At 37.9% G+C, this 72,089-nt stretch overlaps 1 protein-coding gene across 2 annotated transcripts; it reads left to right on the forward strand.

The window, feature by feature from the left end:
• The first annotated feature begins 30,636 nt into the window (after positions 1–30,636).
• LOC128859752 (homeotic protein labial) lies at positions 30,637–48,090 on the forward strand. Of its 2 annotated transcripts, none has more exons than XM_054096810.1 (3): positions 30,637–31,763; positions 43,224–43,464; positions 46,980–48,090. In XM_054096810.1, the coding sequence occupies exons 1-3, from the start codon at positions 30,901–30,903 to the stop codon at positions 47,382–47,384; spliced, it is 1,509 nt and encodes a 502-aa protein (XP_053952785.1). In that variant the 5' UTR covers positions 30,637–30,900; the 3' UTR covers positions 47,385–48,090. The 2 variants fall into 2 exon arrangements, with proteins under 2 accessions (XP_053952785.1, XP_053952784.1); XM_054096809.1 differs by having other exon boundaries at positions 47,004–48,090.
• The last annotated feature ends 23,999 nt before the right edge of the window (positions 48,091–72,089 follow it).

Raw genomic sequence — 72,089 nt, forward strand, 5'->3', positions numbered from 1 at the left:
TTTGATCTGCCAGCCTTGTATGCTTCGTCGCATAGTGCGTATTTTTCTGCAATTCTACAGTTTACAGATAGGTGACTGTCCTCAACATAACGACAGCAGAGCTTCAGATGACTTACGTACCATATGATCGTATGATCAACATCCGTAACATCTCTTTGGATATACTCCTCCAATATCCGGCAACGTACCCGTCCTACCTTAAGGGGAACTGAGTGCTCGAATTGTTTTAGGATCCACAGTGTGCAGCGAAATATAGGCTGATTGGATACCGCTGTACGTAGCACGCATACTTTTGATGGCAGACTTATCTGGCTTCTTTACCTGCGCTTGCTCTGCTATCGCGTCCAGCATCTTTTATTCCGAATCCAAGTCTGTTACGATGCCCTTACATTACAGTGTGATGCAATGAGTCTTTAGGTTGACTGTTGCAATACCTTCCAGGGCTTTTTCGAAAACAGATTGGCAAGTAAGTGCCTCACTTTATCACCGATTTTGATTAGCACGACGTTGGATTTAACAGTGCGAAGCATTCCCGTGTATGTTATTTCTTCAGCCATTTTTCGATTATGATCGCATTGGATATCAGGCACAATGAGCCGCAGGGCTTCCTATCCTTTGCGAACTTCTTTTTACTCTGAACTCTCTGCCATTTTTCTTTACAATCCGCCTTCTTAATTGGCCCGATAACCGCTTACGCGGTTTTGATCGAGTTTAACAAACCACCCAAGTCGTTTCTTTCATGAGTTAACCGGTGCCAGTTGGGCACACCAAGTGAAGTCAAGTCCTTCTCCACCTGACGCAGAGGAGGACTTCCACTTTTTCTGCTACCACCAGATGGTACCGTAGCGAATACTTTCAGAGCCAGAGCATTTGTATCCATTCGGTCGACATGACACAACCAACGTAGCCGCTGGATCTTTATTCGCTGCGCTATCTCTTTGTCGTCGTAAAACTCATACAGTTCATCGCTCCATCGCCTGCGATATTCGCCGTCGTGAACGTGCAAAGGTCCAAAAATCTTGCGCATAATCTTTCTCTCAAGCACTCCAAGTCACACCTCATCGTCAGAAGGAGCATGATAAGAGCCTTGTAGAGTGTATGTAAGTGTTGTTCGTCGAGAGAGGACTTTACTACTCAATTACTACTTAGTACAAAGTAGCACTTGTTGGCAAGAGCAATTCTACGTTCGACTTCAAGGCTGACATTCTTATCGGTGTTAATGCTGGTTCCTAAATAAACGAAGTCTTTAACAACCTCGAAAACATAACTATCAACAGTGACGTGGGTGTTGATATGCGAGTGCGCCAACTGTTTGTTTGATGACAGGAGGTACTTCGTTTTGCCCTCGTACTTCACCAGACCCATTCGCTTTGCTTCTTTATCCAGTTTGGAAAAGGAAGAACTAATAGCTCGGTTTTTAAGGCTGATGATGTCAATATCATCGGCAAAGGCCAACAATTGTACACTGTTATAAAAAGATTTCGATCTACTCTTCTTGGGGTCAGGCGATATTTCTTTTCCATGAGCTACCTTAGTAATAGCTTTAGTTCTCACTCTTTTAGCGAAGAGTTACAGTTTTTTCAACCAGCGCTATGCTTCAAGATACTGACAGCAGATTGTCGATATCCCTTCCCATGCGCTCAATCAATTCTGCTAACACCCAGGTTTTGGGCGCAAAGTTGGTGTTTGCCGGTGTTTGCATACTGTTTTGCTGTCCACTTTTCACCCTCGGGGTAATCACTAGGTGCTGCTGGTGGCTGGTCGGGGTAGCTGACAAGGTGCTTATTCGCCTGGTCACAGAGGATTCAACAGAAAGTGCTCCTCTCCTGCCGCTCATTGTCGGGGATTGATTATTTGTCAAAGACTTATTCGCAACTGACCTGGTACTACAGGCCGTCCGGTTGTCTGCAACCTGCCGATCCCCTTGGTAGCTTAGAGCCCAGCTGACTTCTGAAGGGAGAGGGCCTCAATTGTAATAGGGACATATTTTCATATGCACATTAGCCCAGGCATACATGCATACATACATATGTATATATACAGAAATATGAGTTGTTGGTCTGAGTTTGAATGCCTATCATTTGTTTACACATTGAAGGTACATCAATTTGATTGCGGTCGCACATCCTTAAAATCGATTATTGACAGAGTGCAAAGGTGCTATAAGTAGCTGCTCGTAAACCTGCCGGAACGTGTGATTTATGACTATAGCTAACCATTCCAACTGACGGCGTACAAATAAACATATCAACTGATTAGCTATTGATATACTTACAATGTTTATTCATAAACCTACATGCGTTTACACTTCATACGGAGTATATGAATATCGTATGTGCATTTGACTGAGCGCTATTTCCTGCCTACCTGTTGTCTCACAAGCCCTGAAATCTATCGCTTCGAATGCAAAAAGAAAGTGAACTTTCTGACACAAAAATATTTCATTCGTGAGCTCAGCGATATTCACGTAAGATTATATTTTCCTACTTTTTATGTTTTAATGGTTAAAATTTTTTTTTTTAAATGCGCATGTTTCTCTAGCTCGAACATGAATTGAATCGATTCTATTTATTAATTATTTTCAAAAATTTGTTGTACCATGAGAATCTGTGCAATTATATGATAGTTGACTATGTCGATCAGATCCGCACCGCCTGATATGATTAACTCACTTGTCGTCTATTGAAATTTTGCCACAGTAGGGTAATAGAAGGTTAATTTCGTTGTCCATGAATTCTGTGCTTAGGCTTTTTATCTGCTTAGTTGTCTGCTCTGTACCGTACGAAATGGAGTTAAAGTGCTCTCTCCACATCGGCACCTTCTACTATTTAAATGTCATTTGTCAAATTTGTGTTTTGATTTTGTCGCGTTTTCTCATATGGCAAAAAACAAACTATTGCTGTATTCGCGCATGCAAAGGCGCGGTGAAATGAAAATTGTTATGCCAAACTTCGAAATGAAAGTTCATGCTAAGGGCGTGATGCAGGAGATTCGGTTAAACAGATATGTTTTAACAGCCGAAATTCGCGGTCTCCACCTGATATTTCCGTTTTATCAAAGCTTTTAAATATAATATATAAAAGGTGTAGATGTAGGGTAATGTCTTTTCTATTTCCACCTTCTTCAATTAATATTTTTTTTTTTTGGATTTTCCATTCGAGAATAGGCGTCATACATTAAGTTCGGTAGATTTTTTCTTCCTACATCGTATGGTATTTTCGAATGCGATTTGGGCCTGCGCATTTTTAAATAAAAAATTACCTTTAGACAAAAAAAGTTTTTCATTCCTTGTCTGTGTTACCATGAATACAATTTTTTCTAAAATTTTGCGTATAAAATGTCGCATTTCCGACCTATGGTTTCTTCTACACTTTCTTTAAGAAATATCTTCAGAAACCGAAAATACCATACGATTTGTCGACAACTTTCCGTCCGACAATTGTATCCACCCTAACGTACATATGCCAGGCGCCGTAGCGGAATGGATTGGTGCGTGACTACCATTCGGAATTCAGAGAGAATGTAGGTTCAAATCTCCGTGAAACACTAAAGTGGTACAAATTCAAGGCGCACACCACAAATAGGAGGAAGAAACGGCCAAACACACAAGCAGGGTGTTAGCGCCAGTTATATTATATATATATATATATATATGACGTACATATGGGGATGCAAAATGTGTATAGATTAAATTTCGCATTGGCGGCTCAGCTTCGGACCGTAAATACTTATTTTAAGATCTGAGCTTCAATGGCACTCAGTGGGTTCATTTTATGCAAAAATACTATACCTAACTGAAATACTGAATATGTATATATGTTTGTCTGTCCGGTATACCGTTCATCCGATTACGATTGTTACGGATATGCCAGGGATGGTTTATAAGTTTATTTTACTTAAAAAACAACAAGCATGCAAGCCAGAAGATTATACAAAATTTTGTTAATTTGTGCAAGATCTATGATTCTAGATTTCTGATAGAAATCACTTGTTGGGTTTCTGTAAACAAAAGTGATCGAATTGTTCGACAACCATGGTGGTCAGGTGACGCGATCCATTGCATTTCAGTACGAATACTCGAAAAGGTTTCTGCAACCAAATGAAAGAAATATTGTCGATCATTATTCTCACTTGGATTTTAGGTGGTGACGACCCACATTTCGTATACATATGTGAATACTCTGTCGTTCCGCTACCTGACCATGACGAGATTAGAAGGGATAGCGCGGCTAAGAAACAACACAGCCAGGGGATTCGACGGACTACTGACTGAGCTATTCAAACATGGCGGAGAGGAGGATACGAAAAGGAGTTACCTACACGTCGCGATGTCTGAATTTGGTATCCCGAAAAAACTAAGACGGATGGTATTGACATCATCGGCCTTAACAACCGCGCTGTCAGTTCTGCCTTTTTCAAACTGGGTGAAGAAGCAAAACGAATGAGTCTAGTGGTGAACGCGACATCTCGTTTCATTAAACAAACAGTTGCTGCCCTCACGTATCGGCACCCACGTCACTGTTGACAGTTATGATTTTGAAGTTGTAAGAGACTTTGTTTATTTAGGAAGCGCTATTAACACCGACAACAATGTTAGCCTTGAAATCCAACATAGAATCTATCTTTCCAGAAGCATGGACGATCACAAAATCCGATAAGGCGTCCCTTGGAAGGATTTGCGGATGATTTCTGCATCTTTGCACGTTGGTGACGACGAATATCGTAGGTGATGAAACGATGAGCTGTATGAGCTTTACGACACATATACACAGCGCAGCGTATAAAGATGCAGCTTCATGCTATGCGCTCGTCTTCTTAAGTTTCTATCCGTGCCGCGTTTGTGTCTATTGACTAAAATTAGTTCCTACATCCAGAGTCCTCTGCTTTAGACATATGGGAGGTTTATGTCATCAATAGTCTCCATTGCTCCGCTTTTTGGAGTAAAAGGAGCATCGGAAGAATGCAATATCAAATTTATCTCTGATATCGACCTGAGTGTTAGGGATGTTCGTCAATCAAAGAGTTAGTGCTTCCTTACTCAAGAGTTCCTACTCTTCAGCCGCCCACTCCGCGTATCGGAGGATTACTTCGCATGGTTGGTTAGCTATGTATACTCGTATACAGTATGTAGCTTCGCTAATTTCTATCGGACTCTCATTTACTTTATGTATCTACGCTCTTTTTGAATTTTCGTAACATACACAGGCACCTTCCCCATATCTCTTTTGACTCCAACACGAACTCAACTACATCGGTTGCATTTGGAAATTGACAGGTTCCGCGTGTTTTCTGCTTTGTTGCAGACAGAGCAGTAAGGGCGGACATCGTGCCCAACTTATGTAGGTATTTTCTCAATTCCCCGCGTTCATATAGGAACTGAGTCAGGCGATATCTTGCACCTCCGAAACTCCGATTTTACCACGCACGTAAGTCAGAAATAAGTTTATAGGCCAATCGTCCTTTGTTTGGTGGGTTCCATTGATTTTGCCACTTTGTTAGTGAAACAAGTTCTTTCTCTTCTTTAACCGACTTTTTATTTATTTCCAGCTCTACTTATTTCCAACTATGTGCATGCGCTCGTATCGCGAATGTATTGCGAGCCTACGTGCAACGTGACGCAGTAAGAAAAGTCGCTACACTTGAGTGCTGTTGCGGCACTACTGTCTTCGAGATGATTGCTCTATAATGTGCCGCGAGAAAATCGTATTTTGATTTGTTTTCGCTTATATTTACTTGTATTTAGCCGCATGTACATAAATATAAGTGTGCATGTGTGTTGACTCAGGAATTTAAAATGCATTTGCTTGTGTTTGCATCATTTGTTGCTTCAGTGTGCAATTTTCCAACTCAATGGCACAAGCACCTAGTTGTTTATTTATTTGTTTATCAGTTTGTATGATGATGATCTATACATAAATAACTATATAAGTATGCAAGGGCATTAAAAACACACCTACTTGTATGTGTTGTATGAAGATACCATCACATCCGTGCTGATATGCACCTACATGGATATGCACATATGTATCAGTATCAATTTGTTTTTGATTTCTCATACGTATTTACTAACGAGTATTTGCCGTGTCAACTCAATTGCTGAGATAATGATGTTTGCAATCGATGACAAATCGCTGCTGAACTTCAAGCCCTCTCTGTTGCACCTTTCGCCGTTCCCATGCAAAATTCATACTTACATACATACATATGTACGCGTGCATCCTTACACACCATTCTGGTCATTCCTATTACTTATCTGGCTCTACACGTTTCCGCATTGCACGCGCACTAAGGTATCTGAATGCTCGTGCATATATACGTACACATATACATTCAAATTAGCATATACATATACATACAAATATGTATGTATGTATGTAAATAATTGTATCGATACTTAACGTTTCAAGAGTATTTGCTTTCATGTAGCAATTTACTATATTTAAATGCACTCACTCGCGTCAATTTGCATTACCTACAGTATTTTAATTAATTTATAACGTTATCTGTACCCGATGTTATCAAATGATTCGCCTAAAGCAAACTCACAAGCAAAAACGAACGTTGGCTACTACCTGCTTTCGATTCAACACTTCCTTGCTCGCTAGAGAATTCCGCTGCTCGCCAAGCGAAAAAGTTGTATCTGAAGGCAAAACAGCTTAACGATGGGCAAGCTACTTTGCTATTTGCCTTTTAGCTCACAAGCAACAAGCTTAGGCCAGTGCTTCCTAGTATAAGCAGAGATTTTTTTATTATATGTTCGTAATTTTAAATTCAATTAATTATTGTACATTTAGATGTATTTTGCCTCTTTTGCTCTTATTTGATAAACAAAAAAATATTTAAAGGGCCGAAGATAATTATTTTTTGTTTGGGCGGGACCGACTAGAAAGTACAGCACTCAAACAGTCCATTGTACTGCACTCGGGTTCCCTTTTTAATTTTATTTAAATCTATCGGACCTCAGTGGAAATTTGAGTAGATCCTTTGGTGCTAAGGAGTCAAGGTGGTCGCTACTTAACACATCAGTGCCAAAGACCTGACACCTGATTTGAGCGAAAGCGGGGCAGACGCACAGAAAGTGGTCCGCCGTCTTATTCTCCTCTCCATTAGCTAAGCAGGGTGCACTGTCTGTGATGTCTAGAAAGTGGTCCATTATCAGTCTGCCTATAGTCCCTTCTGCTTAATTACAGGAGGATCTGCCACAGTCGGTCGGAAATGACAGGTATCATCAGTTTTGTTCATCTGCAGCCTCTCGCCCTACCAAGCTCGCTTTTGGGTTGATGTAACCCGTTTGCTAACCGTGGCTTTGATGGCTGCGGAAGGAAGTGGCAGAACGGGCTATGGGCTAAGGAAGTTGCCATTCTGATGCTCTGACTCATCCTAGCTAAAGAGTTAGAGATCACATTACCCGCGATAATATGTCTACCGACATAGTTCAGCCTGGATTTAGAGGATTCAACTACTCGTGAAATGGTTGGAGGGCAGTCTAAGGCCATGAGCGTAGCTTTGCTGTCTCTGCAGACACAAACAGATCTGTATCTCCATCTGTTTTACACAACAAAGTTCATTGTTTCTTGAATACCATACACATCCGCTTGAAACACAGTTCCGCAAAAATATTGCAGAGTTGCAAAATCATACACAACTTTGGTTTGAAGGGGAATTTTCGCTAGATAATTTGTGAATTGAAAACAAATTTTTATAGCGCAAAATTAATCGCAAATAAAGTTGAATGACTAATTTTGCGGTACCTTGTATTTATTAATTTTTACAAAGAATATTGGGCAATTATGTTATCATTCCGTGAAAAGAAGCAAAACCTACACCTGCAAACATGGCTTCTAAGTACAATAGCACTATCACATATTCTACACACATACTTACATCCATATAACCATAAACTAATTTCCTTGATATACCCACTTAAGCTATAAATACTTAAAAATAAAGTACGGAAAGAGTTAATGAAATTAATTTCCCACTTCAACAACATTTGTGCAAGTGCCTACATACATATTATACATATGTACTTATGTAAGCTAGCACTGCATACGCTACAAGCGGTCGAATTATGCTGACACTATGTCTGCATTGCACGTGCGAATTACTTAAGTAACAAAAATTTCAGGAAGGATGTCACGTGGTAATGCAGGTAAACATCTGGCAATACAGGCATCATCGCCGTTTCAGGTTCAGTTTAAAATTAAGTTCATTTTTGTATTCAGTTCATAAGTCAGCCTAATAAAGGAAGGACGGAGTTTGCTCAACAGTTTTTCTTAAAAAATGATTTCAATTCCTAGAGTTTTAATATGTATAAGTACATACATAGTACATGAGCTAAAAAGTCCCGGGCCTAGCAAAAAAACACGTTTTGCCTTTGTGCAAAATTAGTTTTATTAATCGACGTCATTTCCATCCAGACAACGCAATCATTCCAGCGCCGCTCTATCATTTCAACTCCACTTTTGTAGAACGATTTATCTTTCGCCTCAAAATAAGTCAAAATAGGTTTCCATTATAACCTCTTCATTCGAGCGAAATTTCTTAACTGCGAGCATTTTGATTTAGGTTCGCGAACAGCTAGTAGTCACTGGGAGCCAACTTTTGCGCATGCGGAGTAATTCGAAGTTCAATTCCAGTAGTTTTGCCACTACTCAGAATCATCAGCAAGTTCTTGTTTTTGGTCAACAGTGAGCAAACGCGGCACCCACTTTGAAGAGAGCTTTCTCATAGTCCATTTCTCATGCAATATAAAGCCAACACGTTGGTCTGATATCTTTACGATGTCAGCTAACTCACGCAACTTCACTTTTCGACCATTCAAAACGATTTTGTGGACTTTGTTTTATGTTTTCGGGTGTTACCGTCTCATTTGTACGTCCATTGTGTTGTGCATCATCGGTGTCTCTACCATCGTTGTATTGTATTTTCTGATGGAGAGGAGTCCCATATCACTTTTCAAGCCATTGCTTCGCTTGACTTTTTTTCTATTCAAGAAGCAGTGTAAAACTAAAACACGAAATTCTATTTGATCCATTATTTTGAAAATAACAAAAGTAGCGTCACTCTTAGCACAACAACTCACGAACTAATGAATGGAATATCATGAAATTTTAACAGCTGTCCTTCCAAGGTTAGAGCCAACTGAAAAAGGGGTGAATGTAATAAAACTAGTGCCAGCTATGTGATAAGCCCGGGACTTTTCAACCCATGTGTTGTATGATTTTGATCGCAGCCAAGTATGGAAACAACCTTTTGAATTTTGTATAAATAAAGGCACAACGAAAATGCTTTCAGAAAAATCTCATATTTATTATTGACTAGAAATTCGCACCATGCTGAGCGCTATAAATAAAAAATTTATTATAATTAATGAAATATTGTATAATAAAAAATAGTTTTATGGAGTATTTTTCGATGGCCCAAAGAAATGAAAAACAAATGTACTTCAAATGAAATTTTATACAATAAAATTACAGTGTATAAATTAACTTATTATAAGTTTTTTTTTTGGAAAAAAACAAACAAAAGCAACTGTCCGAATACTATGATAAAACTCCTCATAAAAAATATCTGACGTTCGGAGTCAACTTGAAACTGTAGGTCCCTCCATTTGTGGAACAACACCAAGACGCACTCCACAAATAGGAGCAGCAGCTCGGCCAAACACCCAAAAAGGGTGTGTGCGTCAACTTTATTTATTACACGGGATAGAGCTATAAAAAATTGGCCTTGCGTAAAACATTGAGATCTAAGGTCTAAGGTCTAGATATTTGTCATTGAACTTCATTTATTGTCACTGCAAAACATTATTTGATTGGAGTCAAAATGTAAGTCAGTAAAATCTGAGTGTGCAGAGTAAGCGGTTGGAACTCATTTCCATTCCACACTGTTAGAGGATTTATATGGCGTAGTGATATTACCTAATTCGTTTATGTGGTCGCGTTCCGGGAGGGTTGAGGGAATTTAAATATTCTATTTGGTGAGCGCTGGCTCGTTAATATCTATTATTGTGTATGTATATCGATCAGCCGTTACCCCCGATGGGAATGGTCCACAAAGCGGGTAACTGGGTGCCACATCAATTGAAGGAGAGGGGTATCGGGAGACGTTTGGTGATTTGTGTTATGCTTCTTGAACGGCAGAAGAAAAGGTTTTCTGCATCGCACCTTTACTGGCGATGAAAAATGGATATATTATGAAAACCCTAAGCGTCGAAAATGTTGCAGCCTGCCAGGTGAATCGCTGCTAGGTCCATCGACAGCGAAAAAAAATATTCATGCTTGAAAGGTTATGATGTGAATCTGGTGGCAATCGGTACCGACTGCAGCGAGTGCGTTTGAATCGAGCTCTCAAAGGAAAGCGGTGTGGGATGGTAGACATGACAAACTAATTTTGCTGCATGACAACGCCAGACCACACGTTGCTAAATCGGTCCAGAAATATTTAGAGGTTCTGAATTGGGAAATCTTGCCCCACCCACCGTATTTTCTAGACTTTGTACCTTCAGATTACTATCTGTTCCGATCAATGCAGTCAGCCCTTATTGTAGAGCAGTTCTCTTCTTACGAGAGCATCGCAAACTGGTTCAATGGTTGGATGAAGTCAATAGAACTCGAATTTTTTGTCAGAGGAATCCGAATTCTGCCTGAAAGATGGAGTAAATTGTAGCTTCCAATGGCACATACTTTACATAATATCATTTATTATTTAATTGTTTAAATAGGTTATAACTTTGGCTAAGAAAGGACGGAAACTTATTCTCACATGTGAATATCGCTTTCTTCTTTGACTGAAAATGACGGGTGTTTTATCTTGGTTCACTTGGTACTCTCCACTCACTCGCCATGTCTGGATTGCGAGTCGTATTTACAAACCCACGTTTTGTGTCTACTAATAATGCGTTTGATGAATGCTGTGTCAAGTTGAGTTTGGAAATCATGTTTTTGGCGATATCAAAGTGATCCCTTTTTTTGCATGAAAACCAAGTCCTTAGAGAAAAATTTTGCAAACCCAAGCTTTTACTACAATATACTGAACGGATTCATAAGCAATGTTCATGCGCTTTGATGAATACTTTGTGGTTATTGATCAACTTTTCTTTCACTTTATTGAAATTTTTGATGACTCGGTTCAATATGTACGGCGTTACTCCTGCAATAGCGTTTCATAGGTACCACAGCGCGAATATATCGATGTTATTTAGCTCTGGCTACAGAGAACCACAAACGGTAACAATGTCTCATTCCTCATTTTGAAAGAAATGTGGTCCGATGATGCTGCCAAGCCAAAACTGCACGGAACAATTAATAATGAAATTTACGCTTTGTTGAACGTTGTGGATTGTGTTCTGTTTTGCCAAAAATGCGCATCTATTCACTGGAGGTCATTGGTAATTTTTACAGCAAAGTTACTAAAACTATCATTGCTACCTGATCATCCGCTTGTTGTCCACCATGAGCAATCGCGGCACTCATCGGGCCGACAATTTTTCATCGCCAACTTATCATGTAAAATATTAATTGGCGTTCCGGTTGACCCACCTATAGTCTCTGTTACTTCATGCACTTTCATTCGTCGATCAGCGAGAATCATGTCGAGGAATTTTTGAATGATTTCCTCGGTAGTAACGTCCGCCGACCGTCCTATTCGCTCTTCCTCAAAAATGCCCACTTTGCTTTTATCTCCCCGCATTTTTTCCCATCCAAAAACAAAAAGCGAATTACCGAACGGTACTGCTCTTTTTCCATGTTAGTCAAAATCACGAAACACGTCTTACTCGAATAGCTGCCAAATCCAATCAACATATCAATCAGTTTGGAATTTGTTTTGCCGTCGTTTGATTGATGGCAGCACAGGATGCTAATACCAAATTCCTTCAGAAACACCATCTGTCATCAAACGCGGGTACTTATTGAAGCGACCTCGTATATGATGTAATATATGTACATACTCTTATATGATATAATATCATTGTTTATCTTTGTGGTGGAGCGTCTTCCCAATTATTGGTATTTGTCTCGATTTTCTTCTACAAATGGAGGAAAGCAGAAAAAGAAAACCTTTAATAGACGTCAATTGATGTATTTTATTGTGTACTAATTCAATATGTTTGTATGCAATGGATAGACTTAATATTTAATGCATATTTCGAATTACAATTTCGCTTTTTAAATGAAAATTTAGAAATTATCCTCAATTTTGCTGAATGTAAGTTAAAATTGGCACTGCAGTGGGAGCAATAAATAAATTACCACATATGTTCCAGTAATTTATATTAATTTTCACTAACAAAATAGAACACCAACAATTAAGATACAAATGACAACAACAAATGCGTTGTGATAAAATACCAAAAGTAAACTAAACTACGCCCCCTTCGTTACGAAAATGTTAACGGAAGAATACGGACAAATACGATAAAAGCGCCTTCAACTGCTCTTACTTCACAAGCTCGTAACGTACAGGGATGTGGTTAGATTATAATAGGGAAAAGTACGTGATGGCAAGACGCATAGCAAATCGACATAATCCAGCGCCCTTTTGCCAATTTCCGAATAAAATCCTAAATACACATCCGATAGATTGGAAGAGGGTGAGTATTTATTAGCGTGCTAATTCATGCGCTAAGTGAACAATAATAACTCACACTTGTCGATTGAGCGAAGATGACAGGATGACAGCCGGCAGCGACGTAAATACTAGTAAAAATGGCATGGCCGAAAGGGATTTGCAAAAGGGATTAGTGTTTAGATAAATATCTCTTCTTCTTCTTAATTGGCGCGATAACCGCTTATGCGATTTTGGCCGAGTTTAACAAAGTGCGCCAGTCGTTTCTTTCTCGTGCTAACCGGCGCCAATTGGACACACCAAGTCGTTCTCCACCTGATCTTTCCAACGCAGAGGAGGCCGCCCTCTTCCAGCTGGTACCGCATCGAATACTTTCAGAGCCGGAGCGTTTGTATCCATTCGGACGACATGACTCAGCCAACGTAGCCGCTGGATCTTCATTCGCTGCGCTATGTCTATGTCGTCGTAAAGCTCATACAGCTCATCGTTCCATCGCCTGCGATATTCCCCGTTGCCAACGTGCGAAGGTCCAAAAATCTTACGCAGAATCTTTCTCTCAAACACTCCAAGCGTGAATCGGTCGCTTGTCATCGTCCAAACTTCTGCGCCATGCGTTAGGACGGGCATGATGAGAGCCTTGTAGAGTGTTAGTTTTGTTCGTCGAGAGAGGACTTTACTGCTCAGTTGCCTACTTAGTCCAAGGATGGTTCCATGTGCACGCAAGTGGGGAAAGTTACTGATCGCCATTCACTTAGGAGTGGCCAGGTCGAGGCCATGGTTCAAGCAGCTCACAACGTCCGGGATTAGCCCACGTATCCTCTGGGTACCTTCCGATTACCCGTTCGGGAGTGAGCTAACGTGAGAAGGCGAAGCATTCAGGATAGCTGGTTGTGCGCTGGGTTTGGGACACGCCACTTAAAAATCTTAAAATGGATATATTTCTGTAGGTGAAATCTAGGGGGGGAATTGTAATAAATCAATCATCACTGAGGTGATCTAAATGGTAGCTGATAAACCAACTATCATAAACAACTTATTTTTGTTATAATATTTAAAAAGCAACAACAACGAAACTTGAACTTTACATGCAATCTGAATTTCCGTTAATTTGACAAACAGTATGAGTGAGAAGTTGTTATGAGCAATGCATTGAGAAGAAGAGAGAACCTACACTGTATATATGCATATTTAAGGGTATGTGTACTATATATGTATGTGTATTTGGCACTTACATCTTTTGAGTTTGGCCAAACTGCTCCAATTTGTGTTGTGTGGCTTGATATTATTCCAGAGTTGGAGAAACTTACAGTTTTACGCCGCTTTCGAAATGCAGATGGCTTTTTATGAGGAACTTTTTCATGGCAAAAATGCATTCAGAGGTTTGCCATTGCCTTCCGAGAGGCTATCATTTGGTATTTTATACGCACAGTAGCATTCGAACCTGAGCTCCATCGAATGGTAGTCCCGCTCAAATGCATTCGGCTACGGCAGCAGATTTCCCATTGCTCCATGCAATACGACCAAGAATAAATGAAAATTTGAGTGTAATAGAATTAATCATTGCATTATCCGTTGCTCAACGTACGTGCTGGAGTATGTTTTATTTAGAAGTTTACATTTCCACATGTGAAGACAAGAAATGTGTTGTGCTTCTTTTTGTTTTGTGTTCAGCCGAAATTCATTTTATTAAATCATCCCAGACATAATAACAAATTGTGCTCGTAGAATACATTTAGGTGCATGCACTTATATTCTATTTATTTATTCATCCACGTGCATTTAACCAACATTTACCGAACGAAAGGCGAACTTAAGCACTGAGAATGTTTGCTTCTAGTCCAGTGCTCGTGCTTCCCAAACCATGTGTCCCTGCTTTCGTCGACGCTGCCTGATTACGTTTACACAGTGATTCTTTTTCTGTCGTAATGCTGGGCAACAGCAAACAATCTAAAATAACAATACCAAGCGGGCGACTAATACATACATAGGTATGTATCTATGTTTGTACGTCGATAAGAATGTTTGGTTGTTGGAAATTTTCCAAAAAAAAGTTCAAACGAGTAGCACAATACCTTGATTTTCCTGATCTTCGTAAATGGTTACGTAAACACACAATTAAGTTTTTAGATTGTGATGAAAAAACTTTTAAGCACTGGACAGACCACGTACAAAAGCTGAATAACAGCTTCAAATATATGTGCGCTTCTTTTATAGAATTGGACATTTAAATACATTTATTCCTCATACGTGACTTGATGTAGAAAATTGCTTATTAACTTATTACGAAGTTATGATGGATAATACCCGTATTAGATATACATATTTTTATAGGTCATTAGTTTAATAATATCCTTTTAATGCGATTTTCATCATTTTATAGTAATATCATGAAAAATAACTTTTCGATGACTTTGTTTTTAAACCGAAACCAGTGTTTCTATTGGCAGTTGATTTTTGGTGTCGCGTATATTTGCTCCCAGTAGCGTTTTTTAACAAACATACTCACACATGGGAGTCATTCTTACGATATACATAATTATCGATCGGAATAAGTTATTTGAATTGGCATCCCCGATCGTCATCACATAGCCCGTTAAAATGAAACAAATATAGGGTTTTCCAATAAGTGGTGTTATTTTAATATTCAAAGAAAAATTGTGAGGCTAGCATTTTTCATCTTTGAGGTCTTGAATCGACTCTGGGCTGTTTGCGTAGACCTTCTCTTTCACGAGGCCTCAAAAAAAGAGTTATCAGGTGTTAAATCACAAGATCTCGGTCTCCAATTGTGATGACCTCTTCGAGAGATAACACGGTATTGTTGAAAAAAAATGTTGTCCAGATCAATACCATCCAATTCCGGCCATAAAAAATCGTTAATCATCTCTCGATAGCGCAATCCATTCACCAATAACACCTGTTATTGGAAAACCCTTTACTTTGCAGTTTGCAATTAGGGAAATATGTATGTATGTGCTCTGAGCTATCAATAGTTAAATGTATTGGAGGTTGAATTAGTTTTAAAGGTAACACACAGATGGCGCTATTTATCACTTTATCGCGTTGGCAATACTGAATATATATGCATGACAAAGCCTCATCCCTAGGCTTTGTTTATCAGTATCTGTCATTTCGCTGAAGTATAAACAACGCAGTGTTTTCGTGCTCCGAGTATGTCAACTTTCGTGCCGTCGAAACGCAATTTGCGGGAAGCTTTGCTTTTCTGCTTCAATTTGAAAAAAAATACAGCCCAAGCCTGTGAATTGCTGCAGGAGGCCTACCCAGACCATACTCCGTCGATTTCAACATGTGAGTACTGGTTTCGACGATTCAAAAGTGGTGATTTTCACACCGAAGACAAGGAGCGTCTTGGCCAGCCCAAAAAGTTCGAGGACGCGGAATTGGGGGAATTGGTAAACGAGGACTCGTGCCAAACCCAAGAAGAGCTTGCTGAATCATTGGGCGTTGATAAATCAATAATAACATAAATTCTGATATTTGCCAAGTTTTTGGCCAAAAAAGTGTTCACAATATGAGCCTTATGAGACGGTCCAGCAAAAAAAATTTAGACGCGCGCTTTTCAATGAACAATTCCCGATATTTTTTAACATAATGTAAGTAATATTTTCAATAAAGCGCACAAAAGCGCCATGAGTAAGGACTTATGTTTAACTTCTACTACATTCCAAAAACATTTTACACATAAATACAAATTTATTCTACACACCTCCATATCTTTGCACTCTGGTCGGGAATGCTACGATTGGGGTATTAATTAGACATATACTTTATAGGGATTTTTAATAGAATTGGATCGATGTTAACAGGCTGTGGCGGCTGCGTTCTTTTCACAGCATATGTCAAATTTATTAAGCACTACGGGCAAATTGTAAAACTTTATTAAGAACGATTTTTGGTTACGGTTATTTCTCGCGAAGGTGACGTGATCGTGCAATTTAATGTCGCCTGACATTTTCTTGGTGGGTTCCTGAGGTCCCAAGTCCACACCAATTAACGGCAATCGGACGATGTCCTCAAAGTCAAAATTACATTCCGCCAGGTCTATGCAACAGAGTTATTAAAAATTTAACCTCTCGGGTGCGAAACCGCGGCGAACATTTTAATAGTACCATATCATATCATATATTACCATATGCAATCATTCCAGCTCGAAAGATATCCAGGAGGAGTTCATCAAAACAAATTCAACCCCCAGATTCACCCAAATTGTTATTTGCATCGATATAGCTCTGTTTTAGACATAATAGTAGTCGATATTTTTTAGTAGCCACAACGGCATAAAATGAGTTTTTCGTAAGTAACTATTCTTAAAAAAGTTTTTTAAATTTTTACTGGTATTTTTTGGGAAGTTTAAACAACAATAATTGATTTTTAGTGAAATATTATTTAACAAACGAAATTATCGTAACAAAACGCTTTCACCATTTTCTAAATTTCTAAAGTCGAAAAATGTGGCATGTAGTAGAGCCTTCCACGATTAAATTACCACCTACAACATCTGAATGACTCGGACGATGCGAAAGTAGTATCATACAGGTACATCGCAATCGTTACATCATTTGGTTACTAACTGGCATAGTGGATTTTGCATTGACTCCACGTTTTTTTAGAAAAAAGGTTTCTTAAAAATGGAATTCCAGGATTTTCAAAATAAAAACTTCAATATATTACCGTCCAACATACACGTATGTCACGCCGAAACTACTTGACCGATTTTAAGACAGTCGTCGGTAATTAGCACGCAACTTTTTTAATTACTCAAAAAATTGTCCAATCCCAACAATATTTATGTCGAGTTCAAACGTGATGGGGAGAAATACGTGTGCTATGTTTGGTGAGTTTTACTATGTCGGCATTTTTCAAAATTTTATTTGTCGCATTTATGTTTGGATTCATTACTGGCATGAAATTTTAGTTACTTTGCTTTATTTATACAGAGATATCACGTTTTGTTTTGGCGGCCGCCGTAGCCGAACGGGTTAGTGCGTGACTACCATTCGGAATTCAGGCAGAACGTAGGTTAGATTCTCGGTGAAACACCAAAATGAAGAAAAAGTTTTTTCTAATAGCGATCGCCCCTCGACAGGCAATCGCAAACCTCCGAGTGTATTTCTGCCATAAAAAAGGTCCTCCTAAAAAATATCTGCCGTTCGGAGTCGGCTTGAAACTGTAGGTCCCTCCATTTGTGGAACAACATCAAGACGCACGCCAAAAAAAGGAGAAGGAGCTCGGCCAAACACCCAGAAAGGGTGTACGCACCAATTATATATATGTATATACCACTTTTTTTGTGGAAAAGTACCATTATATGGCAGGTGACGTGGATATTAGCTGATTTATCCCATATTTATTACCGAACTTCCTTGGACAAAAAGAAATGAATATGTGTACCGAATTTCATTGAAATATATTATTTTTTACCCGATTTATCGTACACATGGACTCCAGCACAGACGGACGGACATAGCTAATGTGACTCCTCTCATCAATATGAGCATTTTGGTATACTTATATAAAGTGTATGCCTATATCCATATCGACTCCTTTGCACTCTTACATACAACCATGATATGAACAAATCAATAGAGTCCTATTCTGCATTTCGACTCTATTTGAAAATGTAAATATTAAACAAAAAATTTAAATTTTCATTCGAAATGCTCTCCATTTGCTTTGATACAAGCCTTCAAACGATTAGGCCATTCACCTATTGCAACTCGCACGATTTCCATGGATATTGACGTCGCTGCTCGAGCCAAAGATTGTTTGAGACACTTGTTCTCCAATTCTGACCACAAACTGTAGTCAAATGCATTCAGATCTAGACTTCCAGATAGCTAATATTCTGCGGCTATGAACCCAGGAATATTGTTTTTTAGCCATTGGTTTTTGCCTTATGACCTGGAATGGAATCTTGCTGGAAGATCCAACGCTCTGCATTGAAGAGAGTACTGCTCAACTGCTTCACCTCGCCTTCTAAGACATTCTCCTTGTACACTTTTGCCCCGGTCTTAACATCTTTTTCGCAGAAATGAGGAAACGTAACGCCTTTACAAGACACAGCCCACCAAATCATTATGGAGGCTAAATGGTGACCACGCTGAACAACATTTTTCGTGTCTTTGGAACAACATTTTTTGTGTCTTTAGAAGTTTTAGCATAGATTTTGTCGTGTTGCTTATTAAAAACTTCTTCATCTGTGAAAAGAATATTTTCATTTCCGTTGAACGCGAGCCTCCGAAGAAGCTGCTTGCTGCTGTCGAGCCTAATTTTCTTCAAGAGTGTTGTCAAAAGATGACCAGTTGAGCGATGAAAATCTTTCATGTGGAGATAACCTTTGTATCTGGTCGATGCATTCACTTCCATGGACGTGATTTTCTGCTTTCTAAGGGGACTTCTGCGAATTCAGTTTTCATGGCTGTGCTGGTTTGAACCAGACGTTTGGAAAAAACGATTGATCGTGCTGTAAAGAAACATTCTCGAAATATTAAGTTTTTTCAGCAATAATCTCACTTGCACTTTTACCACAATTCTGTAATGCAATCACTGCAATCATGCAATCTTTAGCTCACCACTCCATTATTAACATGTGATTCGATTTTTTATAGCGTGATCAGCGATTCTCTGCATTGTCGAATGGTGTATACGAAGATGCTCTTTACCCTCACTCGCCAATGGTTTTTCTTCAGCAATAAGATGACATAATTTGACAACAATTGCTTTCTTTTAAAATATTTGCAAACTGTGAAGGGTCTACCTCAAAGTTCTTGATGTATTGTCAACAGCATCGGCTTCTGTTGCCAAGTGTTGCATCATGTAATATTGCATGGAGTTATGCCTCGTTCATTGCCGCGGAGTTACTAAATTTGTAGTTAAACTTTGCGCCGTATTTTCCTCGTCGGAATTCCTTCCACGCTAGTATACAATATCACACAAGTATATAGCTTCCACCACCCCCACTAGCTTCTGTATCCAATTTATTGTGCGCAATTTTTTCCTTCATTCAGCCCTTCCAATCTGATCTTCAAAAGCTGATTAAAACAAAAATATTACCAATGCTTACTACACCAATAGTACCAATACTTGCAGCCATTCACATCTTTTTACGGTAGAATTTTGCAGTTTAGCTGCTTTGATAGATCTCTCCACAGATTCTCCATTGCAATTGGATCACCCTTAACAAAATTCTTAACTACATTAGTGTGCTGCTTGCTAGAGCTTATTAAAGTTTTTTCTTGCTCTTGTGTTTAATGCCCAAAAACATGCCGATTTCGAATTCCAGCACATGCAAAATCGTTGCGATTTTATTTTCGAAAATGTGTTCGGAAAGGCGATGTGCCGCGTAGTTCAAGCCATTTTTAGCCGTAATATCATACGACAACGAATTGCAGCACATGACCCTTAATATGCCCTTTCCATTTCCCTTCACAGATGTCCAAAAAAACAATTTGTCAATCGCTCAAAAAAAGGCTCGTGTCGATTGGTCGAAGGAAATGCTCAAAAAATACGATCGCGGGGCTTCGAAACACGTCTATGACATCGTGACAGGTGATGAATAATGGATTTACGCATATGAGCCCGAAAGTAAACAGCAGTCGACTGTATGGGTGTTTCAAGAGGAGCCAAATCCAACAAAAGTTGTTCGCGCACGAAGCACTTCCAAGCAAATGGTCGCCTGTTTTTTCGGAAAAACTGGATATGTCGCAACCGTACCACTAGAATAACGCAGAACAGTAAATTCTGAGTGGTACACAACCATTTGTTTTCCAGTTGTCTTCCAAGAAATTAGGAAAACCAATCGCCAAAGACGGATCCCTCTTCACCAGGACAATGCGAGCTCTCACACATCGGCTCAAACAACTGCATTTTTGAGCACCCAAAACATCGAATTAATGGGTCATCCGCCGTATAGTCCTGACTTGGTACCGAATGACTTCTTTTTATTCCCATACGTAAAAACAAACTGAGAGGTCAACGTTTTTCGACACCTGAAGAAGCGGTTGCGGCATTCAGAATGCATGTTTTGGAGGTACCTCATTCAGAGTGGCAAAAGTGCTTCGACAATTGGTTCAAACGCATGCAAAAGTGTATAGATCTTCATGGAGAATATTTTGAAAAACAATAAAGTGATTTTCGATGATTAAAATTTGTTTTTGTTCGCTAATCCCGACGCATAAAAGGCACCCCTCGTATCTATGTTCTATAAAAAAAAATGTTTTAATTATTTTTTTAAGCGAACCCCGAGAAGCCCCCAAAATTTATAAAAAAGTTTAAAAATTAAAAAAAGCAAATATATTTGTCTCGTGTTTTTGTTTTTGGTATGTTTTTGTTTTCAGTTACATTTATTACAATCAGTAGTTTAGTGGAAAATAAACTGTGAAACTAACATAGCTTTTTAAATCACAAATTTCTTAAAAAAAAATATACCCATATCAGAGCCTACATATACTCGTACAAATGTTTCCATCTTAAGAAGTTAAATAAGAAGAACCAGTGGCGGATTTACACTAAGTGCCAACGGTGCTTGCGCACAGGGCGGCAAAACTAGGCGAAGAAAATTGAAAAAAAAAAAAAAAATATACTCGAGGAGCGGCGGATATTAGGGGCCACCTTAGGGAAAACGCTTATGGAGAAAATAAGAAGCTGATCTCGGATTAGTTTCTAACAGTTAGTGAAAGTTTAGACATTCATCTATGAGAAAAATAATTGTAAGAATAGAAAAGTTTATTTCTGAACGTTAATTAATCGTGCACACAGAAATAATCGTTATCTATTGTTATACAGTACGTGGCCCACAATACCCGCCAGGCATAGGAGCGATTTTATTCATTGTCTTCTCTAGGGCATACAAATTGATTTTATTCGCAATAACAAAAATATTTCGAAGTTGGAGAGAGTCCGGTTAGCGCAAATGTGGCGCAAGATGTAACTGAGAATGCTATAACGAGACAAAAAGCTAGAGTACTGAGGATTCAATTAGAGAGACTTGAGATAACATTCATGCACATTCTTTGGCATTTTTTACTATCACGACTCCACGCGGTTAGTAAACGATTACAGAAAGTTGAAATCAACATTACTAATGTAGTTAATGACTATCGTGGACTAATAAAAGTAGTAGCAGATACAAGAATGCAATTTGAAGTTTATGAAAAAGAAGCGTTGGACATGTCAGAGAGTCAAGAATATCAGACGACTGTTTCGAGAAAAAGAAGAAGAAAGTTACAAGCTGACGAATCAAGAGATGGGAAGCGATAATTTTCGAGTAAATACCTTCAATGTCATACTAGACAACGTTGATTCAGAATTGAGAAAGACAAGCCAAGCAGGGCAAAGAGGGCAAAAAGTAAGGTGAATTTATTTGTCAAACTTTGCGGGATTAAAATTTCGCTCTAGCTATTTTTTTCATAAGTTGGCAGCACTGTTAGTAACATCTGGGCCAACTTTCATGCGAATGTCATTATCAGTAATATATTTACGCTTGTGTTTACCAAACGACCAAGAGTGCATTTTTCGATTTTTACAATGTCTGATTTGATTGAGCAGAGAAGTGCCATCAAACTTTGTTTGCGGAATGAAATTTCGGCTGCGGAAACGTTTAGCATGTTGCAGAAGGCATTTGGTGATTCGACCATGTCGCAGAAGAATGTTTATAAGTGGCACAAAGACTTCAAAGAGGGTCGAGACTTGGAGAGCTCCGGACGACCATCGACGTCAACAGATGACCAACACGTCAATAAAGTGAAGGAGTTAGTGCTCAAAAATCGTCGGTTGACTGTTAAAGACCATACTGATATGATCGGAATATCAGAAGGATCTGTGAAAACCATTTTGAAACACCATTTGTGCCTACGAAAAGTCAAATCTCGTTTGGTACCGAAAACTCTCAATTTCTTAGAAAAAAGTCGTCGCGTTGATGTGTGTGAAACAATGCTTTCAGACTATCAGGACAAGCTCAAATGCATCATTACGGGAGATGAGACTTGGATTTATGCTTTCGACCCTGAAACAACCGACCAATCAAGCGAATATCGTGCTAAAGCCGAGGCCAGACCGAAAAGAGCACGTCAAAGTCGTTCAAACATAAAGGTCATGATGACAGTTTTTTTCGATTTTCGTGGTGTGGTGCACTATGAATTCCTTCCATCTGGCCAAACTGTTAATAAGGAATATTATTTGAGCGTTATGCGTCGCTTATGTGAAGCAATTCGTCTAAAAAGATCAGAATTATGGGTCAACAACTCTTGGTTTTTGCATCACGATAATGCACCGTCTCACACTGCACTCGTTCTTCGTGACCATTTCGCCAAAAATTCCACGCATATCGTTCCGCAACCACCGTATTTGCCTGATTTGGCTCCGTGTGATTTCTGGCTATTCCCAAAACTCAAGAGACCATTCCGGGGAATGTGTTTCGAGTCGATTGAGGAGATAAAAGCTGAATCGAAGAAGGTGCTGATGGCTATACCGGAAGTGGACTATTTGGCATGTTTCGGGGATTGGAAAAATTGTTGGCATAAGTGTATTTCATCGAGATTGGATTATAAATAAAGATTTTTCATTTTACAACCAAATTCACCTTACTTTTTGCCCACATGTGTATGAAAGGTTATACGAGAAATTTTCAATGATTACTAATTTTGGAGATTTGAATTTCAAAGAACTTCGTGAAAGATCGGAATATTTGAGAAAAGCTTATACTTCAGACCTTGAGATTTCATTCACTGACGAAATGATTCATTTTCACGCGTACTGTTCTGAACGAAAAATAGAACGTAACTCGCCATTTGATCTTCTGATTCTTCTGCGGACGAACGAGTTATATACTGAGTTTCCAAATGTGGAGATAGCATATCGAATATTTAACACATTAGCGTCAACAAACTGCAGTGCAGAACGTTCATTTTCATGTCTGAATAGAGTAAAAAATCATTTGCGTTCAACAAGTCTGAAAACCGTCTGAATAGTCTGGCTCTACTGTGCATTGAGTCTGATTTACTTGAACGCTTGAATTGTGACAATTTAATACATCAGTTTGCAGTACGAAAAGTCAGACGTGTTCGCATTTAAGGTGATGTGTCAAAACTTGATCTCATAAAAGCAATCATTCCTTTTTTTGCTCATCTAATAAAGATTGATAATATGTTTAAGCAAGTATGCTGTTCTATAGTTTCAATTGGATTCTATTTTTTAAGATGCACTACTATATTTTATGGTATTTATTACATTTTCTTGGCACTTAATTTATAATTAAACAATAAAAATTTTGCTCAACAATAAAGGTTGAAATATATCAAATATTATTCTATAGTCTGTTAATTGATGGATAAAACTACCCAAAATTTGTTTTGTTACACCTGTTTATTGTGTAACGACGATTTTCTGTACTACAGTACAAATACGCACACACAAATTTAAAAAATTAGGGCGGCATTCTTCATGGTGCACAGGGCGGCATTTTGTGTAAATCCGGCACTGAGAAGAACAATGCTTTAAAGTGCGTATAAATACGAATTTAATTCCACTTAATCGCAAATTTTATTGATTTGCTTTATCGATTTACAAGGTTTCCAATTCACTTATTTTTATTCTTCTACTAAACGAAAAGTAAAAGCTTCATTATATCTCACATACAAACATACATACATATGTAGCATTTACGAACGTGCGTAGTAAACGTATATATAATGGGTGTCTAATTACGGCAGTTTATTTGTAATTTAATCCTCTTAATACTATTATGGGGCGATTTAGCACGCCGGCCTGAAAGATGTATTGTGAATCATTCATGGATCACGAGTTTTTCTCTAAGCCCAACTTTCTTAATAAATTTTAGTAATTGCCCTATTTTATTGAGTTTTATTTCCTTCTCTGGTAAAATATATTGTATTTACCCAAGGTGTGATGTCAGCATGGCAGTTTCATTTTCCTCCCTACTGAACCTGTGAAGACAGTTTAAATTGAAAAGTTAGTATTTCCTTTTTTGACGATTTTTGAAGGGACACGCGTTGGTGTTATGCCAAAATATGATTGAAAATTTCGTCAAAAGAACTTATGTCACGAGGCGTCCTTATCTGTCCTCATTGCGAGGGCTGTTGTTAACATTTCTGGCCACTTCTCGTGTTGTCAGGCATCTTGTCATGTTTCCATTGGAAATTTTGACATATTTTACCATAAACGTGGTAAGAATGTGTAGCTTACAGTCGCTTTAAAAATTCATTTCGGCAAAAAAATGGAGTTAAACCTTCAACATTTCCGCGCCATTATTTTTCAAAATTTTCGGCGTGGACTAACAACTCAAGAATGCACCCGGTGGATTAAAATGCGGATAGCAAACCTCATCCTTTACCATAAAAAACTGGTACAATGAATTTTCTCATGGTCGCTGTTTTCTCACCGCAGAGTTCCGGGGAATTAGTTGTTGTGTGAGGAAATATCGGTAATAAAAGGAAACCTGAAACTGGAAAAATGCTTTGAAAATGGTTCAAACGAATGCAAAATTTATTGAGTGTTTGGCTGAGCTCTTTCTCCTATTTGAGTTGTGCGACTTGATGTTTTTCCACAAATAGAGGTACAGTTTTATGCTACCTCCGAACGACGGATGGTTTCTTTTACTGGAATGGGTTGGTGCGTGACCACGGAACTCGGAGTACGTAGGTTCGAATCTCCATGACACAAACGCACTAGGAGGCTTGCCATTGCCTGGCGAGGTTTGACCGTTATGAGAAAAAATGTTGACAGGATGCTTCAGGCTTGCGGTTTTGAACAAGGGCACTACCGAATGCTAGTCACGCATCAACCCATTGGGCTAAGATAGGCGGCTGTTTTTTTTTTAAATTTCAAAATAAGTAGTTTGAATGGGACACCCTTTACTTTAACTTTGCTCAAACAAATGGAAACAAAGCTTATACATACATACATGCATACATACTTACTTTAGGTTGTATCAAAAGCCAGTTAATGAAATTCCATCAGCTTCAGTAAGGAATGGTTCTATGCTACCGATTGTTTTCAAAGCAAATGGATATGAGGTGCGACAGTCATGAGTCAGATATTGCTGCTTAGGACGGATAGTTTTAGTTTTCCTATTTCTATGCTTACTGTTACCATTATACTATAACTGCGGGCATCTGCTTCAAATAGATAAGGTCAGTGACTTCAAGGCTGAGTTGAAATATTAACGTTTAAATGTCGACAACTACCTTACCGAAATGGGCTAGTTCTGCATTAATCTTGAATAAGTTCAATTTACTATATGCCGATTGGCATATTTATACAAATGTGCTGTATACATAGTGTAGGAAGAGATATCGGTTTTCACAATTTCCAATGCAAAGTTGATGGATTCAATTAAAGTTCAACAACCCACGAGAGTGGTATTGAATGTCTCCCATTTATTAAGAAATGTTGTAACAGTAGCAAATACTGAAATGGAAATAGTGTTTTGCAATGATGTTTTGCTACGGTTATAGGCAAAATGTTATCGGACACCTGTAGTAAATTTAAAAGTTATTGGTTATTGAGAGGTTCAGTTGACCGTACAGTGGTTCACCTTATTTTATCGATGTTACACTGAGATTTATTCGCCTCTGAAGGACAAATAGTTTTTATGAGAATTTTGCTTACCAACGGGAGAAACATTTCTTTTTGTCATCTCAGTGTTACAAGAGGCTCTAAAGTGGGAGCCATGCCCGGATGTCACGCACAAACACACTAGACTAAAAGACTCAATTTACTTTATACTTAAAAAGAAATCAATTATTGGTATTAAGTGTACAATCCCTCCAAATATTTGAAGTTTTTTTGAATCAGCTTTCATGGCTTATGATTGATCTTTGAAAATTGGTGATATATGCAATTTATTCAAATTTTACACACAAAATTTTTAACACAGAATGTGTCGGAACATCTCCCTATTGTATGATAATTTCTGAGAATTACGAATAAAATACTTCTTTAAAATAATTCAACGAACTTTTTACGGAAAATGTCTAAATAAAATGTAATAAGATTATATTCGCGTAATCAAAGGCAAACTACCAAAATCATTTATAAATTTCGGAAATTTCATAAAACTGTAGAGCACTCCATTTTTGTACATTTATACTTATATACAGTTGACGCTTACACCTTTTTTTGGTTTGTTTTTGCTGTCGGGACAGACTAGCAAGTACAGCACGCAGACACAATTAAGTCCATTGACACTCGGTTTCCCTTTTAATTTTCTTTAGATCTACCCGATCTCCGAAGAAATCTGAGTAGATCTTGTGGTGCCAAGGAGTCAAGGTGGTCGCTTCTTAACACATCCGTGCCAAAGAACTCAAGCCTGATTCGAGCGAAGGCCGGGCAGACGCACAGAAAGAGGTTGGCCGTATCATCCTCCGCTTTCCATGTGCTTCGGCCATAGAAAGTGGCCCGCCGTCAGTCCAACCAGCTGCCTGCAGTCCCTTCTGCTTAATAACAGGAAGATCTATGACAGTTGGTCGGACATGACAGGTAACATCAGTTTTGTCCATCTGCCAATGATAGTCTTCCGAATGATAGTCACGTATCAACCATTCGGCTACGGCGGTCGCTATTTGGATGAAAAAATTAATCCGCACACTGCTTATTACCGCATAAACTGCCTAGGTTAGTAAATTTACATACATTCTTTGCATATTTTCATCAGCAAAGGGGCTTAAAAAATACATATCTTTATGATTTTAAGACAAGAAATAGCCTTTTTAATTTAAGAAGCGTTATTTTTTCAATAAAATCAATAAGAAATCGCAGAATCTCTGATTGTTTTTTACATTTTTGTTAGAACATTTTTCAGTTTTTATAAGTATCTAATAAAAACTACGATACGAGGGACAGTTGATTCGACCACGACCTAAGCTATTTAGCGATACCCATCATCCCGTTACTGATCAAATAAATTGCGGGACTCATTGTTAGTATGAATAGTTGTTAAATTTATAAAATTTGCTGAAAGAGTAAATCTTACAAGCAAAATAAAGCAATAGCAACGAGACCTTACACTTAATTATTATATTTATATTTTAAGCAAAGGATCTTTTAAAAGACGCGTCTACTATTTTTCTTCAAAATACGGCTGTTGGCAATTATATGCCAAAAATAAAATCCCTTAAATGTCCACCACGAGCACATCTACAGGTAAAATCCCCCAAACAGTCAATTCATGAAAGCCTAATTGTTGGGAACTTCGAGTTATGAATGTTGAAGGTTGTTCACCAACACTTTGCGCTGCATCAAAAATATTCCTGACAGAACGTCCAGTTTTTTAGTCCCCAGTCATTTTTCTATCCTCGCCAGAACCAGTTTCTTGAAATTTTTTCAGCAAGCTTTAAATTGTCAACTCATTCGGGCGATTATTTCCACCAAAAAACTACGAATTCTGCGATGTTGTTCTTAAAGATCGACCAATATTATAACATGTTTCAATAATTTTAAAGCGTTGTTCTATCATATCATATAAAATTGTGCATCTGTCTACTTGACAAACGTGAAAGATGATAAAAAAGTTACCAACATTTAGGTGTCACTTTTGAAAGGGTCTTTACTATGGTAAATATTTCATAATTAATTCTATCAAAAATTTTATCAATGAGTTTTTCAATGTTTAAATGTTATATCACTATAACATAATACGCATTTTGATAAATAAAAAAAAATTTGAAGGGGCCCGCAACTCAAGTTTCCCCCGGGGCCCGAATACTCTCTCCACGGCCCTGGATTGGTTATTTTATGGAATTTGGTGATTAACACTTGAAAGACTAAATTTTGGTTTGTACCTTTATTGCGAAAAGCCCGTTGTGCGCGTTAATGGAAACTGGTTCCTTCAGTATGATCCGGAGCCTAAGGAAAAGTCGATGTAGTGAATAAAAGGCGGGAAAGGCCACCAAAGAAATTCAAAGTGTGGAAAAGGGGGAAATCCGCTACGAAGTTTATAGCTACCACTTTTTTTATAGCGTGGCACTTTTTTTTCAATAACTAATGACTTGCTTAAAGGTACCCCAATGAACGAACAATACTATCAGGAACATGAGAATGTTGCAATGGAGAGATGGTGCAATAAATGCCTTAAATCTACGGCATTGACAGGAATCGAAAGACGGAGATTGTTCGGACAACAATGAAATAAAGGCGAAGTTTGACAAGATTTTGTCAGATGTGAATTCGTTGATTTACTGAAATTAATAGAAAAAGTTGCAAATAAAATAAAGAACAGCAAGCGTTTTCGTCGTAAATCTCCTCTAATGGAAGACTCAAGAAACGGGTTGCTTCGAAAGGGTGGGACCAAATAGGGAGAAGTGTTAGATGAGTAGACTTTAATGGGTATGTGAAGAGGTGGTTATTTCCGTGCCGTGAACCTTTACACGCTTCACATACGTGTGTTAAGAATGACGGGATCAATTCTGGATAAGTAAGAGTGTAACCTGCCACAGAATCCAGGACGCCAGTGTTACGCTGAAGTTTTTCATCTGCTATGGATTGTGTTGGTGGGTTGAGGGTTCGTAAATTTTATATACTAATAGATTTTCGTTTAATGTCTGTCTGTATTCCGTCGATCATGTCCATATATATTTTTTTTTAAATTTTGCTGTGCTTTTTTGGGTAGAACCTCTTCATAGATACAATATTTTAAATTTAAGTTTTAGAAGGTATGCATATTATTTTCTGTTTATTTGTATAACTGAGTCGTTATTTTTTTAAGGAAATATTTTGTTACGTTTTTTATCTGAAAATTTGGAAATAAGAAATGGATTGTATTTTACCTTAAAGTTTTTACATACTTTTAGTATGAAATATGAAATAATCTCTTAGATCGCCAAAGAAATTTCAATTTTTTTTTTGTTTCGGTTTTTTATTTTGGGATACCGTTTCTAAATATCGGGCTACCGTTCTAAATTTCTTTTATTTTCGTTAATATAAAATAGATTACTACTCTACATTTCGATAATTGCAATTGCTACGTCCTCAGTTAAACAAATTAATTTAAAATATCCATGAAATTATATTTGATTATGTAATATTTTCTACAACTGTAAGAAAGCATACCTAATTCAGTCAATTTAGAACGAACACACACTAAATACGCTCTTGCCTCACTCTACTAGATATCAAATGTAGCAAATTGCAGTGCTTAAAGACACATTTCACCCTCAAAATAAGTTGGTAATTGTCAAGAACTTACTGCAGAACAAATACAATGATTTCTCAAAATTACTTCCCCGCAGCACTGCTGCACTTTTTCTCTGTTGCGAAATTGCCGAAGTGATACACGTTTGTTTCGCTGTGCCGAACTAATGATGACGATGAGAAGCTTAATGATGGTGATAAAGCTCACACTAGACAAACTCCAAAGAACGACTAGCTGAAAAAGGAGGCAGTTGTACCTCACCGCTAGCGAAAATGTTTCACCACTTTCTCACAGCGCTGCCATTTCATCTGCGGCTACACTCCATAATGATGGTAATTATCCCTCGTTTTTCCAACAATTCCGACAATTTGCAATGTGTTACGCAAAACAAAAAAATAAAAAAAACAAATAAACGTTACAACTCAACCCCATACTGCATTCTGGCCCAAAGCATGGTGGATTGCACAACGAAGCGCGATGTTATAAACAACCACGCCCACACAATAAAATTTCATACAAGTCGACATTTTAACCGCAACAAACACGCCCAACGACAGCGTGCTCTCACTCTCGCCCAACACTGAGCAGAGCGAGATGGCAAATAATTGGAAGTCTCCATCTTTGAATTAGTAAACGAATATAGGCTTTAGTTCGGTGAATGCTGCGTGGGCTTTGTGTGTGTGTATGTTACGTTAGAGAGCAGCCAGAGAGTAAGCGTAAAAAGAGCGCAAATACGCAAATGGTTGAACGCTGTAACAAGGGTGCAAGGTGTGGTGCGACTCAATTGTGGACGCGTTGCAGCAGTCAGCAGAGAACCAGTCGTTAAGTGATTACGTTCAATTATCACGTCGAGGTATATGACACGCAATCGAAGAGCGCCTTCGCGCAGTTGGTAACTTACACTCGCCACGGTTAAACGTTAAAATGGTCTAAATTTGCCGATAAACGACCTTTAATAATAAATACGAAAACAGCGAAGTATTTAATTGATCAATTAGGTACTGATAAGCTCAATTAAATTTTTGCACAAAAAAAAAAAAATCAAAAATACAAACACTAACAATACTTTTCAAAAGTGATAACGAATTTTTAAGTGACTGTGAAATAAAAACACGGAAGCTATTTGAAAGTGTTACGTTCTGTTCAGTTTAGTGAATTTAAGAAAAATGTCTAGCGCACAAGTGTCTCAGCCGCCAACACTGCAGCAGCAGCAACATCAACAGCAACAGCAAATTTCGCATTTCCTAAATCACATTGCAGCCGCACAACAGCAACAGCATCACCAACAGCAAAGCTCGTCGCCACAACGCAGTGATTACCAAAACGATAATAACACTAGTTCCACTTTGTCGCCTCGATCACCTACCCATTCCAGTCCTATACGTTCACCTCACTCACCACGCTCGGCCACGAATTCGCCACCAAGTCCCCAACCCGAAAGCAATCATCCCGTCTTGCACCTGCCACCCACTTCCAACGCAGGCTTGCCGCTAATAGTGGCTCCTATACCCGCTTTGCCACACCTTGCCTCTATGGCGCCCACTTCCGTGTCCAACAGTTTGCGTGATCAGCGCATCTTTCCACCGTCAGTCACACAAGCACCGCCACCACCACCAACCATTGCAGCGCCACGTTTATACGATGCATTCGCGCCGAATGCGTTACCCGTCGGCCATCCCGCCTTGGCAAATGGCTGCTATCCCATGCCTCGCCTGCCGCTGAGTAACGTCATGTTAGCGCAGCAAAACGCATCCACTTCACCTCCAGTAGCTACCGCGACCGCTCAAAGTCAACCGAAGAAATCTTTTTGTATCGATGCGTTGTTGGCGAAAAATCAGAACAACGACGATGTACTGGAAAATACTGCTTTGAAACCGTTGACGGACGATCGGATAGCTGCATTTCATTATGCGCGCGATAATACAGAACTGAATCAAGCCATTGCCGCCGGCATTAGTGAACAGGAGGCCCTACAACGGATAAGAGACTCCCGCGAGTATGGCACACCAAGCCCCGATGGCATGTCGAGGTGAGTACGAAAGTTAGGCGGTATTGGTGTAGGTATTTAAAGGTTCATCACAAATAATTCAATACGGAGAGATGTGAAAGGAAATTAGTTACTTTTTATTAAAAATGGGCGGTGGCATGCAAATAAATAGCAATACAAGCTTTGTGAAAAAAATGTTTATTCGAATTTAATCGTAGCGAAAAAATCCAATTATATGGGAGGTAGTTGTGGTTATTATTAGAGTTTACTTATTTTCAGGCCAATAGTGACATGTATAGGAATTTTCATTGAAATATGTGAAGGACGGATGTACAGAAATATAAACGTTGAGTGCACGTAATTCACGCAATACAAAACAAAATATTGTATCCTTTGTATTCTTATTCTGCAGCCTTCGTAATAAAAAAGTTCATACCCACAAGAATAAAATATATCTTAAAAATCAACAATTTCTTGTAAAAAAAAATTAACTATATGTTTTAGAAAAAGTAAGGGAGTTTTCAGTAGGGTCAGAAAAATGTTGTGTTCAAATACCAAGGCATGAAGCTTATGAACGAGCATTGCAAACTATTAAACGTTACTACCGAAATTCTAAGCCGGCGGTCGCAACTTTAAGAGGCTCCTACTCTTAGTCATAATAATTGTCTCATCAGATAATCAGTTTTTATTAAGTGAAGTATAATTTAACAAGTCAACTGAGAGAGTGCGTAAATCGCTTATAGAACTGACTGAGGTCCCTTGACGTATTCGTGTTTGCAACAGCATTAAGCGTGAGGGAAACGATCAGAAACATATTTTTGGACTTGGCAACACTAATTCAAAATAACAAATAAATGTCAACAGGCAGATAAGCCAAGGCATGAACTTCTCATTACATTTTCTGAATGTCATGTAGAAGTGGTTTAAATAGTGTTTATTTATTTTTGCCTAATTTTCGGCTAACTATATAGTAGGTGCGAAATTGAATTTTGAATATTACTAACTCTTTCGATAAGCTGAATGAAAACCAAGCATATGTAATTTGAGAAAATAATACCGAATTAATATTTACCGCTTTGGAATACATAAAGTCTGCTATATCCGCAGGCCTCGCAAATGTGAGAATCAAGCTTACTAAATTTTGCACCGCGAGAGCAGAACAGCTGAGGGGAAAAGGCTGAAATGATTCCACCACATCGTCTAGCCAAGCTTCACACGTGGCTAGAACGACCTCGCGACCTTCACGTGAAGCTTAGCCTTCCACGGGTAATTAGGAGAATCTCAATTCTTTAGTTTTCGGGAGAATTATCTATATAACTCATCCGCAATTTCTCGCAATGCCTCTGTGACCAGGTACCAAGATGACCTTAATTTCAAAATATTTCGTTGTAGTCAAAAGGAAGTCAGGAGTCTTCCGGACTAGTTTCGAGCACAACTGGGTACCTAATTGCCCTTCAATGACAGTTGTTGCCCAAGTGAGTAGTGAATTAACTGCTTTTTTGATTGTAGCTACCTCCGCGATAAACGCACAGCAGAGGTTAGGTTGCTTTACTTTGGGCTTGATAAGGAGTTTTTCACAAGATACACACGAACCTTTCCGTCCAACTGTGAGCCATTTGTGGGCAGGTCAATCACGTTCTCATCTGAAAATGCTCCAACTTTCCCACTCTTCCCTTGGGGGGAGATGGATGGAGAAGGTCCCACTGGGTTCAGCGAGAATGCACTTAACATTGATCAGTCTTACGGGGATGAACTAAAAGTTTCTACAAGAGTGCTCGTAGCTAAATTCAAGTTTGTAGCCTGAGCCTCTCAGTTTTATTGCGACACGCAAAGTGGCAGCTTTGCTTGTGACGCCCATGGGAACCACGTTTAGCCTAGCTTTAAGCGCTAGAGCTAGAGCGGGTCGGACCACCTCACTGACTTCAATGAAGGCAAAACTTTGCACTCTTTCCAAATTCTTAACCGACGTTATTCCCCAACGAGTTCCACCAGACCAGAGCTTCATTCAACATAATTGGCTTAATAATACTATTGCAGAGCGAAAAGGAAACCAGGACGGAGGGCCTACATCCTTTGGAAATATCGTTGTTTCGGTCATATAAAATAACTATTGCCCTCTTAAATTTCCCCTCAACATAGAGCTTTCATTTTTGCTTTCTGTCAAGGAATAGCCCTACGAACTGTACCGGTAGGCAACCCATTTGACAACTGCATTTATGAAACCCTGCATCAGGTTCTATAGAATATCCAGAATCTTATTGTAAAGTAAAATAAGTGCCATGACATGGGCGGTTCCTTAAAAGCAGACGGTTACTCTGTCAATGCTATTATTTTGTAATTCTTATGACTATTATTAGTGAAGTTCTCGAGAAAAGGAAGGCAGCATGTCTTAAGCACGTGCTTCGGATGTTTGAAATCTAGAAGCAATACTCTGGGGTGTATTTATTGCCTTCAACCGGAATGAAAGAATAAACTGAAGCAAACCAGTCCTGCGCAGAGGGAACAGTAAAGTCTGCTTTTCAGAAGCTGATGGTACCATTTTTTCACTTTCAATATTTAAGGGTGATAAATTACAAGATTTAGATGAATCAAATTTGCGAAGGCAACTTTGGTTGTTACGTCATAAGGGATTTGGCAGAGACGGACAAATGAAGTGAAAATAAAGTGCGTAAAGAGAGCGTAGTTGAATACAATCCGTCTTCCAGTCAGTCGTTGTTTAGATGGCAACGAAGTAACATTGGCAGTGGCTGGATTTTTCGTATATTACCATCACAATCTCAATTCTTGCTAACTTCTGTTGTAAATGAACCGCTTTCATATCCCCTATTACGTCACTTAATAAGCTGATTCCATCTAAATCGCTAAGAGACAGGAATGGTCTGATGTTGGCCACACCTTTGCGATCCACCCACCGTGCATCTGTAGTATACTTTTTAATAGACTTGCCATTGACTGTAAAGGCATTGGCTAATTTTCAATAGTATTTTGTTGCAAAATCCACAATTAATTTTTTTCATTTAGCATGAACTTTTCTGATTTGTAGATGACATTTTCATCCAAACTCGAGTTTTCTTTCATACGAATTTCGACACTCGCAATTCTTACTTATTTTATAAATAAATCTTGTTTTGAAGTCCGTTTGAGAAAAAATAGTAAAATTTCCCATATTCCGTTGTGAGTGCATTGCTTTCACAAAATGTGCAAGTAAATTCTTGGTACTGTATGTTTGTTGTTGCATGTTTTGTTATACAAATAACGATTATAGCTGAAAAAGAATCTATATTAGTGGTTCTATATTATTATCGCGCATGTAAGTAGCCCATTTACCGCCAGAGTTAAACCTAAATTAGAATCAAATCAATAACTGATGCACAAATGGGAATCATTACTTTACAAGAGTATCCTTATAAAGGGTATTTCAAATGGGATGCCTAGAAGTAACTTTTTTATGTAATCTTTGACATTTGTCAAGTAAGTCGAGTACAATTACATGATAGAAAAAAATTTATTATGAAAATGGTCGATCTTTAAGAAAAATATCTCGCCAAATTTGTGTTCTTTCTTTGGTGGAAATAATCGTACGAATGGCTTGATAAATGGTAGGTTGGTGAACAAATTTCAAGAAACTGGTTCTGTGGAATATAGAAAAAGGGCTTGCAGACCAAAAACTGGACGTTTTGTTGAAAATATTGCTGCTGCAGCGCAAAGTGTTGCTGAACAACTTTCAATATTAATATCTCGACGATCTCAACAATTAGGCAGACGTGCTCATGGTGAACATTTAAATTATGTAATCTTTTGAAATTCGCTTTACTCTTAGCTAGTTTAAGCCTTTAAGAATCATCGACCGCAGCATTTCGGCTGCTCGATCAAGTTGCGAAACAGAAAAAATAAAAAAGAAGAAGTTTTTTCAAAAGTCGCGAAATGAATATGCTGCTAAGAATTATCACCAGGTTAAGAAAAAGTTATACTAAACCTGACAACACTTGTAATAGGCTATTAATAAAGGGTGTTTTTTTAGCTATTATCTTTTAAAACAGTTGATTTTAACAGCTGACGCACATTTCGTGTTTTGTTTCACTGTCAAACATCTTCAGTTTGGTCTATAAAAATGCGTGTTCTGTTAAGAAAGTTTATCGCGCGCTTCTTCCATTTTATGGTCAGTTTAATCGACCCACTGAAGCGGCTATTCGAGCTTTGTTAATGATGATCATCAATTATCGATTCGTCGCCGTTCGCAGCAATTGGGCCTCTGTTACTCAACAACGTGGAAAATTTTGCGAAAGGATTTAGGTGTGAAGCTGGTGCAAGAATTGAAGTTGGAAAGTTGGCCGAAGATCCACTTTTTTATCGAAAAATTGTGTTCAGCGACGAAGCTCATTTTTGGATCAATGGGTACGTAAATAAGCAGAATTGTCGATTTTGGAGTGAAGATCAGCCAGAAGAATTGCGAGAGCAACCAATGTATACAGAAAAGGTCACAGTTTGGTGCGCTTTATTGGATGGGGTCTTCAAAGATGCTGCGAATCATAACGTAACTGTGAACGGTGAGCACTATCGTGAAGTGATATCCAACATTTTTTTGCCCAAAATGCAAGAGCTTGACTTGCATGACATGTGGTTTCAGCAAGACGGTGCCACATGCCACACAGCATGCGTAACAATGGACTTGTTGAGAGGCGAGTTCGGTGAACATTTTATTTCATGTTCGAGACCTGTCAATTGGCCACCCAGATCGTGCGATATAACGGCTTTAGATTATTTTTTGTGGGGCTATGTCAAAGCTCATGTCTATTCAGACAAGCCTGCTTCAATTAACGCATTGGAAGACAACATCAAAGCATTTATATGTGAGATACCGGCCGAAACATTGGAAAGAGTATGCCAAAATTGGACTAAGCGGATGGACCATTTGAAGCGCAGTCGCGGTCAACATTTGTATGAAATTATCTTCAAACCTTAAATTATATGCACTGTACTATCGATTTAAATAAAAATTTCATGCATCTATTTTCTGAATTTTACGTGTGTTTTTTTGAAAAACTTTCCTATAGCTCATAAAAAATCACCCTTTATTACACCACTATTAATATCCATATTATTATTCTACCTACTGGGATACCTATCCCTAGATACGGAGTTGCTGCTACTATAAATTGGTCACAGAAAGGTTTATGATTACGCCCGCATAGCATCAAGCACCGATCCCAGTTTGAATGGTTAACAGGAGTTTTTTCCACCATCTTCAACACTTTAGTGGCCATTGGGAACTTGATTTATTAACTAATTCGCCGCGGTACGATCTTTACCGAACTTTTCCTAGTACGTCAGCTATGCTACTACATTTATATGCATAATAATAAAAGAAAACAAAGAATTTTAAAGTTAAATAAGCTGTTTCCCCATTGCCCGTGGAACATCAAGACGCACACCACAAATAGGAGGAGAAGCTCGGCCAAACACCCGAAAAGGGTGTATGGGCCAATTATATATATATATATAAGCTGTTCGCCCCAAAGTCTCAAACTTCTATAATTTTTAGGTTTAATTTATATTTTTTTCCACTATCAAATAAAAGTTGTTAAGATAATATAGGAAGCGAATAATACGTTTTTTAGATTTACTTTGAAGCCTTTTTCACAGTCCCATTTTGCAGAGTTGTTGTTAATTAGCACTATTTTTAGACTCGTTGTCGGCCAATAAATCCCAAGTGGGTTACGGGTACTAATTACTGACATAACACTAAAGTAGTCCGCATGACGTCGCAGCTGATTGAATTCTTACAAATATTTACAAAACTAATTCAGCAATTGAAAATTGCTTTAATATCGCTTAAAGTTGACAATACGTTATTTAACAGCCAATAAGCTTTCAATTCACCCGCAAATAAAGTCTGACAAGTGTCATACCCAATATAGCTGGTGACAGTCTCAAATATTCAGGCTATGCTTGTGTAACTGTGTTCAAATTGGAGTTGCATATATTTTCGCAGAAACCTATATGTGTATGCCTACACATACATTTTTAATATATATGATATTTGTATATACATACATATGTAGGTATTTACATGGGTATACATATGCATTTGTAAACCATGCCTTTGGTTTTTTGCTTGTTGTTATTTCACTGTTAGGCGCTAATTTTAGTGCTTTTATTTAATATATTTTTAATGCCAATCATTTTACGCGGATGTTACTCACAGCTGCTGTCAAAGCACCTTCGAAAGAAGGTCAGAAAAGGAGAAAGAGGTTTAAACAAAGAAAGCGTGAGAAATTAGGTGTTTACTTTTGAATTTAGATAATTGACGTGACAAGGCTAGACATCGCCTGTTATTTCGGGAGTTTAATTAGCAAATATTGTTGTCGATTGGACATTAAGCTTAGTGTGCAGATTATACGAAAAATGATCACATATGTATATGTGCCTACATATGTATGTGTCTGTATATATACTGGAGATCTTTCCCTGCCTGCCAAAAGTAGTGAAGAAACTAGTTAAAAAATGGGTATCATCAACTTTAAAAGCGGGTACAAAAGTGGTTAAAAAGGGTCTTTCAAAAGTGACACTTAGATGTTAGTAGCAAATGAAATGAACAAAAAATGAAGAAAAAAGTGGTTCTGTCGTGTATAGCAAAAAGAATAAAAACTGGGCGTTCTGTTGAAAATATTGCTGCCGTTATCAACAATTAGGCATTCACGAATTAACTGTTTGGCGGAGCATTACAATGTTATCTTTCTTTCCCTGACCTTTTTGAAGGAATGTAATAATTACTAATACAATTGTTATTATAATACAGAATTCGATCTATATTTGTTTATTTAACTTAAGGCTTTTATAAATATTATTATTGTTAAGTTAGAAATCCCATAAAAAAGCGTGCTGCTTTCATATTAGTTGAATATTTAACAGACCAAAAATGTAATTTGTGGGCAATAAATGAACAAAAAACTGTTTGAGGCATTTTACCTGTAGATGCGCTCGTAGTGGACATTTAAAGGATGCTGTTTTTGACATATAATTTTTAAAAGTCGTATTTTGAATAAAAATAGTGAAACCTGAAAGAGTCTAAAATTTTGAATGTTTTATTTTAAGGGGGAACGCCTTTGAGAAAATTAAAAAAAAATCGATTTTTTTCTTTTGCATAAATTTTTACTATAACTACTCAAGAAAATGTGATAAAAATTTTAAAGCGAAATTCGCTTTATTCCCGATCTTATGTGTACTTAAGTGAACGCCCGTCGGTTCGGCCTCGTAGCGCTTACGATACGATGCTTTATTTCAAACGCGTTTTTCTCGAAACGACTTTTTTTGATACGGTGGCAACGATTTCTCGAAGACTAATGAACCGATTTTAGTTTTCTTTTTTTCAAAAATTTTTTTATCGCACTGGCTATCGTTGTGCGTAGTCGATTTTCAAAATTTTGAAAATAATTATTTTTTTGGGCCTATTGAAAATCAAAAAAATGGTGAAAAACACACATCGAAATTCAAATCTCCACCATTTGGTCAAAGAAAAAAAAAAGGCTACGTACAAGGACATCCACTATTATATAGATTAATAACTTGTGGTTTTTTGATTTCAGACGGTTATTCATTGCTGTATCGCTGCCACCAGATGACGTGATTTTTTTTAACTCGTTACGTTCATGTACATAAATTTGTCAATTTTCAAAATATTTTTTAATAAAAATTCACATCAACATAGTTTAATACATATGTAATAAATTCCTTTTTGTGCGATTCTCGAATAATTATTCCTACTTACAAAAAAAATTCTCAAAAATCGACCCCTTAAAGCAACATCGGGGCCCGGCTTTTGAAATACTCTTTATTTCTGAAGGGGTCCTACAGAAAATATTGAGTTGCCCCTTGTGTGTTTGAGTGTCAAATGACTACGCTTATAGCATGTGCACTATTATTTATTAATATATAAAACTAAAACCAACAAATTATTTGATTCAGCTCAATTCTGTTTTAAACTAGCTGCTGTTTTTTGTGATAAACTTTTTCAAAGCTAAAATATAATATATTTGCCCGTTTTCATAAATAAATTTTTCTATCATTTAATGCTTCATGCTTACTGCGGGGTTCGAACCCGAGGTAGCTGTGGTAAAGTCCACACTAATTCAGCTAAGGTCACTGATAATTTAAGTGTGACTTTAGTTGCTTTTCACATAAAATCAATTAGTTTGATTAATTTCTCATATGTAGAATATTTTCTTGACTTTTTACTCATACGTGAAAGATAGAAAGCATGAGAAAAAAGTGTGTGCTTGTATTGCAATTCTGAGGAGGAGTGGTTAGTCATGGTTGGCAGGGACCATAGGTAAATGAGTAGCATCACCCCAATCACACATTATGGTGCCAGCACTCACCGACGTCAACGCAGGCTGTCAGCTGTTACGATGAAACTAATGAGAGCCCCACGTAAATGAAAATGTACCACCCTTTCCTTTAGACCAAAACGCGAAATCGCGGTCGTGCATCAAAAATTACGCCGGGTAATTTATGCATTTGTCTTCCCTCATTAAGGAGAACCGAAGAAGCTCGGTCAGAAATTTGACAGGGTTGGCAAAACCCCTCCACCTAACCTAACCTGTGGTCTGACAGGATCGTAAAACAAGTGGACCGCGTTTCCACTTTCCAGGTAAAACCTACAAGAAATTTGTTATAATATTCATAAGGTACGATTGTTGTGATTGTATGGTTATTGTCGGTTTCAGCTTCATTCAATTTATTTTTTTGTTTGGGCTAAAAAGAAGCCTTTGCTTACTGTTTCACAAAACACAAAGGGGTTAATATGGGCGAAAAACGGACAAACCTGGATTTGAGGACAGCGGGATGCAATAATTTTTAGCAACGAACCGAAATTCTATGTTTACACCTAGATCCAGAGTCATGCGTAGGAAAAACAACCCTTACCATAGGACTTGCCTGCGGACGGCAAAGTTTGCCGGTTTTAGGGAGGCTTGTCGGCAAAGGGTTTTAGTAAATCGCACTTCATAAATGGCACAAAACGAACTCACTTCCAGCTGAGCAAATGTTTCGTATGAATGCATTTATCTTCCATCAAGACAGTGCCTCATCCTTTACAGACAAAATCACAAAAAATTGATTCCAGACAAACAATATTGGTACTTTGGACTAGTCTCCGTCAAATCCTGACCCTAGCTCCATCGAATCTTTATGAGTGCTCATGAAAGTAAGGCTAACAACTCAGCCGTCAAAAACTATTTTTGAATTAAGAGCAACAAGTTAAGAAAGTTGGAACTCCATTACATTGGAAGAGTGCGGCCAACTGGTATAGTTCCTGAAAAATAAATATAGAGCAATAACTGCCAATCTTTGCAGCGTATCCCAAGCCGGTCAGGCAATCTCAGCAAGCCTTTTAGTGCTAAATAAAAGCGTAGTCACAGTAAAAGAAATCATTTACTGCGATAGACAGGCAGTCTAAGACAGTAAAAATGTGTTAGAAATTATAAAAAATACCTGCATAGTATTTTTTTATTAATCTACTCTGGGTGTAAGAACATACATAGTAACATTAAAGGTAGATGAGCTAACTAAATTGGACTAATTAGTAAGGACAAGGACGACATGGTCGACGCCTCCTATGCGGGTGCATGACTTTGTTTAGAAGACCGGTTGAGATTGCTTTGTCTCTCTTTTCTGGAAAACACTGTGAATGACCCAAACTAGCAACTTTTTAAAGGCCATACAATGGTTTAGAGCGGACCAAGTAGAGTAAGGATAGGATAGTTCCGCTGACTTAGCTGCGTCGAAAGACAGCCACCTCCCCTAACCTAAACTAATATTCGAAGAGCTACATACACATAGAGAGTTTGAATACATTTTTTCTTAATGTACATTGCACCTCCTTTCAAGCACAGTTTGTCTAAAGGAAGTGTGACCGGTCAAATTCAAACTTAGGCGTATCCTTTTCGAAGTACGCGTTTGGAAATTTGTTTGTTTTGTGAGAAATTTAGGAAGCGCATGTCGTTTGTTCAAAATAAGTTTCGCCTATGAAAAAGGATTTGAAGCATGGCTCGAAGATGTGATGGCATTATAAAGTGGCTAATAGACTATATATTTTATTGAATATATTGCGTATAATAAATAAATCTTATAAATCCAATGCAGTTTTTTGGAATAGAATAGGCCAAATATGAAAGTTCCCTAGTTATGACGGCTTCAGTTACTTTTTTTCAAAATGTATGTTTTGGTTCAGTGGTGGTATTTTTTGTGGTATTCTTCCATTGCACTTAGAGGGAACGGCCACTCTGATATTTTCCAATCATCTATTGTTTTACTTTACTTAATAAGAAAGTGCATATTCTTAGGATTTCTTTTAATTAACGGTTTTAACAACAAAAAAACAAAAATAAATAAATGAAATATAAGAAAGCAATTTTAACTTGCTTCCATATACCTATGTAGTAACTTTTTTTCAAAAACGACTGTAAATAAAACTGTAAATTGAAAAGTTAGGAGACAGTTTTGATAGTTGAACTAACTTAATTGGCGCTTTCTACGTTCAATGGGTTGCCCCCATTCTAGGGGCGTTATATTTTGAAATGATCTCAGATTGGATGCTTTTCAGAAATAAATTATGATGTAATAAAAAAAGTCTTGGATAGAATTCAGCAGAATAACTTTAAAAAGTTAAAGCTCAAGAGAATTTGTTAAACAAAAGATTTTAAATAATAATATAAGAGACATTAAAATGTATTCAACATTATTTTTTTTATCGCATATTATATTCACATTACGATTTATATGGTTTTCGCATTTAAAAATTTATGTGATATATGAGATCTCAGCGGTTCCAAGAAAAACTTTCAAATACCATTGCCTCTAAAATTAGAGCCAATCTGACTAAGCGGGGAACGTCATTGGATTTGGAACGCCTCAATTAAAATGAATCAACTATCAAAACTTTTCCAAAAAATAAAGTTAAAAATTCAAGCAAACTTAAAAAGAAAATTCTTCAGATCAAAATTTCGGTGCCTAGCACGCGCACAATGAAGGAGTGTACTGAAAAAACCGCCGCATGGAGAGCCATGTAACTTCGCCATTTAAAATTATGTATTTTGTTGTACTCATAATCCTCGTATAAGTGTTTTGAAGTTTTACGTCTAAAAGTGACGTCAAAAAAAAAAAACCAAAAAAAATCAATTTTTCGTAACCGTCTAATTTATATGCCGCTAGAGTGGTTATATCCCATAAGCTAAGTGCAGCATGTTCTCCTATAAACTTGCAGCCGCAGTAAATCACTTCGTTCAAAAGCATTACTATCTAATATTACTCTAGCAATCTAGCCTGCATACTCTATATTTTATAACAAAACAAAGTTTTTCGATAATTCCAAGTAGTATAAAGATATAAGCGTTCCAAAAAGTTATGCGTCTTACAGGGAAAAACTGAATAGTTATGTTTGATAGTTTGATAATTGTTTCTAAAAATTACTCACACTTTCTCTCTTATATTTGTATGTTCCAGATCAGAATCTCCCACATCTTCGCATCGATCCAGTCCGCCCATTAGTCCAGGTTGTGAAGATCAACACCATATAGGCATTCCAATGGACTTTCACGATGAATTTAAAAAACCTATCCCTCCACACAGTCCCATCAGACCGCAAGACTTTCCGCTTTATACCGGCGGCCATCCGTACCAATTGTTGGCACAAGGAGGGTCTGCGTTTCATCGTCCATTGGATCCAACAGGCAAACCTATTCCTGTAAGTATTGAATTAAAACAGTGATGAATCATTATTATAATAATTATAAGAAATCAAAATTGTTGTATAAGAATCTGTGTAAGGTATAAGTATTAGTAAATAGTAAATAGGGAGAGTGGGGGAAAAATTTGATAAGCCGAACTTAATTTGTATGGATTGACTTCCTAAATGTACTTTGCTTTGCAATCGAACAATGCCACGCGTTCTTAAATGTAACTTTTGTAACTTTGACAACGCAGTTTGCTCCTAATAGCAGCCATTGCGAAGTTGATGCACAAATAAAAGTAGGTTGCCGAATTCGAAGAGTAATTATTTTTTGTCGCATATTTTATAATAAATTGATCGATCCACTTAGAGTTTCATATTACAGTGAACTAAAGTGCGTATTTAGTTATGGTTTTCATAAAAGTTTTGTTCTTTGGGATTTCTCTTCTCAACGCCCTTTTTTCCAATAAATCCTTAATATCATTTTGGCAACTGCCAATCCATTTGAAGGTTTTCTTCTTCTTCTTCTTAATTGGCGCGATAACCGCTTACGCGATTTTGGCCGAGTTTAACAAAGCGCGCCAGTCGTTTCTTTCTCGTGCTAACCGGCGCCAATTGGACACACCAAGTGAAGCCAAGTCCTTCTCCACCTGATCTTTCCAACGCAGAGGAGGCCTTCCTCTTCCTCTACTACCACCAGCTGATACCGCATCGAATACTTTCAAAGCCGGAGCGTTTGTATTCATTCGGACGACATGACCCAGCCAACGTAGCCGCTGGATCTTTATTCGCAGCGCTATGTCTATGTTGTCGTAAAGCTCATACAGCTCATCGTTCCATCGTCAGCGATATTCGCCGTTGCCAACGTGCAAAGGCCCAAAAATCTTTCGCGGAATCTTTCTCTCGAACACTCCAAGCGTCCCTTCATCATTTGAAGGTTTTACATCTATTAAATCCAAACATTCTTTCAATAAAACGCTACCATTTAAGGAGTCAGCCATGTTTATCTTGGAGTTGCAAAGCCGTAAAAAAGTATTTACAATGGAAAATGAAGCCATCGATGTTTCTGTAGTTGTTCTTCTAACACCATAAACCTTCCCCATACATTTTTGTGAAGAGTCTTTGGTGGATATGAGTCCAGTTCGTTCCGGTAAAGTAGATCCGAAGGTGTGGTCATCCGAATCAATATTGTGAGAGTATGCCATGCCGCCGGAGATTCGGAGATTTGGCAGCAGAATTCTGCCCGCTCATTTTACACGTATTCTTACGCTCTCCCAATCAGTTGTTGTTCAGGCGGCAATAACAGTTTTTGTCAACTTGTATCGTAAACGAAAAGCTATTATAACCCCTACTCTACCAACAACGGCAAAGTAGGTAGGTAGGTAGGTGAAATGGTCGAAGTACTACTCTGACACTCCTCAATTAGCACTAAAGCGCCGTTTTGATACCATTATGAGACCTCCAATAGGCAGATATCTACAGCCAGCCAGAGCTGTTGATGTAATGGAAAAGATTGATGGGATTTACGTTGGCGCACTGCCCACACAGTAACCTCCCATCGTTTAGCTGCCAATCCCGGACATTTACAGAGAAAGTATTCAACGGACTCCTTTTCTGAACGGTCTCCAGCAGCTTCTGCAAGGATGGGTAAATGGCAAACCTAGCTTTTCCGCGTGTGTCCCCGCAAACACAGCTACGGGTTTGGTTTGAATAGTTTATTGTATTGGGGTCAAAAGGTTTTCGAAATGGCACATGAAGAAATGGAGTTCCATCTTTTCTGCGCTTTCCTGAGAAATAATTTATGCAGCTCCCATTTAAAACCTGTCAGAGGGATGCCGATGACCAGGTAGGAGGTCTCTGAGGCCGATTCAGTCCCCTTCTTGGCAAGCTCATCAGCAATTTTATTTCCCTCTATGCTCCTATGTCCTGGATCCAAGATCAGAGAAATGTTACCTGCAAACCCAAGAGGTTTAATCTCCTCCTTACAGGAGTTGACTAGTTTGGATTTGCACCATAGCGTCGTCAGAGCCTTGACGTTGGCCTAATAAGTCGGAAAAGTTAATTTACTTTCAAATTCATCTGCAGTTTGACAGAGTTGATATATTTACATACATACAAATTACAAAACTACAAATATCGTGATGCGGTTTTCCTTTTATTCGCTGGATTTCATTTGCAAAATATACAGAAAGAAGGCAAAAACTCACTTCAGCATTTTATATACAATAATTCGAATACAGGCAGGCAGTTCGCTCTGGCCGTGAAGTTTTAAATTTGCGATGTTGTTGATTCTTCAATTTGATTGTTTTTATATATACTTGTCACATAAATATGTATAGTTTAGTGAACATTTTTTTCATTTCGATTATCTGAGATGCTTGACGCTTATTAGTGCACAACTTTCTCTCCTGTTTGCTGGAAACAGTCCGGCACTGGCGAATCTGGCGAGGGAGCAGATTAGTCGAAGTCACCTTTTTTGTAGTTGAGTCAGAGAGGGAACATTGTCTTGAGTTAAGTTCATTGCCTGCCAATCCGTATAATATAATATGTTGAACCATCGTGCTGGAACTAGTTTTTCTGCAGCAGTAATGAGTCAGTAATGACTGAAAATTCGGTGTTCATGGAGCATTATCCATCACCATATAATTCCTTCGTCATCCTCGTAAAATATTGATCCAATAATGTCCCTAGCGCACATAACATAAAACATCTAACAGAGACTTTAAGATTATGCAGAGGTGGTTCGTGTACGATTCGAAGATTTGTAATGCTCCAAAACCGACAATTTGGTTATTTATCTTTCCACTGAGAGTCAAATATGGCTCATCACTTTCTTCTCAAGGACATATTTACAGGCAATCTCCATGTTATTCAAACTCGATGTACGTATTCGCTACACAGCCCTAACCCCTAGAAACCACCCCTACCATACCGCAAGCAGGCTAACCCAGGGTTAGATAGTGTAGGAGTTTGGTGAGTTAGCACACTTATGGTGTGAGACAAAATTTTACGAAAAATAAGACTCAATTCAAGAAAATTATTGTAGTAATCGACTATATCATGTCTATGTTATCTTAATCGATTTCCAGGTGTAGGAAAACTTAGAAACATGTCAAAATGCGATATCTCTGCGAAAAAAAAATGATATTTGAGCAAACAAAACGCCATTTGAAAGAAGAAGACTTGTACTTAAAGATGCCCGCCTATTTTTTTGGTGAAAGAAAACATCTGTAAGGCTGCATAACCTCAAATATGGGCAAAACGGTGTTTTTTGCACTTTTAGGTTAGGATATCTCGAAAACCAGAGCTGATAGAGCAATTCTGAGGCCAGATTTGGATTCAGCACATAAACCTTCGGAAATATATAGTCTGGTTTCTGGGTCTAAATGTTGGTTAAATTTTGTCGGCTTGTGTTATCCTTTTTTTCGTGTGAATACCTAAACTGCCTTGACCATTGTTATTTTTACCTATATGTAGTATATTTTTTTGAAGAATTTTTGAAAATTCTGCGCATCATAATTAATATACAGCTTTACTTCTGTCCCTCTTTGCAGCTATCCATGGGCCACACTTTCATGCCATCTCACCTTCAATTCGAATTTTTGGCTCGTGCCGGTATGCTTCACCATCGTATACCCGAACTGGCAGCCTATCCACACCATGCCATTCTGGGTAAAACACGCCGGCCACGTACGGCATTCACTTCCCAACAGCTACTCGAACTCGAAAAACAATTCAAACAAAACAAATATTTATCCCGCCCTAAACGTTTCGAAGTGGCCAGTGGCCTGATGCTTTCCGAAACGCAGGTGAAAATCTGGTTTCAGAACAGGCGTATGAAGTGGAAACGTTCGAAGAAGGCGCAACAGGAGGCAAAGGAACGTGCCAAACAACAACAGCAACAGCAACAACAGAGTACAAACAACACCAGTTAGTTGCAGACCGACGAGGTAATTTTACGAAATGGGACACACGAATTGACTCATTATCCCAAATATTCATCCAACGGATCAAACGTTCGCACTGCCACCAACAACAGCCCCAACAGCTATGGCAATAATTATAATTCTAGTCAAACACTTACGACGGACAACGAACTTGGAGCATAGCATTGTATCCAGATGATTTGCTGCCTCCTACTCGTATGTTGGTGGGTAAATGCTGACGGGCGTTTGCTGAGGAAGCTACGCTTGATGCCGCTGCTTCTGGCGCCAATTGCACTTTTCGTACGTGCATTGGCACTAGGCGTTGCCTTTTTGTTTGCTTTGTAATTAGTTCAATTGCGTTAAGATGCGTCCATGTGAAACTACAGGAATTTGAAACTACAACAAGTAGATATGTATGTGTACATGGAATGGGTATTGATTTCTGCTCAAAATTCAACGTTTGGGGGAGCAAAAGTGGCGAAGAAATTATTCAAAGGGTACGTGTAGAGGATTTTATTGATTTCTAGGGAAGTTCTAAGCAGACACTTCAATGATTCCATTAACAACAAATTGCATTGTGTGATACGACAAATTATAGTATTTATTGAGAAGAGTTGTATTATGTAAATAAGTAGATGTATATTGTATTGTAATTGTAATTATGTACATGTAGAAAATTTTACTAAAAACTGAAATACATAATTTACAAACTAATTTCAAGCAAAAGCTTTAATGGTTTTAGTTCATGTTGTTCGAAAATTTTATATTTTAGATTTATCGATTTGAATTTGCTGAAAAAATTTGCATCTCATTATTTGGCAGTATTACGAAAATATTACCAAATGCCCTGCGGAAATGTTGCGTGTTTATATAAGAATGGAACAAAGCAATTCTACAAACTCATTTTATGTATTGAATGTAGTGAAACTTAAACGATTCAGCTCGAACGTTGACGAACGTTCGTATGTATGCGAACAGATAAAGTAAATTCAGCTAAGCAACGCAGCTTTTTTAGAGGGAAGAGATTCCACATATTTGCCTTGTGAGACCGCAACAGAAATCCAAGCCCAGGGTGGAGATAATACAGACCTGGTGCCATCCGCGAACTGCTTGCTGATTTGCTGACGTAATAATATAAGTTATGTATGCATTTTACTGTCTTATTAGATTTTGATTTTTATAGTTACTTATTTACCACGATGTACAGAATACAAAGGTACCGTACCGCAATACCGCTCGCAGTGAATTTGGCGAAATCGCCGTGTGTGTTACGTCACAATTGTGCAATTTATTCATGTGTTGTTGGTGTATTTCTTCTTTTTCTTGCTATCCTGTTGGCATTTTCACATTTCTCTCACGCAATTTCACCTATAAGACGTCACGCCTCTCTGATGGGCGAAATCTAGTATTCTATCCTTCTTGGTTATTCACGAGCGAAATTCCCCTACAACAACACTCTCATCCTTATTTATTTATTGTTATCTCATTGTTGTTGCAATCCTATAATCTATTCATTTTGACGCAAACCTATCAATACGTTGAGAAAAGAGTACGAAGAGTAGTGTAGTCAATTTAATCAAGTACTGGTAAGCCATGCCCCTCTTCCTAAACTCTCTCTAAATAAGAATTGTCTCTTGATGTTTTGTTGAGAAAATTGAAAGTTGTAAACGCCAGCAAATGAGTATGAATTCCATGGCCTAAAACCTATTTATTTCATCTCTGGTTTGGAGGAGAAGCAACCAAATTTATTTATTTATCATCACTGAATAAAAAAGCTTTTTACTGACTACACTAAAACTAAATATCCGTTATTCTTACTTTTAGAATGCATAATACGGATTAATATCCTTCCAGAATTTAAAAAGTAAGTATCAATAATCTGACTAATTTGATTAATATCTGTAAGAGCTCGACTGAACCCCAAAAAGTTCCCGGAAAATACTCAGAGAATTCAAAATACAAAGTGATATTATCGCCTTCAAGGTATTCCCCACCAACAGCAACGCACTCATCCCACTGTTTGATCCAGCTGTCGAAATATTTCTTGAAGTCTATTTTCTGTATAGCCATAGAGCCGTCATCGATTTTCCATTACTTCCTTTCGACTGCTAAAACGCGTTCCCCGTAGTGTTTTTTTTTTTTGACTCTGTGAAAAAGAAAAAAGTCATCAAGAGCCATGTCAGGTGAATACAATGCCTGTTGGATGGTATTCGTTTGGTGAAAAATTCACGGATAATGATGACATTGTCCGACGGTGCGTTTTCATGGTGCAAAATCCACGGGTTGTTTTCCCACACTTAATTTTTTTTTTGTGACGGATGATTTCACGTAAACGTTTCATAACGCCCAAATAATTGCTTTTTTTTAACTGTCCGATCTTCTGGCAACAATAAAAAGTTGCGGTATCTACAATACCGTAAACGTCGCTTTCATTTTTGACTGAAAAGGACGTAGTTTTTTAGTTTATGTTCATGTGGAGCTCTCCACTCACTTCCCTGATGTATGAACTGCATGACATACTCATAAACCCACATCTCGCCTCCTGTAATGATGTGTTCGCTTATGATTTGATAATGATGTATTGGGTCAGATTCAGCCTTCGTAATCATGTATTTGGCTATATCAACGCGATCCCATTTTGAAAGAAATCAGTTGCTTTGGGACTAACAACACGCCACAAACCAAATCATTAACTTCAATGTCCTGAGCGGATCGGTAAGCAGCAATGCTCAAGTCCTTTGCCTGCTCTTTGATGGTTAATTTGTGGTTATTGATCAACTTTTCTTTTACTTTATTGATGTTCTCATCAGTATTCGATGTCAAGGCCCTACGTTCGTTATCCTCGATGGATTCATGATATCTTCCGAAGCGTTCGGTCAGTCGTAAATGGCTGTTTCAAACCGAAACTCGCCGCAACAGTTTCCCAACATTTTTAAGGTTTTCGTACTATTGAATCCATTTTTAACGCAAAATTTTATATAAACTCGTTGTTGCAAATTCAAATCCATTTGTAAAACTGTGAAAAATCGAAAACACGTGCGGTGGTAAACGGCGTAACTTTTACAAATGTCAAGTAATGGCGATAAAGCAGGATTGTTAATCACAGAAGAGTCAACCTAACAAAAAAAAAAGGACTCACATCAATTGACTTTGAGAGTCACTTGCCAAGTCCGAGCTTGCTTGATCCGAGAATTTTTTAATGTAGGTGGTGATTTAACTATGAATAAGTAGAATAAGTCATGGTGGCGCAAGTCCCTGGTAGAGATATTGAGTGGTATCTTTTCTGAACACACAGGACATTTCTTTCTGTGATTCTAAACTCAAGAGTAAATACCGGGAGTTGTAAGATGCCTCAGGTTGTGACAAATTTAGAAACCTCAATGAAAATCTTATAAAAAATAATTTGTATGTCTCTCTAACATTTTTATATATGACACCTGCGCGGGTCTCCAAATAATAGAAGCATATTCCAAACGAGGCCTAGCAAAAGCGATAAATTATTTCTTAAGAGCAGTAAGAACATTTATTGATGTTAAGAGAAAGTCTATCCTTCACTCACCAGGCCTGAAGCCTGTCAAAATCAGACAAAAAGGAAAGGAATTAGTCATTATTGCTTTTACGAAATAGATCTTCAGGACATGTCCATACTAGAGAAATCTTGAATATAGGAAGCAAGATGATAAATAATAGAAGCATGCCTACTAGCATGCCCTGGGTAGGGGTGTTCTTTTACTTGGTAAAAATATCACCTTTATAACGACCATACATACTTGAGATAAGATTTTACGTTAGGGACAAATTCACATACATGGTTTTCAAGAGGATCAACAACCCCTTTTATCTTTATGAGAGCAATAAAGGAGATGGTAATTGCTAGAATATCGCGATCCAAAATGTATGGCATTTGCTTTGAGCAATGAGATGTAATTAGTGCATTCTCTAAAAAACGAAAAGCAGAAAACTGGTAATTTTGCCAATTTTTTTGGCAATATAGCTTGTTTAGTTTGTTTGTGAGAGGCATAAATAGGGCAAGTGCTCGACGATTTTCTGCTATCGTCTCTTGACTGTCCCGGACTCTTCCTTTGGAACGATTGGGCTTTGGTTTCGATGTCATAACCATATACCCATCATTTGTCACCAGTTATGATCCTTTTATGCAAATCTGCATCGTTGACGTCATTCAACAGTTCCTGAGCGATACTAATGCGACGTTGTTTTTGGTCAAAATTCATTAATTTTGGAACGAGCTTCGCTGTTACAAGCTTCATGCTCGAATTTCCGAAAAGGTTGCATGGCATAAGCCAACCGATTTGCCGATATGTCAACCTCAGCAACTTCTCTAATTGCGATTCGACGATTTTCTCTAACAATTTTTTCACTTTCTCAACATTTCATCGTTTGTTGATGTGCTGGGGCGTCCAGAGCGAGTGTCATATTTCACATTTTCTCGACCTTGTGTGAAAAGCTTGTACCAATTGTAACAATTTTTTTGACTTAGAGAACTCCGTACCGTATACCAGTGTCAATATTTCAAGTGTTTTTGAGCACTTAATTCCATTTTTACACAAATTACCAATTTAATCCTACTTCTATGATCCATTTTCTTCGATGGCAGAAAATTGCCAAACACAAAACACTTGTCTTATGTATGCCTCTCGCAAAGAAACGAAACAGGCCATATTGCTAAAACCGTGAACATATCTTCGAGACGAGTGTACCAAAAAATTAAAATAAAAATAATAATAATTTAAAGTCGAATATAAGTAGGCAGCGAAATTTGAAAATTCATCTTATTTTTTGAAGACACCTCGTATCGCAAGCAATCAGGATGAAAAAGAAGCCGCACTTCTTGGTGAGTAGATATTTCCCACTCAAATTGCAAACTGTGTTGCTGGTTAATCGGCAACAAAAGCATTCTGATGCTATACGAAGTTTGTTTGAAGAAGCCTCTGAAGAAGCAGTCCTGTTATCACTTTCTGGTGAGTATTGTTTAATTCTTAATTTTGGTTTAGCAAGTTGACTTTTTTATGATATTGGTAGTGTAGGAGCTTCACTTGCAAAAAGTATCTGTTGAAAAAATTTTAAGAGTGCATTTTTGGTCTATACCAAGTTTCATTGAAATATACTAATTTTTGCTCGCTACTATCATGCGAACTGGAGAGGCTTGGCTAAATGAACTCTTGCCATCATTCCGAGCATGGGTATGTATGTGTCGATTTCTATCTCCATTCCTTTGTACTGTTACATGCAACCGTTATGTGAACCCTTCATACGTGCTAAGTTGTTAGCTTCAAAATTGAAAAAGAGTACCTGTCCCCGATTAGAACATTTCTACGTATCGAATTGAGAACTGGCATAAGTCATGACGTATACCTTTTTTTCTGCTAACGAAATGTATTAACTATATTGCAGTGATACAGTTGGATAACTAAAGTTCTACGATTGGAAACTTGTCAGACAGAGGGCTGACGTTTATTTATGTGTTAATCTAAAGATGTTAGAGAGAACGGATAGCGTTTTCCGCAGCATATAGAAGTAATGAAAAAAAAAACACCAACAGAGGCGGGGATCTAAAATGATAATAATAATTTCATTAGAGTATATAAAACGAATATTTCTTGTACAATGTGTCGGTATTTTACTCTAAAATAAGACCAGTACTACTGATTTTTCGTACGGCGAAAATACACAAAGGTTTGCTATTGCCTGCCGAGAGGTGATTACTGTAGGGAGGGTTTCGATGTAGTCTTCTACAATGTGAATACACTTCCCATATTTTTTGTAAAGCTTACCTGTATCAGAAAAAAAATATCGTCATCATCATACATTTTTAGAGTTCCAGTGAGGAGCATAGGGTCATAAAAATAACAATATGAAGGGACTAAATTAAAACGATCCTCTCTGGTCAAGTGTCTCAAAGATAGACTTGAGCGTAAGGTAATTATCGTAACATGATGTACATATTAAACGGACATATTGACGACCATTTGTGGAACAACATCTAGAAGCACACCGCATGGGAGAAGGCGTTCGGCCAAAGACTTAACTGAAGTGTACGCGCCAATTATTTAGTTATTTCATTATCGCCCGAAAGAGGTACACCTCGAATATATTTTCTTATTTTTCATCTTTCCTTAGTGGCATCTTCGAGTATTTTTAAAAGTGCAGCCTTGTATTCTGCTGTAATACTGACACCCTTTTGATTATAATCAAGCTTACTGAACATCCAAAAAACGGAAGGAAGGTACGTACCGCACCTTATTTATAATATATCATTACGAGTATATAGACTATTTTGGCCGCCGCAGCCGGACGGGTTGGAGCTTGACTATCATTTAGAAGTGCATGGGTTCGTAATCCCTGATACAAAACACAAATTGATAGAACGAATTGTTTGTAATAGCAACCGCTCCTCGGCAGACAATGGAAAATCTTCGAGTTTATTTCTGCCATGATAAAAACTCCTCATAAAAAACCGTTTGCCGTTCGAAGGTGGCGTAAAACTGTTGGTCCTCTATTTGTGCAAAACATCACGACACACACCACAAATCAGAAGAGGAGCTCGACCAAACACCAAACATAAGCGTACGCACCAATTACATATAATTTGGCTTCGACACGGTTTCATAGCGACATAATCAGGTTTCGTCTCCAACGAAATTCGGTTCATAAAATTGTACCTGTTCTCATTACATAGATTCAAAAGATCTCCAGATTTGTTTTTTGCATTTGAAGTGGTGTCAGCTTGTGCTGGTCTTAGACATAAAGAACATTCATAGATGATTATGAGGGGATTTAGTACTGCGACCTGGAAGATCTACAGTGCACTTGATAGATTTTTTTTTTTTTTTATTTCAAACATAATAAGTAAATTACAATGTTTAATTACACTACAACTAGTTCAGAAACTAACGAGCAGTTTGATTCGAAAATAAATTACAATTGATAAAAAGAAATTACAAACAATATTTCTTATTTTCTGTTAATAGCCAGCAAGTTCATGTGGTTTTTTCCTCTTTAATCTTCGAACTGGGCACGGGTTACTAAGGATGCTCCTAGCTTCTTCGTTTACATGCCCTTGAAGTCGAATTTGGTGCGCTTCTACTATTTTCTTAATTTCTTCAGTTACAGTGTTAACTTTAAGGTCCCGATGAATATCAGCATTTTGATAGATGATATTCAAATTAATACAGTGATTTTTTCATTTTGCATCTTCTAGAACAAGTTTTTCATATTTTTCAATGAAGTCGGAGTACGTCGCTCAATAGGCCGGCCTGAACGCTAACTGCTTTCAATCTGATTGTGTGACTTTCGTGAATGTACTATGCCACTTATAAATCATTGTTTCTAGTGTGAAAGAGTCCCTTTAAACACAGTACATCTCTCTATATAAATATTATAAAAATTTGCTTAGTAAATAACTTAATAAATGCTCACATCTCAGTTTCTTTCATAGTTGCTACTTTCTAACCGATTGGCATGTTTATTTGGCGATACCTAAGGTTAACGGATAGGTTTTGCGATTTGGCGAGTGAGAGTTTTGGTGGCTAGACATGTTAAATAAAAACAAGTCTGCCTTCTCTCTCTATTTTTTCGATTCCATCAAATGTTTGACCTCTTCTCATATGAAAAACATTTTTCTATGTGGACCAATCATTCTAACTTAAGAAGATGTGTCAGGCCTCTAATATATTCTTTCTCTGACATTGTATGGATTTGCAAAAAATAAGTGTCTTTCTGATATGAAATTCTATGAACTATTTTACCAAAGTTTTTGAAAATTATACTTTGTATACTGACTAATATTTCAAAACACCAGAGTCTTAATTCCCATCAGTTCCTGCGAATGTCAAATTGAACAAAATCATCATTCTGCCGAGAAGAACCCAAATTGTTATTGTTGTCACCAGTCATATGGCCACTTTAGCACGTAATTCATGCGATAACCTTAAGTGGCACTCGGATGGCGTTTAAATGCGGATGAGAGCAGAAGAATATAGAACAACAATAAACATAGGAAAACGAGCGCAACAGCACGCAAAGAAAATATATTGCAGGCATTTTTTCTGATTGAGCGTAGATGAAAAGGGAATAACAATATGACGACCGGTGATGTTGATGATGGGGGTTATGTTTAGTTGTATTTGGGCAATAACAATGATGGACAATTTTGTTTGAGCACAATTCCATTTCACACACATACAGGCATACCACACTCAGCCAAGTATGCTATCGTCCTGGTCTCGTTTGCTTACATAGAAACTATTATTTGGAATTATTGTCATCATTATAAGAGGCCTATGTGTGATTGGTATTGAATTTTACGCGCAACATTTGTTGTATGGAATCATTCTTTACTGTGATTTGTGTATTTTTAAGCCCTGAGGTGAGATTGCGAACACAAACTGAACAGAATGGAATGATGGAATGCCGTTCACCGATAATGACAGTTTAAATAGTTATAATAATGATTAATTTCATTGTTTCGATAATGTTGAAATCAAAGCTTCTTTTGCCAGGTAATTTGCCACAATTACCTATAGTCACGAGCAATGCAAGGGTTGACGCAGAACGCTGCAACACACATACATACATAAAACGAAATGAAACAAATTTTATGTCGATTGAAAGCATTGCAGCGCAGAGGCCAACTATTACGTTGACGAGCATGAAAGTGCGCCCGATAAATGTGGCATACGCCGTTTACATACATACATCTCCACGCAAATGCAAGCGAATGATGATGATAAGAGTGTGTGTGTTTGTATGCGTCTGATGTATGTTTTATTTTATTATTGTTGATGACAAATGTTATTTGCCGCATCTGTTGCAAATTAAATTGAGGTTAGCGTTCACTGCTCCGGGGACTCTGCATTATCCTGCTGCTGCCCACTTTCCGCTTTCCACACCCAACAAATTTGAATCAATTGCGACTTCTAACACCAGCAGCACTAGCAACAGCAACAGCAGCAGCAGCAGCATGGAATCACCACCACCGTCGACTGGTTCTGTGTAAACGGATTAGTTTTGTGTGATCGCGCTTGCCAAGGGTTGTTGAGGGGTGTTATTCCACTTTTGGTAAGTGAACTGGTGCGTGTTGACATGAAAGCAGCAAAAAATCACTTTTATTCTATATTTATTGTGTTTATTGAGCGCGTTAAACATCAACGGCAATTATGAAATTTATTTTTGTTATTGTTTTTTTGCCAATACCCAGCAACATGGTCTGGTGCGGCCCGATAAACTGGGCAGATTTGAATAGGCGACATGCGCTGATCTCCATGTCAACACAGATGATCACATTCGGCTCACAACTGCCATGCACAACTCTTCGCCCTCGTATTCAATTCGAAATATTCATATGGGGATTGAATTGATGACGTGCTAAACTGCTTTATTTACATTTGTGATTGCCGCTTTGTGCCTTTGAATAATAATAAATTGGCCACCGGCATTTTAAAACGTTGCGTTTTGATAATTTTATTGTTATTCGCCAATTTATAGTTTATTAGAAATATTTGCAGATGGTGGGTGCAGTGCACTATTTACATGCGATTAGACTTATCTGTACCTTTATATACTCGTGTGTATGTATGTATGAAAGTAGATGTGCGTGCCTTATCCTTTTAAATTTGTTAGTAATTTTCAAGTGAACGCCCTAATTAATTTTCAGTTGAAAGGTGATTTTGCGGAATTACTCGCAGCAGTAGCTGCTTTTGTAGAAATAAAGGGTGATCAGATTGGACGTAAATTTGCCAATAGGGTTTCACACGTGACAATGAATTTACTGGGTCGTCGTTTTTATTAGCACTTTATCCCTCGTCATCGGATCAGAGGATTGACCACCTTTGGACTTTTATTTGTGGGGTATGTAAAGTTTAAATGATTTATAGATAAATCAGCTTCGATTGAGGAATTAGAAGCCTACATCACTAAAGTTATTTACGAAATACCGAGCGAATTCCTCCAGCGAGTTATTCAAAATTGGTGTTTACGGATGGCCGAATGACGGATCAATTGTGGCCAATATTTGAAAGGAATTATCTTTAAAAATACATATCATGAATGATTCAACACAAAAGTAATAAAGATTGCCCAATCACTTTGAATTTTTGTTGTTTTATTTCAATTTGAAATCCGATACCTCTAAATTGATCACCCTTTAAATGGGACAGATTTTCGAAATTTACGTACGAGAACAATGGATTGCTTGGGAAAGGACGAATAGCTTTCCAAATTGTTTACAATCACATATTTTTAATTTGAACTTCTTAATAATTTTTATAAGAAAAGGGCGATTATCACCTTATCAAATTTATAAAAGGCAGCATTTTATTACAATGTAAAAATTTTATATTTATTTATAATATTATATTTTGAATCGTCGCATGTCTGTTTTTTTGTTTTATTAATTACTCTTTTATTTTTTAATAAAAATTCACGAGGGCAGTAGCCGAAGCTGAATGGATTTGTGTGGGTAATCAACATTTGATGAGGCCCGTTCCGAAAGCCTGTATGGGCATCAAACACCGAACTATAGCAAAGGTTTTATCTAATAATAAATGGTAAATGATAAATAGCCCGCACCGCCATATGCTTCTCGTCTCTTACTAATAAACTTTAAATCTCACTAAAATCGTAAGTATTCCTTTTACTAACAAAATATCTGTAGAGAAATTGGTAGTCCGTCTTTGTTAGAACGAATCAGATTTATTGTTACCCAAAGTCCTTTTCGCATAAAATCTCTCACAAAACAGTTGACAAGGTAGCCCGGAAATGTTGCACATCGAGATGGCTGAGCTATTTCGCGAAAGAGTAACGTGGGCTCCTGGCCATTGCGACATTGAGGCTAACTGCAGAGCCAATGAACTAGCGAGGCTCGACATCAAATTGACAGATGTGCACATAGACAATGACATAGGCATACCGTTAGAAACATGTAAGCTACTTATCCTTGAAGCAATCTTAAGAACAGCGAACGAAAGACGGAGTAATAAAACTACCTCCAAAATCGACCGAATTGTGGCCGAGACTCAATGCTGAAAGCACAGAATCTCTGCTAAGCCAAGATAAGCACAGTCTGCGCACACTGATTTCAGTCAGCACGGGGCACTGCCTAAAAGGTAGGCACGCCCAAAAGGTGGATGTGCAAACACATGATTTTTGTAGAAGTTGTCCACATAAGGAGGAGGAAGAGACGGTCTCCCACATTCTGTGCCATTGTCCTGCTCTATCCAGTCGTAGATTTACCATTCTAGGTGAATTTTTTAGTGAATTGGCGGATTTCAGTTTTGCAGAAATCAGGGATATTCTAAAATGTTTGAAAAGCACACTCTGGTTTTAGGAGAGATAGAAAAAGGCTCCCCACACGGAGTCACAACGGTCTATGAGTCTAAGTAGATCTCACAAGACAACCGCTTCAACCTAAGCTAACGTTCTTTTCGTAACTTCGTAACGAACTATAGGGATAACGTGAAAACTGATTATACATTTAATGCTTCTATCGCTCGATCTATATAATAGTGAATTCGATGTTATTAGTCATATTGTCTTCCTTGACTGTTCTGCTTCATGGGCAGCTTTTGTCAATCTTGGAATTCTATTTTCTAGTTTTTGAAATTATTAGGTACATACAATGAGTTTTAAGTTACTTTGTGCTATCCGTAGTCTGTAAGATTGTAATTTCTTAGGCTAAATAAATAAAGAAATAAATAAATAAATATATAAATAAGTAATAACTGTCACCTGACGGCAGGCAAAAGCAAATCTCCGAGTGTATTTCGGCCATGAAAAGGCTTATCATAAAAAAACCACCTGCCGTTTGAAGGCAGCATAAAACCCTCTATTTTTGAAACAACACCAAAATGCACATCACAAATAGGAGGAGGAGCTCGATGAAACACCCAAGAAAGGATGTACGCGCCAATTATTCACCAAAATGTCTTTCATAAAAAAAATTGTTACGTTTTATTAACCAAACAAGTGTGCAAATGAATTTTCATCATATTTCACAAAAAATTATCTGTGTTTAAAGGAATAAGTATTACAGGGTATACATCCTGACTTTGGTCTTGACGCCAAATATTCAAGGTAATCAAGACACAGTTGGCGGGACATCGGAATATTCAAGGTAAAGAACTGGCCGATGAGCTTATTATTGATTGGCTGTTTGTACACTGCGAACTGAAGAGATCTATTGTGCAGCCATATAGCCTACTCAAACAGTTTTAGGCTGTTAATAAATCCTAAAAGTGCTGTAGGCTGAATTTTTACCAGGAGGTTTGGATATACAGCCCCATTTCCCAAGTAATTTGATTTGCGTCGTACCACTGCTGGGCAGTCGCATAGAATATGTTCTGCTGTTTCTTGTGCCTCTTTGCAGAGTCTACAGGAATCGTTATTTATCGCACCTATCTTTTTTATGTGACAATTAAGTTTACACTGTCCTGTTAGTAGTTCAGTGTAAAGTTTTTGTCCTTTCTGCTAAGGTTAAGGATTGCTTCTGCCCTTATCCGTTCTGGATCTATGAGTCTTTTCGACTGCCGCATGGACGATTAGGTTGTTCCTGCTCACGTAGAAAAGCACTATTGAAGCTGTTATTTACCACGCAGAGAGGTTCAGGATCTATGAAGGGAGTATTTGCCTTTTTTTCGCTAAAGTATCCGCAATTTCGTTCCCTTCGTGCCCCTCATGTCACAGAGCCCACATCAAGGTAACAAAGTTTCTTGATGCTAGGGTGTTGAGAATTTTAAAACATTCCTAGACCAACTTTGATTGAGATGAGAAGCATCTGGAATATATCAACGTTATAAGATAAAGTTTTTATTTTTAATATTTTTCTTCTTTCTCTTTCTAAAACTGTTCCCGAATTTCTATCATCGAGGGTTAATTGGAAATGTTTTCACCGTTTTAACCTACTTAGAATGTCATGTGAATGCGTAATTTTTGTACAGTTCCATATCTACTGGGTGGGTGCCTGGCCGAGATTACAAAATGTAATTGGCTTGTCTTTTGACGCACAGAACAGCATACCTATATATAATACGTCCAAAACACTTATGGTGTGCCCAATCCCAATCCATTTACGTTCTCGTATTCAAATAGAAATGGGTTTTGGTCCGCTTCATGCGAGGAGTTGTTCGTTCGAAACGCTTAAAAATTATTGTAAACTTTGTGTGGTACATGTTGATACCAGCCAAGTTTCACCACCGTATAGATGAATTATTTCAGATTTTAATTAAAAATCCTTACTTTTGTGCGTTTTGTCAGTTGCTTCGAGTACCATGTCATCGCTCCGCCAACTGGTGTAATCTGGCTTCCTCCACAAACCAGCTAACAAAATAAGTATAGCCTTAGACTGGAACACTCAAGCACATCGCCGGATCAGGGCGATATTGCATTTCTGGTTAGTTTTTAGGAGTCGACGAAACCTAACGTGGCCTCAGATCAAGGCAAAAGCGAATAATCGACAGCATTGGCAATCTTTTGTTTTGGCACTATATGCCTCTAATCGGCGCGACAGCAACAAATTATAATAATTATAATGAAACACTTCTGCAGTGAAATAAATGAGCACATGGAAGTATAAATTAGGATAAAATGGAGGGGTTTAGCCCCCTGCAAAATAGATTTTCAAAGGTAGCGATGCAGCAAGAATGGTTTATTACGAGATTATGACATCCATGAGAGCAAGAGAGAGAACGGCATAGTACAATAAATTCGCTCGATTTATTCACTCCACTTAAGACTAGAATGGAAATAAATGTACTTCGACAAATCTGGTGATTGTGCCGAATTCACTAGGAGCGGGATAGCGATTCTCAATGACGGCACCTAACATCTTACATCATAGATGACATCATAAAAGCACACCTTGAAGAATTGCTGAAATTACGATAATAGTTGATATACTAAAATATTCCTACTTCTACCCATAAAGAATCAGACTAGTTCTGTTAGAACTAGGGTTCGCATGGACCATGTATGGCTTTGAGCCAGCCAGAGTAACCTAACCTAACCCTTGCACAGAAGCACATAATTGCGTGCATATGAGTAAGAATAAACAGTGTTTCTCTCAATATTCCATTGAATTATTTTATTTAGCAAATCGAACTAATTCATCACAATTCATATTTCGTTTCAACTCCACAATTTGCTTGTTTACACAATCCATCTGTCGCATTTTGCCAGCGCTTAAATTTATCAACCCCAGTCTGCACACTACATTCCACGTTAGCCGATTCAGAAGCGATTTAATAAATTCGATTGAAAATGAAGGCAAACGACTTAAACGAAAAGCTGCAAGTGCCAGTGGATTGATTCCGATTTAATCGTTATGAGATTCTACAATCAAATTTCTCTAATATCCTCGCTAATTATCAAATGTATGCACCATCTACATGCATACATACACGCATACAACGTACGAGAGTGCATACTGTGAGTATAAGCACATTAGTCAGCCTCAGCTAAAGCTAGAGATGGACCGAAATTCAGCAGCTACATATACAGAAGATATACAAGCGGAAAGGGTATGCAGAAATTGTCACCATATGCGTCAACACGCAATAATTCACCAGCAAATAATCCAAACAATTGACCACGTCGCTAATGCGGAGGGTGTTAAACACTCTAATTCCACCGATACCATATACCGTCACTAATGTTGCTGGCATAAGCGGAAACGTTAATTTTTTGTATGATGTTGTTGGAGTTGCGGTGGCAACAGGGTTGTTGCCCGATAGCCTACAGTCAGACAAGAACGCGTACACTTGTATGAGCGTCCTTCCCAGTTGACTGCACTAATTGAATTTATTCTACCGATCAAGTGTTTTTCCGCCCATATCGAAAAGTGCGCCCATTGTTGTTGTCGATAGTATAGAATTTGGAGATAAATAGAAATTAGAGAACCTTATGTTTGTGTAATTAATGAAATGATGACAAACATTAGTAATGAATGGGTAACAATATCGTGAAAGCGGTGCACTTCGAGTAAATTCACGAAAATAAACCAGAGGGTTGATGTAGACGAAATTATAAGAAATTTTTAGCAAGCCAATGTGCCATTTAGATCTCACTAAATTGTTTCATATAATATAACGTCTTTTCTCTTCACATCAATTTTTTACTTTCTGAGAGGCTCGACCAACTGTGCGGCTGGCTATTTCTATAAAACAATCCTGAAAGCTGTGCCAATTAAAGAGGAATCGGCGCTACCAGAGCATAACAAAATTTATCCACAAACACAGGGCGTGGCGAATAAATAAAGCAACTGGGATAAATAAATATATATTGGTAGCACTGGAAGGAGCTGCCAAAAATTACATTTGTTTGGAAGCACTTAGTGAGTATTAAGGGGGGGGTAGGGTTTAGCGCTAAAAAAAAACACTTTTTTTTTGAATTTTTTACAGAAATATGGCTTAAAATACTTTAATAAAATCAGTTGCATGTTATTGTACATCTTTTCAATAAGTTTTTAAAAAATATTAATAATAAAATATTGACAAATAAGCCCATGACAGAGTTTTTTTGGAGATATGTTTTTCGAGAGGTGGTCTGCGGTGCCAATCGGCATTCGTCGTAGAATCATCTGAAACTAAAAAAGTCGAATTTTTCAGTTAAAGTATGACGTAATGCTCCCCCCTACATTAATAAAATTTTTTTTTTTCATTTTTGTAGTTTTGGTGGCAAAAAAACGTAAAACGAGCATTTTTGGCGAAAAATTTCGCCATATTTGTAAGTGAAAAACAACCTTAAAAAAAAAAAAATAAAAAAAAAACAGTGTAGGGGGGAGGTATTTTTGATTTAGAAAACGTGTGCCAAATTTGAAAAGAATCGGTTGAATAGTTTCGGAGTTGTGATTGGCACCGACTTTTAAGAAGTCGTTTCGGGAAAAACGCGTTTGAAAAAATGACTCTGAGAAATTATCGATGCTCCGCATTCGAGGTAGAGTGCCTACAAAGGCTATAACTTTGAGAGTTGTGCTCCGATCCACTTAAAATTTTGACACAACATTCTTGAAATGATTTACTATAAGATGAGTGAAGAAAAAAATTTCGATTTTGTGACCCCTGTGAGCTTTTGATCTCAACTCAAACTCAACAACTTTTTTTGTATCCGCTTTGTGCTATTTATATGTGGAAGTGATTTGGAAGGGACGCTATGCGTAGGAGGCAAATCCAGACGATACCCAACCAAGCCTATCTACAGCGTCTTGAATGTATAGAGATCAGAAAAGTAGGTACTATTTCGGCGTAAGAAAGTAAGTATAGCATACCCTGTAAGCACCAACGTGGTACGGCGAGTTTATGGTGTTACTCTTAAAAAAACATCGTTGGTAACATTTTTCCATGTTCAAATATAGCCGATTATTCAAATACCAAGGGTACACCCTATCAACTTAGTCCTCAGCCTTAGAATGCGCCGATTTGAATGTTACATTTTTAATGTACAATGAACAACAACGGAGTTGAAATCTAATGGGAATTAGAAAATGGAGTTACAACGAACCTTCAAAAGTCGCTTCTAAAGCCTGTTTCAATATACCGCGGATGCCGTAGCCGAATGGGTTGGTGCGTGATAACCATTTGGAAGTGCGTAAGTTCGAATCTCCGTTCATGAAACAGCCATTTAGGAATGGTTTTTCCTAATAGAGGTCGCCCCTCGGCAGGCAAAGGCAAACCTCCGAGTGTACATCTGCCATGAAAAAAGCTCCTCAGAAAAACCACTTGCCGTTTGGAGTCGGCTTAAAACTGCGGACTTCCCCAGTACTCACACCACAAGTAGAAAGAGGAGCTCGGCCAAACACATAATAGAAGGGTAGGCGTCAAATATTACTTTTTTTCAAGATGTTTTGACTAGATTAATATTTAGCAATGGCCAGAGCGACCGTTTCGACATAACTAACTTGTGATTTTTAGTTTTGCTTCAGATCCACCGACAATGAAGGAATGGCTTGTGTGCTTCATTTAACTATGATAAAACCGCTTGAACGCGCCAAAGAAGAAGAAGATACAGAAGATCTAAAAACTATTGTTAAACTTCATTTTTGACCAGTTTCTTTGTAGTCAGGAATAACAAACGTAAATGTAATGTTTTCAGAACTTTTCACCAAATTGTCGCGACAAATGAATTCAGTTTGAGAGGGTGCATTATCGTGGTGCAGTAAATGAGAATTGTTTTTGGTCTAATGGTATTTCAAAATTATTTGAATTGACATACATATATTATATGCCAATAAAATCAACAAGGTCTCTAAAGAACCATCCCCAAATTTTGACCACCAAATTTTTATTTTTTCACTTTTCACTGGTTGATATATTTGGTCGATTAGAAACCACATTTTTTCAACGCTTTTCCTGCCTTCTCAGATTGTTTGTATGATACCAGCTGCAAACATTTTTTTCAGTAAGAGCTGGCCATAAAAAATTTTCGGCAAATCTCTAATATTTCGGTATCAAAAAATTTATTCCGAAAACCAAATTGAATGCGATTCCTCAATTTGAGTTGCTCACAAAACACAAGCGTATGAATAACTACAAATCCAAAAGAGAGATTCACATGGCGATATACCCACGAAATTTTAATTGAGAATTCATCCTTCTTATTACAGGCTTTTAATTTTTTCTTTTACACTTAAAATAATGCCTAAGTCTTTAAAGTATTTCAAACTTTGATGCGTTTCAGATCTTTAAAAATCATGGAAATATTTACAATTACTATATATAGGCAGGTTAGGTGTTCTTTTACCGGTAAAATTACTGGGTAAGCTTTTAGTGCCCGTTTGCATCGCCCAATTATTGGGTGTTTTTTTAAGATTATGTGATCTTAAAGTGATAATACAAAACAAAAATATTGTTGCAAAGCATTTTTTTATTGTAATCTGGTAGATAGTTTCGAGGCATTTATTTTTCGAATATGATATGCGGCATATGTTCGACGCGGCTGCCAATTACATGGCCCATTCAATCAGACCAATTATTGACTACTTTTTTCAATACATCTAGCCGCATCGTGGTGGCTTTCTTCTTTTTCTGGTGGCTTTAGCATTGCATTAAATAGATTTTTAAGCGCGCTGTATGGAAAATTGCGCCGTCTTGTTGGAACCAAATGCTGTCGATTTTTAACTGATTAATTTTTTGAAACAAAAATTCAGTCAGCATGGCTTGATAGTGCTCTCCATTCGCCGTAACGGCAGCTCCTTCCTTGTTTCGAAAGAATATTTTTTTTTCCAAAGTAAATTTCCACAATTTGAAAGCATTGGTCTGGCGTTAAACTTGCTAAACTTTAGTGAACAGAAATTTCTTTTGCCATTATCAGCTGCCAAACCATAGTTATCGATATCGACAGTTCTTATGCAGCTAAAAAAACACCCTATACAAACTCATTTACGGTTTCTTACTGAACTTTCTCGAAGAATTTTTTACAGTCTTGCCGATTGCGAGGACAGCAAGTTTATATAAGTAATACCATTTGAGAAAAGTGTTTCGGTGCAGAAAATGAAAACTTAAAGGATTTTCTGCTACTCAATCCAATCGTTTTTTACTTTTCATGTATGTATGTATGTATGTATATAAATATAATGAAACATTAAACAAATAAAGAACAGTAACATGGTGGGAAACAAGAGCGGAGGTAACGGGTGTTTTTTAGAAGATGCTGAAAAGGCTTTTTTCGGAATGAAGCGAAAAAACAATGAAATAGCCAATATTTTGGATTTATTAGCTTGTAAAGGGTGGCGGCGTCGGCGATACACCTCCATCCGATGGTCCAAATATTCGATGACGCTGAGGCATAATCTATGCCCTTAATGCCCTTAATGCCCTTTCAAAGAAAGAAGTCCAACGGTATCGTTGACGTTTAGGTGTCGTTCACATTCAACATCGGCCCTTGAAATTTAACCACCCTTTATATATGTGCATATTAGGTGCGCAACTAAGTTCCCGCTGTTTGTCAATAGATTCCGCCAGCAGAGTGTGCTAGTCGATTCTAACATAACCTAAACGTCATAAACCAATCTTAGACATACGGTAAACAAACTATTTCGACACTTTAGTGGTTTGGTTTTGGTATCATATACTTTTAGTTTTCTGAAAATATCTGATTTTGTGCCGAATCATCGTCATTTGCGGGAAGTGTTAATTTTCCTCTTTTGTTCGAAAAAAACTCCGGCTGAAGCGTAGTATTAGGAGTTACCCACCAATCCATTTCCAAGCAATTGCATGCTTTGGGAATGATTCAGAAACAGGGGACTTGGGTTCCTTATGAGTTAAAACCAAGGGATGCTGAACGTCGTTTTTTCGCCTATGAACAACTGCTCCAACGGCAAAAAAGGAGGTTTTCTTCATCGCATCGTGGCGGGTGATGAAAAATGGATTAATTACAGCAATCCAAAGAAAAGAAAGTCATGGGGACAGCCCGGTCATGCTTCTACGTCGTCGTCTCGACCAATATTTACGCACCGCAGGTTATGCTATGTATTTGGTGGGACCAAGTTGGTGTTATTTAATATGAATTGTTAAGACTAAGCGAAAGCGTCTCTGGGGATTGGTATCGACTTCAATTGATGCGATTGAGCGGAGAACTGCGCGAGAAGCGGCCGAAATACGCGGAGAGGCATGACAACGCTCGGCCTCACATTGCCAAACCCGTGAAAACCTACCTGAAAACACTGAAATGGGAAACCCTACCCACCCGCCATATTCTCTAGATATTGCGCCGTCCGATTATCACCTGTTGATCGATGGCACATGGTATATGAAGACATAAAAAAATGGCTTGATCCGTGGATAGCTTAAAAAGATGAACAGTTTTACCGCGACGTTATACGAGATCGACCAGAAAGATGGGAAATAGTAGTAACCAGCGATGGGCAATACTTTCAATGATTCACTTGTAACCATTTTTTCAGAATAAAGTTGTATTTTCATCAGAAAAACAGCGAGAACCTAGTTGCGCACCTAATATTAAGGAAAGTTTGTTATATATATAAGTATATATTAGGTGGGCAAAATGAAATTTGAAGTTACTCGTAGTGACATATTTCAAAAGTTTATTGTTGTTGGAAGCCAATCTATACAAGCTCTATAAAAGATTAAAATTTGTATAAAAATGTAATTGGTCCAGTCCAAGTTCGCATTATTATAAAGTATGAGTAAGCTCCATGCCAGAGGTTCTTTGAATTGGTAAGCCATATCCCACATCGGGTCATACTATGTGCCGATTAAAAAGTGGCATGGCATCTTAAATAAAATTTATTCATCGTGTAGTCGGACCAGTATGTGAACATTTTTTCTAATGCTGCGGATTAGCCAGAAAACCGTTTGCATAAAGATTGCCTCAAGACAGACCTTGGCACACGAATTCATGCAAAAAACCTTTTGAACCGAATTGACGCCTGTAATTCTTTGCTGAAATGTAATGAACATCAATCCGTTTTTTAAGCCGACACGCAACGGCACTGAAATATAGGTCACATAAGAGAACAAACGCCGAAAAAGATCGTAGTCAAATTGCAGTGAGCTAGCCCAAACGAATGTCAGGCTCAAGGGTTAAGAAAGTTTCTTGCGTGTTTAGTAAGCTGGGAAGGAACAACTATCATCAACAACCGACTATATTATAGCAGGCCATTAACGTGCAGAAACGGTCAATAACACATCGGTCAATAAGTCCCGGGCCTGACTTCTAGATCGCGCCACTAATACTATATCGATTTTATTATTTAATAGTGTTAACCTCTAAAGGTATACTGCCACAATTTCAAGGCATTCGGTTTATTATTTACCAACTTACATTGCTTTAAGTGACGCTACTTTTGCTATTTTTAAAAACAATGAATTCAAAGCAATTTCGTGTGTTGATTTTTCATTTTTTTCTTATGAACAAAAAAAAATACCGTTGAAGCAAAGCAATGGCTCGATAAACGTTATACGTACTCTGCTCCATCGGAAACAATCATCAAACGATGGTATGCTGACCTTAAACGTGGCCGTACAGACACCGATGATGCTGTACGTACTGGCCGTCCAAATGAGGCCAGAAAATATTGAAAAAACTCTCAAAATCATCATGGGCAATCGCAAAGTGAAGTTGCAAGAGATAGCTGACGTCCTGAAGATATGAAAAGGCAGTGCGTTCACTATTTTGCGCGAACGTTTGGGCATAAAAAAGCTGGTTGTCAAAATAGGTGCCGCGTTTGCTTATGCCGGAACAAAAACAACAACTAATTGATGATTCAAATCGCTGTTTGGACATTATTAAGCGAGATAAGTCTGAGTTTTTTTGTCGATATGTGACAATGGATGAAACATGGATTCACCACTAGACACCAGAGTCGAAACGGTAGTCATCTGAGTGGGCTGGACCCGGCGAAAGCCGTCTAAAGCGACCAAAGACGCAACAGTCAGCTGGAAAGGTTATGACGCCGGTATTTTGGGATACCATGCGAATTTTCATAAATTATTTGGAAGGCGAAACAATTAATTCTGATTATTACTGTGAGTTATTGGAACAGTTGAAGGAGAAAATCGCAGACAATCGGACCCATATGAAGAAGAAAAAAATCCTCTTTCACCAAGACAATGCACCGTGTCACAAATCGATGAAAACGACGTTTTCACGACAGTCGGTTCTACGTTACCAAAACGACCCGGATTTTTAGCCGGCCAAGGACTGTCACTCCAGCAACATTCCCCGTATGTACAATAAGTATAGGGAATGTTTATGCTGCTTCAACAACAAAAACAACATGGTCAAATTGAACGAATTACGTTTCGAATTGCTTCCCCACTCACTGTATAGTCCAGATCTGGCCCCCAGCGACTATTGGCTGTTTTCAGACCTCAAAAAAATACTCCAGGGAATGAAATTTCAATAAAATAAGAAAGTTATCACTAAAACTGAAACGTATTTTGAGGCCAAAGAGAAATGTTCTACAAAACAGGCATAGAAAAGCTACAAACTCGTTGGAATGATTGTATCATCGCCAAAGGGGACGACATTGATGAATAAAAAAGAATTTTTGAAAAAAAAGTTATTTTCTTATCCAGGCCCAGGACTTATTGACCGATGTGTTATTATTCATAGAAAAGGTATACAAGAAGAAGGTATAAAGAAGAATGGTATAAAAGAAGCTCCGAGAGTGAAGATGGGTACTGTATTACATCTACGGTATACGGGCTAAAAGTACTCGTATGTTCCTAAAAATCATATCATAGACCAATGCCTTGACGTAACTATAACGTGGAAGTTTGTAAAAGATGTTTGGGCGTAAGCGCGACGTCTAAAGTACACACCCGTTAGATGTGCGAACATCTCCAAGGTTGCATTTCTGTATGTTAGTACAAGCATGTATTTGTATATGTGAATGTACATATGTATGTGTGGTATGTACTTAAACATAACTAAGCATTTATTTACAATGTACTTTCATACATACAAGGCACGTATACTTGTAAAAGTTTGCCTGGCCGCAAGCATTTCAGCCAATTAGAGGCGATAAGGCAATAATAAATTGAAATTCACGCTCTCGGCCCTAGGGACGCACCGATCAAGCGGCCAACACTTGGATTCACACCTCGTTTAAGCAAAACAATACAATGCCGGCGGCCACCGAGGTATGTGATAAAATCTAGCAGTTGGCTTTTATTTACGTTGTGGTTAAGAATGTGGGGCGAGGATGAGGTGAGGTGAGGTTTCGCTGTGAATTTGCTTTATTTAAGGGTTGATTAAGCACGTCAATTGGTGGCAGCGGTGCCTAATTTTCATGAGTACCCCAGAATAACTTGAAAACTTTTGTGTTGCTCATCGAAAGAGTCGCGGTGCTTTGGGAATATTTTGCTGTTGTAGTTCTACTGCGTTTATTCAACGTGCAAGGGTCTATTTATCTTCCTTCACATTAATTATGTTAAACAATTTTAAATATTGTCATCACGTGCTGAATGTAGATATTTCTCGCAATACCCCATTTAGCGCCGCCAGAGGTTCGAGCAACTTTGAAGGGTTTGTTTACTTGGATTTTTTTGTTGGTTTCCGGTTCGTCAAGGCAATTATGCAAATTAGGGCTAATACGTTTTAATTTAAGCGGATTACAATGTAATATTTTTATTTGTTTGTCATTCGCCTTTTTTATGATTTTGCATATTAAATAGATTTGAAACGTGTTGACGAGGGATTATAACATATGACTTTAGAGGAGTGTTAACGAGTTTATTAGATAGAGTTGCGAAATATAGCATTGAGTTTTGGAACGAGCTATTCAAATAATTGGCTACTGGACTTAAATTCCAACTGGTAAATACAGTCTTATTCTTACGAAATAGTTTGCTATTAAAAAACAAAAAATTAAAAAAAAATGTTCCTTCATATTTTAGCTAAAAGGTCAATGTTTATGAAAGGGAGTTATGTAAAATGTTGTCTGATGAACTAAGTTTCGATCTCGTGACGAAACTCTACTTCTAATAAAACGTTCAAATAAAGGAGTATATTTCGGCGGTCGCCGTAGCCGAATGGGTTGGTGCGTGACTACCATTCGGAATTCACAGAGAGAAAGTTGGTTCGAATCTCGGTGAAACATCAAAATTATGAAAAACATTTATCTCATAGCGGTCGCCCCTCGGCAGACAATGGCAAACCTCCGAGTGTATTTCTGCCATGAAAAAGCTCCTCATAAAAAATATCTGCCGTTCGGAATCGGCTTAAGGTCCCTCCATTTGTGGAACAAAATCAAGATGTACACCACTAATAGGAGGAGGAGCTCGGCCAAACACCCAAAAAGGGTGTACGCACCAATTATATATATATATTTATATATATATATATTTCGGCGTTTGATTTGGAGTGTACACATTTAGATTTTCAGTCAACCAATCCGCAAACTCTTATCTTACTGCCGCTTGCGAGCTTTAAATCTACAAATATAACCTTTCAATATACCTACATCGAATGGAATCGCTATTACTCGCACACGCGTTAAGTTAGGTTAGGTTAGGTTGACTTGGCTGATTGAAAGTCATACATAGACCTATTGATCCTTAGTGTTACCAGATGGAGCTAGACCTTTACGTTTCTTTGTAGTAGACATCTTGTAATACGTCTGCGTCTTTTGCGAATCTAAGTAAACTTTGGAGCTCTATCCCCGTGAGGCATTCTAACTTCTCATATTGTAAAGCTCCTAAGCATTTTAATCTTATTCTAGCTAATGCAGGGCAAGAACAAAGAAGGTTTCCCTCTCTTCTAGTTCATTGCAAAATCTGCAGATATCGTTGTTTGTAATTCCCATCTTGTATGCGTGCGCCGCTAGCAAATTGTGGCCTGTCAATATACCTACGATAGTTCTGCTTTCTTTTCTAGACAGAGCTCGTACGAATCGGATGTATTTATCTGCACTCTGTATACACATGCTTTTTCCGTTAGTTTTGCGAATTAAATTGTGCGTGGCGGAATGTTTCGATAACAGTTTCCTGAGCCTAGCCGCTTCGTTTGTACTTTCTATACTGCCACAGAAGTCTTTTCATGATTCTCTTTTGGCCCTATGTTTCTCTTTCTTATATGTTCGACGTAGATCGTTATATTCCTCTCAGCAGTATTCATTGGCGGCTGCCCGTGGCAACTTATAGATTTCTAATACACTTCGCCTTTTTGATTCCAGCTCCTTGTTTCACTTAGCTGACTTTGATCTGCGTGTCAAGCGTAGTTGAATTTCGTGAAATTCGAAGC

This window comes from Anastrepha ludens, chromosome 4 (assembly GCF_028408465.1).
Source record: "Anastrepha ludens isolate Willacy chromosome 4, idAnaLude1.1, whole genome shotgun sequence".
NCBI classification, from domain to species: domain Eukaryota; kingdom Metazoa; phylum Arthropoda; class Insecta; order Diptera; family Tephritidae; genus Anastrepha; species Anastrepha ludens.

What these genes read in the sequence shown, in the direction of transcription:
- LOC128859752 (XM_054096810.1), top strand. Translation starts at nt 30,901, where the DNA reads ATGTCTAGCGCACAAGTGTCTCAGCCGCCAACACTGCAGCAGCAGCAA. An exon ending in AGCCCCGATGGCATGTCGAG is followed by an intron (nt 31,764 to 43,223) that starts GTGAGTACGAAA and finishes TGTATGTTCCAG; the next exon opens with ATCAGAATCTCCCACATCTT. An exon ending in CAACAGGCAAACCTATTCCT is followed by an intron (nt 43,465 to 46,979) that starts GTAAGTATTGAA and finishes ATTAATATACAG; the next exon opens with CTTTACTTCTGTCCCTCTTT.